Here is a 72,089-nt window from a genome sequence, read left to right as displayed (position 1 = left end):
TACAGCATCGATTATTTGAGTATGGCTCTCGAAAATGTGGCGAATCGACACGAATGCTTTCCTGTGGAAGCTTGACATTAATCTGAAGCAAGTAAGAGCATTGGCTCGGAGCTGACGAACTATAGAGCGCCCGACGGCCATTTAATAGATTCGAGGCAGACGTGTCCTGCTAGGGACAGCTGATCTCCACCAGGAGGTCAGTGGTGGCAGCGTTATGGCCGCGCGCAAGCACGGCCCCGGCGACCCGGGGATGCATGTTCTTGGGGCTTCGCGCATGCGCAGTACCGCCGCCCCAACGTCCTGGGTACGCAAGCCGCCTGGGTACCCAGCAGTAAAACTCTCTACTTTCGCATGGTGCTCTCTGTTGGCGAGGCGGCGTGGTGCCGCTGTCTGTGAGCGATGAAGAGAAGTATTGCGACATGAATCTTACTAGCGCCGATAGAGAACGATTCGACGACGACCGCAGTTAAAGCGTGGCCTCCGAGAAACCTCCCGGCGTGGACTATCGGAGGTCATGGTTAAAGCGTCTCGATACCAGTGAAAAAAACTGGCAGCACTAGCATCGGGGAGTAACCCTACACGCAGTTACGTCCTTTGTGTTTCGCTTCGTGTTAGCGTGTGGCGGCTCGTTGTCGGACTAGTGGAGCTTCCACATGCGCCAACAGTGTTTTTCCGCCGCGGACTGCTTCCAGTGTGATAGCAGGCGACTGGTAAAACTGCTGCAATAAGCGCTGCAGAAAGTCTGATTGGTGGAGCGAGACATAGGCCAGGAGAGAGCCAGGAGACATCTTTAGTTTGTCTACAGACAAACTAAAGCTCTCTCCTGCCGGGATCGTATTGCGTAATGGACAGATAACTGCTTCGGCGTTCCGACGTACGTACGGGGGATTGGTATGCCTTGAGAACGCTGCGTTACCCAATCTAAATACGAGTCAGTAAAGCGTACATCACGTCATTTGCATGTTACACATAAACGCTGTTACAAAGCACCAATGATGTGATCTCACTTCTTCCTTCGTCACTTCTCAACCTGCTTCTTTGCAAAGGATCGAAGCGAAAATGTTTGAGCACGTCTAGTGCTGCGGTTTATCCAAGCCTCACGGAAAACGTCGCCTCAGTTGGACGACGACGACAAGAACAAAATCGCAGCCACCGGCAAGATTCGCGAAGTGAATCGAGCTTTTCTGACTCATTTTTACACTCCTCCCAGCTCTTTCGTCCATCGCCTCACTAGATAACCAACGTTGTTTGACGATTGAGGAAACAAGCACTCGCAACGCTCAATAGGCCTCGTGCGCTCAGTTGATGGCGCCACCGCTCTCTTAAAGTCCCCCTATCTAAAATACAGGGACCTTACGCTCTCCGAGTGCGCTGCGCCAGTGCGGTCACTTAGCGCTTGTCCCTGTTCCTATCCCGGCGCGCAGCTCGAAGTTGTGTGCGGTGAACGTCGATGCGGGAAAATGGCAACGAAAAACGAGCCCCGCTTGCTTTCTTGCGGTTACGGACGAATAGAAAACGTTCAGGAATACTTCATACAAAGTAGTTCGCTCCGGCGTGGTGACCTGTATGCCGCTAATCACGTTTACTGCGTGAGATAAGAAGTGCATGCACAGTGCCGTCGGTCCGTCGCAAATGTTCGGAAAATGCGTCGCACAAATAAAGGGCGTAGAGTACGAAGTGCTTTAGAAGCGAGTAAACTTTTTTCTTGGCATACGATAGAAAAATACTTTTTATCGGCAGCCTCGCGCGTCGCTTGTCCTATGATCAATGCGCATTAGCAGAAAGCCGGGAAAGTTGAAATGACGTATTAGCAACGATAAAAAGATAGAGACTGCATTAAGTGCCCGTCTCTGTTTTCTAGCGCTCTTAGTGCGTCGAACACTTAGCGAAATTATAGTTTTGAACATGTGCAACTGTGTTTTTCGTCTAGGTGCTCCGATCAAAAAGTCGATCCTGAGGCCCCTCAGCCCGACAGTCGTGCACAGCCGACAAAGTGGGCACTGCAGAGGACCGTTTTGCGTCGCAATGAATGCCACAAACCTCCATTCGGGCTAACAATAATAAAAGTAACAAGGGAACCAACACTGTGTTAATATTGCCTAGAGCAGTAGCGTAGCCAGAATTTTTCGTCTCTCAAGCGCAAAGGACGCACGAAAAGAACACACACAGGACGAGCGCGAGCTATCAAGTGTCGCAGTTGTTACTTATTTCTGTATGAACAGCGTGCTTGTTTCGCAAGCGCGGCCGCCGCAGCGAGCGAAGGGACCTTCCTACCTACGCTCTGTAACTTCAGCGCGGACATCGCGGTGAAAGCAGAAAACATACAACCTCCCCTCCTCCCTCCACGAGATAAGCGCGCACGCAGGTGACCACGCGCTGTAGGGCGAAGTGCAGGGAGGCGCGCGCGCGCGCAACGCCACGAGCGGAGCGATTACCTTTAAAGCGCGCCCCTCGCGCACTTCGCGCCATCTCGCTGGTGAGCAAGAAAGCACGCTGAAATAAATGGTGCATATAAATAGTTCGCCGTTAGCATGCTGAAAGACGGTATTCTTCGCGGCCTAGACGTCTAACGCCGAGCGCTGCGGAGTGATAGGTCGCACGTTCGATTGCGCTCGTCGGAAAGCATTTCTGAATTATTTTTCTTTGTGGCTTTTATATATATACACATATACATATACGAGATATGACGGCGATGGCGACGCCGACGGCAAAAACCAGCCAAGAGTGTCCATATAATTGCTATCGCAAAAGAAGGAGAACATGGCTCTCGCCTTCGAGTCGTCTTAGTTGATAGCATTAGGGACCTTGCGAGTTGTTTACAGATTCATTGCAGCATTAGTAGGAGTACAGCGTGTGTACTACACTTATTGTCATGCCGTGAGTTTCACGAGCATGCACGGTGGGGCAGCATGCGAGCCGACAGTGCATATTATGAGATCGCGGCTTCCTGGGAACTCTCTCCTCTTTCTCGTCTGATAGCGATGTGCTAGCATTAATGTCACTCATGCGTGCCCCCTTAAAGCGTGATATTTCTTTCCGCCAAAGTTTTCGCTTGCCTTTTTCAAATGCTTCTTAAAAATTAATTAACATGAAGAATATTTTATGGTCAGTTTAGCACATATCCGGAGCCAGTAAAGATTTTCTGCAGGTTTCTCTTGTTGGGATGTGCGGTATTAATTCCTTTGTTGAAGAGTTAACTACCGTAATGTTTATATGAGCTGGCTAATTAATAGCTCAAACAATTATTGTTGTGTGCCATCATGTTTAATCAACTACAGTGAGGTCGCTAATTAGAATAATGCTTGTACATGAAAAATGATTACACGGATATATTTTTCAATACACAAGCGCAAGCAAGTGTGTCGTGCAACTTTATGCATCAATTTGTCGAACACCCTTTTCTTGATTTCACACCGTTATGGCAGGAAGTTCAGCCCTACACCTGACAAAGTGGGCGCATTTCGGTTAAATGAGTGCTTAGAAGCTGTATCGAAAGGTGTACATTTCAAAAACACCTTTTTAACACCTTTAAGGGTGTGAAAACGTTAAGTGTGCTATAGCAGCGGTGTCACAATCCCCGACGAAATTCACCAAGGCGCTCAAGTTTCTTCTCTAAAAACAGACACAAACGTGCATATCTTCGGTAAAGTCATCTATTTGAAACACCAATTCTTGAAACATATCTGCAAAGTGAAAATCAGTGAGAAGTAAAGATTTTGGTGTGGGAAACACCGGCGCACACTGCATGCTTGGCCCCTCCCGAAGTTTCACGTTAGTGGAGCTGGAACACCCTTCCCTACATGCCGCCGCGCCACAATTTTTCACGCGCTACTCCTCTCTCGTACAGTTGTTGAGGTTGTTAGCAACCATACACTATATGCTGCGCAAACGATGCGACAGGGTTAAACGTACTTTGTGGGGCGTTCGCCCCTTACTGTAGGATGAAGAGGCAGCAAGGCACTGCTGAGAAGCAGGGCTGGGCAGAGATATTCAGAAAAGTATTCCGGAATACAGATATCGAAATACATGAACTGGAAGCCTAAAATACAGATACTGAGATACATTTGCTCTTAACGCAACGGGATATTTCGGAGATACTTTTGCAATAAGACGAAAAAAGTATTCCGGGATACAGTTACAGCGATACAGATACTGGAATACTTTTTTTATTTCATGGATGCTCATACTACGCAAAGACACGTATTAGTGCAGCATGATGTTGTAATTAAAGTTACAGCGCATCGAAACGCTCAGTTCATTTATTTATTTATTACTGTACCCTCAGCGCCATTAAGACATTGCAGGGAAGGGGGGCGGACAAAGTACATAAATAATAATTATGACATAATTACAAGTATGAATTGCAATTAAAATACATTATTTCACAGCAACAGTAACAAGGCTTGGACACCGAAATCGACATACTTGGCGAACAAACTAAGCTGTACTAGAAATAGCACACTTTAAGCAAATCACTCGAATCACTAATGAATCTCTTCTAGTGCACTAATGAACCTCAGTGAATTGAGAAAAAGCGCACATTTATTTTGAAGATCTGCTTTGCTAAGAAGGTTGCTGTGTAGGCTTCTCAAATGGGCTGTCTTCTAACAGCGTCGGTTCAGCCTCAGCACAAGACTCACGAAAGAAAGAAAGTCTGTCTACCGCTGAAGGCGAACACAAATTCGTGTTATAGTGAATAAATACTGCCTTCATAGCCGGATTGCCCTGCAGCGTGGCGATATCTCTTCTTGGGTCATCTAGATACCGAATCATTTCCGCCCTCACTTGGTTGTTCTGACTGTTCAGAATCCGAAGTCGGTCCCCATCTTCGGAATCCTCAGCCGTCTGACCCTGTCGGCTTCAATGAAGCTGTCACCACCACCGACGCTACCAGCACCCATTTTAGAAAGCCGCAACAGGCGAAGTCGGCTCCGGCGGTGGGGGAGCCTGCTACCACAAAAGACCGTTTCACGCATGTCATCAATTAGGAACGCACCCTGACATTAGAGAGGTGGCTGAAAGCGCGTCAGAGATAGCCATCTTCTAGTCACTTCCGCCGCGACTACGGGAACTGCTTTTGGAAGTGTCGCCGCTTTGAGAACTGAATGCCCGCGAAGCATTGCAAAGCCTGTTCCAAGGCGGTATCCGCGCGGGGGGTCGCGAAGTAATGGCTTGCCACTCGAAAGAAATTAGGCGTGCTGCACTGACCTTGAGAGACAGCGACTTTCGTCGGCAGAGGCCGACAACACTGCCTCCACGATTCTGCCGTCTGCGTTGTCGCGCGCTTTACCACATGGACCATTCTGTGCTTGAGGGGAAACCATCCCCGCCCTATCTGTCGGCGACCGGCGGCGCGCCTTTGCTTGTCTTGGCACAAAAAAGAAAAAAAAAACGCCATTCCCCCATTGGAAACGCGCCTCAACTCATTTCCGACGCAAAAAACAATGTAACGAAATACCCGTGTCCTGCATAGTATCGCGATACAGGCGATACATCGTAAATGTATTTCACTACTGAGATACAAATACATTTTTCAAATGTATCTCGATACAGAAATACAGGTACTCAAAATTATCTCTGAAATACTATCGCGATACTCTTGTATCGCGATACTGCCCAGCCCTGCTGAGAAGCAGATTACCGAAAAATGCTGAGAAGCGCCCCACCCGAGCAATAGCCCCCCTCCCTCGTTCAGGAAATCTGAAATAAGCGCCGAGCAAGTGTCCCCCTCCCCATCCTCCCCTGCGGCCACTTTCTTTTCAAGGCGAGCATCGCTGCTGTAAAAAGAACCAGAAGAATAAATACACTGAATGTGTATTCAGCAGATGTGGCACATCTAATGCACTAGATGGTTCGGATGATGCTGCGCTGCCCGCCAGGCTCTCCGGTGTCGGCGATGTACCACCAGAAGACTGCAGGTCTCTGCAGGTTGAGTGCCAGACAACATTTGCGTCCGACTCTGAGGAGTCGTTTACCGAGTTTGACAGTGACCAGGGGTAATAAAAACAGTAAATAAATGAAGCATTTCATTAGCAACATGGATGGGCATTCTTTATTTTGAGCGGCTCTCCCACTGTCATCTTGATTTTCGGTCCGGGACCGAGCAAGCGCCCCCCCCCCCCTCCAAATCTGGTCGGATTATCCTTCACCTTAGGGCGGGAGGGGTGCTTGCTCGGTATTTTACGGTAGATAAACTAAAGGATCCCCGTCGCGTTCTTGTAAAAACAGCTTATTGTTACAGTGCCAAAACATTGGTTTCACCAAAGCAATAGGGGGACCCATATCGATAGGACGATGCGGAGACGCTGAGCAGACGGCGTGGCTCAGATGAACACATCGTGAGGGGCTTTCGCCTTCCTATTGGCTTTGGAATCCCGCAGTTTCGATATTGCTGCAACGAATTACTATGATAAAAGTATAAGTACACCTCCGTTTAAACGAATTATGTAAATTCAATCGTGCTTCAGAAGCTTACGTACTGTTTAATACTTAAATTATAGTATTGAATGCTTCATTATCACATCTATAAAGGCTAATATGATTTCAAATGCAGTGTTTTCTATTTAGATATTCGCTTCATGATTTCAACAATTACTGTGTTTTCGGCTGCAGCATACAGCACGGTCATTTCATATATAGATATAATGTCACAGGAAAAATACAAAAATACGTGAACGAAAGAATAATTCAGAAGAAAAAAAAGGGGGCGGGACAGATGGAAGAAGCTTGGATGCCTCCATCTATCTCTAATACTTTTCAAAAGAATTGTGTGCTAGCCAGCCTAGCACGTAGCCCAGTCGAAATATGCAATGTATTCTTTTAGTTTCCTCTTCCCTGCAGTATTTAAGCACTAATATTACTTTACCCTAAACTTCGAAGGACATTATATAAGCGTTCATAAAGCACGTTAATATGACGTGTTTTACGCCTCATATTTATGCATGAAGAAACGCTTATCTATGCGGAAACACGCTCGACCAGCTTGGTCCCGGCAATGTTCAGCGTCCTACGATGCACGAAGCTGTAGCACGTCATACCTTCGGTCATTTTGTTTTATACTGCCTTCCCGTTTAATTATGCGTCTCACTTCAGCCAATTATGTTTTCCCTACTTCCTGGTTTTTGATTTTTATTCCCACATTGTGAGGACCTCAGTGTTTGCTGGTGTGACCTCTACTTCGTATATATCGCCATCCTTAACCACGCAGAAAGCGATAACGAAATTCATGTATTTTTTCCGTCACCTATTTTTTTTTTCAGACCGCGTTCTTTTATGACCAGTTCTTGTGTGCGTTCGAAACACGATCCCACGTACGCCGCAAGCGAGCAATCCAGCTAAATTAGGATAGTCGGAAGGGACAAAGAAAAGCAAGCGCATCTCACGGCCACATACCTCTATCGCCGAGGTACGCCGGGCGCTGCAGCTAGTTCCTTTTTGAGTAGCGTTAATCTATCGAGCACACAATTCAAACGTCTACTGTCGCGATGTTAACCTGCTTTTCGTTGGTTAATTATTAATAAACCACAAAGAGGAAACCAAATATAGTAAAAAATACACTCATAAAAGCGCCAAGAAAAAGAACTCGCAGGGTCCCCAGTGCATTCACCTAAGACGACTCGAAGGCGAAAGCCATCTTCTTTTTCTTCTCAGTCGATGTATTGACCCTGCCCCGCCACCCTCCAAAAGCTTTGTGCACGTAGCGTGGTTTTGCTCTGCCTCCAGGATATTGGTAGAATTTAGCGCAAAAATCGGGGACAAAGAAATGACCACACGAACACAGGGCAAAATATCAACAGAGTTTTATTGACAAACACGCACATATATACTCGTGCAAAGATTCACGTGGTCAAAATCTAAACAGGAACAAACAAGATTGGATTTAGTGGCGGGCGCTCAAGAGATCTACTTCGGTGGCATGCAACATAATAGAGGGCCTCGCTACGCATGTCTCGCCAGATGTGTTAATGAAAAACGCTTCTTCATTTTCTCGCGCAACGTTCTCTTTTAATCTTGAAAGCACCCTAGCATCTGACAGCAAGATCGCGCAGCCACACTCCCTACAATGTAACGTCAGGTTCGAACAAGGTGGTCCCCTCAGTGAATCCTTATGACCTAATAATCTGTTACCTGAACGCCGGTACGTCTGCCCGGCGGAGCTCTTCCCACACGCTAACGGTATATGATACACCATTCCCCGGCCGCATTCAACCAATTTCTCGCGGTGCTTCATATCACACCCATGATGCCGCTTGCTCTGCCCCAAAAGCTTCTTATCCACAGCCGCGCAATCGGGGAAAGCTTGTCCTCAGCTGAAAAAAACACACCGCATATGAACCTATAGTGCCCACCTTCTTTAACCGATAGGATAACCCGTGAAGGTACGGGATGCTTATAAAAGGTGCCACGCGTTTACTTTGAACTTGATTTACACCCTTCGCTTCAATCTTCGTCTTTTTCAAAGTTATTTTGTCTAGGACGGCTAAATGGCGCTCAGGGAACGACTGCAGGATCGGAGGCACTTACCTGGTTTTGCACTACCTCCGTGATCGGCCCACCTTTGACCAAGCTACGATGTCTTTTAATGACGGCATCATGTGACGTGACGTCACGCCAGAATTTGTGACGTCACGATGACGTCACATTTTTTGAGATATGTGACGTCATGATGGCGTCATATGGTCGCGTCATCACGTGATGATTTTTTGCGTCACTCGTGCTGTGCCCGGCGCCACGGCACGCCGACGCCGACGGTAAATTTTCTCATTTGATGAGGCATCTAAGGCTTTCGCCTCAAAAAAGTAACTTCGTGCAGGTGATTCCCTAAGCCCGTGTGATGTGCTTTCGAGCGCTCACTCTTCATTCGTGTGAATTATGCTGGCTACATTAGCGCTTATTATCAGGCTGATTAACAACACCATCCAACGTATTAGGCTCTGAATTTTGCCATTAACTCTGTGCGAAAAACCGCCCGTCAGAGACGACGAGCACCACGTCAATGAGTGCCCGCTCCTCCTTGTACACAGCGATGCAGCAGAGCCGAGATTAAGTATGGGACTACTGTGTACTCTTAATCCCCTTGTCATCCAGCACATTATGTCCCGCTTACGCACCTTTTATCTGGTAAGAATTCACAAAGACCAATAGAAAAGTCAGGCGAAAGAAAAAACGCTATTATCAACGACAGCGCAGCCACAAATTAAAGCGGATTATTACAAGCTACAGGACCAAGAAGAATAAATGTGCCCATTATAGCCGATTAGATCGCAGCATAGTCTATACAATTTGGTACAGAAACATGGTAAGTCTTGAAGAAAAAAGACAAGACAACGAGACGATAAGAAGGCGCTACAAGTTTGTGTTGTTTTATCTTTTCTGACGTAAAATACTGCTAAGCTTTCAAGTGAGAAGCATAGGAAGAAGCATGGAGCTTTACGTTAGTTTTAGCTGTGCACTTTAGATTAGTGCATGCAAAGGTCAGTGAAGCTTGTCGTGTGCGCTGCATGCCTTAGGTATGCGCGTCCCCGCAAAATATTATTGATAAGGAGTTATGCGTAATGTTAGCACCGGAGATACTTATTATGTCTAAGATATACCTTATAATCGTAAAGTATTCGAAAAAAAGAAGGAAAAAATTGGCCGCGTATCTGCGTGCTTCGCTGCAAATGTCGTCTAAAGACAATAGAAGAGGCGCTGCGTGAGATATGGACGCCATCTGGCAATACGTTGGAAAACATGAGTGCTGTGTTGAGGCCTGGTAGTGCCGGCGCAGCGGCAGGCGAAGACCGGCGGTGACCAACGCGACCGGTGGGGACGCCGGCCAGCCCGTACACGCTGTTTGGCGCGATGCGCCGAAGGAGAAGAAAACGTCCGCACTCAACGAGTACGCTCCACAAACTCTCTTACTTACACGTCGCCTGGGTAAAACAGGAATGCCAGAGCGGCGCCCCCTGTCATTCGTACAATGCAATACTGAACCGAAACCGAAACGCAACATGAGCTTGTGCAGAGGGCACGGAGGAAGACAAGTTTCAGCGCAGTCGCATTTTCAGCGCACCTTAAGAAACTACACTCTTAAAAAAAAGAGAGTCAAAAGGGAGTCACGTCTGCTTGACTCTCTTTGTGGCAGCCGATGACCACCTTTTTTTCTAAGGGGAGTCACAATGCTCTGGTCGACGCTCCTGAATGAAATAGATGACTCCCTTGCTCCAAGGGAGTCAGTGATGGTTCTGCATATACAGGGTGGGTTTTTTTTAAAAAGAAAGCTTCACTGGCTGCGACCAAGATACAGTTCGCTGCTTTGGCTTGTGGTATACCGAAAAATTTTGGTTGAGAATATATAACATGGATTCGTAAAATGTGGAATTACGCACGTATTGTGTTATGGCTTCAGTTACGATATTGCTGAAACGGCGCTTCGAAAACGTCTACAAGTAAACAGGGTTCTTAAAAAATCTTGCCCCCAAGCGAAACATTCAGAGTTATGACAACGTTTAACAATGGCAGCGCTGACAAATTTGCGAATCTTCGCACGTTTGCAAGCGAGGTTTGTAGATTCCTACGACAGCATGTATGGCAGAAAACATACATTTATTAGTGAAATGGACGTGCATGGTGTTGAACGCACTGGCGATCGGGAACACATCTAACTCGACGGCCGTAAAAACATGTGCCGCAAAGCTGGCATGATAACCGCGCAGACCGGTTATCAAGGCGACGCTTTACCGCGTCTCCTAAAGAGCGACAATACTACCAGAATTATAGCTCGCGTGGTCATCATTTCTGCCCGCCACAGCTAAACTATATCTTCACGATAATCCGCGCGGGCCACCAAATCGCTCAGCAAACGTTGAGCACAGCTAGGCACGCACACACGGCCTCACCGCACTCTCCCTAGCCCCTAGAGCAGGGGATGCACGTTCATTTGCGCCCCCTCCCACCGTACAGCCCTTACAGACACACACAGGGCACGCTTCGCCTCCTCCACCCTGATATTATTCAATAGAGTTTTAACTATGCATGGATGTGTGTTGCACCAAAACAAAACCGAAACCATTTAGGCGTTCGTGGAGGCTACTTTAATCCAAAGCCGAAGCCATCAATACGAGACAGCCATGAGACAGCCATTTTGGCCTGGCGTCGTGAGACGGCATTGTTCGTGATCCGTCTCGTTGTGGTCGTTCTTTAGTCCGCCAGAATAATCTGTGTCGTCAAGCGTGATTGCAAGTGATTGTTTTGCGTGACTTTCTTCGTGCTATGCATTCGTGGCGTAGTATCGTGTCGTCGGCTCACGCTTGCCGTGACTGGCTGAAGCAGTGTCACTCAGTGTTTGGGAAAAGCAGCCTCCGGACGGAGAAGTCCCTGCAGTAAGCTTCGTTTCGTCGTGAACTTGCCTGAGCAAGATGGCAGCGCATGACGGATCCCAGTGGCACCGACAGACGGAGCCTGTGGACGACGCTCCTACGGTCGTTATAGATTTCAGGTGAGTTCTGCCGGCTTCTGCCTACAACTCTTTTATTCGCTTCACACGTAGCTTTGCCACTTGTCTTTCTGATGTTCCAGTTGCACGGATTTTGCTATCGTGTTTCAATGGCTTGGCAACGACGAAAACCGCACTGGACTATCCAGTAGCGGGTAAAACGGAGTGGTGCGCGCCAATATCGTGTTTCCTTATTCCATACATGCCAGAAAAACATGAAATTGCGAGTTGAAATCTCGGTTGCAAGTCGAGTGTGGTGACACGTAGAGCAACGTTGCACCGATATATATTTGAAGGGTAAGTAAGATCAGCTGATCAAAATCAATCTAATGCACCCGGCCCGAACATGCCTGATATCCAGATCATGATTTTGGCTCGTGAAACTCTAGAATTTAGTGTTTCTTTCCTTTGCTACCCAGACGTTGAAACACGTTTAATACGTATTTATTCGCTGCATATTCGAACTTCTCGCCGTGTTTGCTTGTTTGTTTGTGTGTGTGTGTGTGTGTGTGTGTGTGTGTGTGTGTGTGTGCGTGCGTGCGTGCGTGCGTGCGTGCGTAACTGCTATAAAACTTTGATGCAATAGCTTTTGTAGCACAGTTTCATTTAATTGAAACAGTGGTGACTTGATCTTATGATGCTAAAAAATATCATGCAACAAAGGTAAATGTGAGTTCACTTCAAAGTTGTAGTTTTTTTTTTTTTCCACAAACTGCATACGAGCATAACCTCATCCTCCTGTGATACTTGCTTTGTCTAATGTGGTGTGGTGCTAGTACCTAATAGTAAACACAACACCGGCTAGTAATAATGGCAGTAAACATACTGCTCAAACGCTGTGTTTCGTGGATATTGGATGCCTTTGTTATACCAGCCGTGGTTCAGTTCGTTATTATTTTCAACACAAAGATACAGTCTACAGTGATGTTGTGGGCAGTGGACAAAAATCCCTTAAAATGGACTTGGAAGCGTTACGCTGCGAAGCCCAAGGACGCGGGTTCTATTCCTGACCCCGGCAGCTGCATTTAGAAGGGGGCGAGATACAGAAACTCCCATGCCCTCTGATTTGTGCACGTTGAAGAACTCCAGGTAGTTGAAATTAATCCGTGATCTCCCACTATGTAGCACCGCTTAATCGCATTGTGCTTTTCGCTCATAAATCTCTAGCAATTATTGCTTCGTCATTATACCTCGAAACACTCGCTGTATCCTATTTGAATTCTATTCGCCATAGTCTGCAATGAATATTTAGCACTTTTTACAGCAGGGTACCTCATTTGACATTCTTTTACAATGCACCTTAATTGTCCCAATTTCGTGCCATAATCAGCTGTTGTTTTTAATATGTATATAAGTCACTTCAGCACTGTTCCTTTTTGTTTGACCGCTTCTCATCACCTCGATTGTTTGAGGTTTCAGGTGATGTTTGTGCTGCACAGTTTGCCCGAGTTTGCTCCCAACCCTCTATACTGGTCAACGCTGGCTGGTGGGTTGTCCTTCCAGACAAACGGAAAAACGAGACCTTTGCCTGTTGATATAGATCTGAAGAAAAAATGGCACATTAGGCCTTTAGAATAGCTGCACCTTCGTGCAGCTGTTCTGAAGCCAGGCACTAGAAGGGCACGCTCACAATGATGCGACAGAAAGAAGGCAGTGAAGGCAAGCCTAGTCTTGTCGTACATTCGCCATATTTCGTGTAGCTGTATACACATTTTGCCGTTTTCTTCGTTAAACTAATAATAACATTTGGCGTTTAACATCCCAAAACCACGATATGATTGAGAGACGCCGTAGTAGAGGGCTCTGGAAATTTCGACTACCTGGGGTTCTTTAACGTGCAGCTAAATCTAAGTACACGGGCCTCAAACATTTTCGCCTCCAACGAAAATGCAGCCGCCGAGGCCGGGACTCGATCCCGCGACCTACAGGTCTTCGTTAAAATACTGCTAGTCTAGTGGTTATGGTGCTCTACTGCTGACCCGCAGGTCGCGGGATCGAATCCTGGCCGCCGCGGCCGCATTTTCGATGGAGGCGAAAATGGTTTAGACCCGTGTGCTTAGATTTAGGTGCACGTTAAAGAACTCCAGGTGGTCGAAACTTCCGAAGCCCTCCACTACGGCGTCTCTCATAATCTTATCGTGGTTTTGGGACGTCAAACCCCAACAATTATTATTATTATTAAAATACTGCTGCCATGCTATACAGGGTGATTTTTTTTCAGACAGTACATATCTTTTATAAAAAAACTCTACGACAGTCACGCTCCAGTAGTACTCTAGTTCGAGGCGGAAATATTCTGCCGCAACAAAAAATGCGTTGACGGGACTAATTAACAAAAACCCGTTAACTAATTTTTATTTATTGACTTGAGGGCAGTTGTTTATATTAGAAATTTGTAGTGCGTGCCGCTTTATGGTATACCCATTTTTCAGAAATCATGAAAGTTTTACGTAACTCGAGATATTTATTGTGAAATTTTAAGGGCTAAATCAAAACTGATCGTGTCCGGCACACAGAAAACGCGGTTTTTCTGTTACGTCAGACCGGAGCTGCCCGCGACAAGGGAGTGACGAAATTTGAATGAAGGCGCGTCGTGGTCGTACCTTTTCGTGAAAACTGGCAAGTCATCTAACTTGCGTCAGCGGATCGCCTTACCTTTGCATGTGGCGTTTGGTGCTCATTTGTTTCTTTCGAGATGCGCGCATCCGAAACGGCAGTAATATCAACCTTTTCTTTCTATGTTTACAGATAAGTACCACACATCGCACCCAAATAATAAGCTGTTTACTTGTGTATTTCTGAATGCTTGCAGATTTTCCTGATCACATTCTGCTTCGGCCCACCTTCATTAAACTATCATCACCTTCTTTTCACGTGTAGCTCCGAGCTTACGTAACAGAGAAGCGACGTTTCCTGCACGTCAGGCGCTATCAGTTTCGATTTCGTCCTTGAAATTCAAGGATGAATATCACGAATTACGTGTAACTTTCGCGATTAAAAAAAATGTGTATGCCATAAATTGGCACGCGATACAACTTTCTAATATAAACAACTACCTCCAGGTCAGGAATTAAAAGTTAATTATAGAGTTTTTGTTAATTAATCTCTTCATTGCCATTTTAGTTGCAGCAAACTATTTCCTTCTTGACATAGAGTGTGTGCGCGAAAACATCTTGAGCATGACTATTATACAATTTTGATAAGAAATATGCGTTCTCTAAAAAAACATCCTTCTAATTGTACGGAGGTCATGCAGCGGAAACAGTTGCAGCTGGCTAAGGGAGTAACAGACCCTCAAAGTACAGCAAAGTTAATGAGTATCCCTGGTTTTGTTCATTGCCATGACACTTCATGGAATCTGGTGTGTGAGCGCTGCCCTTGTCAGATTAAAAAGTGATCGATCTGTCTGTCATCATGTGTTTATTTTTGTGCACTTGACTATTTCAGGTTGCTTCAAGACTGCACATTGAAGCTCTACAGCTGCATTTGACCAGGAAGCCTCCTTGGAAACTTCGTGTCTCGAGGTAGTCAAGACGTGTCCAAGAATTCGGAATAGCCACGCTTAAGGTCTGGCCGTGAGTGGTCTCGAATCAGTGCAACCTGCTGTCCTTTTCGCCAGAATGCCACCTGACCCTGACATGGTCTGGGAACACGACACTGCCAAGCTCATGCACGCAAGCTGTGTCACCTATTGGGGTCCTGTATCTCAGATGACTACATGAGAATCCTGTACTACATGAGAACTACACATGTTGCATGTTTTGCGCTGTATGCCACATAAATTATGTAATGGATGTCGCAAAGAAGTGCTTGATGGCTGGCCATTGATTCCTATTCATAAAAACTGACTGCTGGCTATGCTAATGTTTATGCCAGGTCTAGTATATTGCCGCATTTGACAGTAATGAACGATGTTAGGGAAACTATTGCTTTTCATATCTCACTCATTCTGACAGTAATGTGTCTCGCTGTATTTCTGGATGGTGTTTCTGTATTTCAGTTCTGTACAGAACTCTCCATACCACTGCTAAATATATATTTTTATATATATCATACCTTATATATATATAAGGTACTTGACACACGACGTACGTTTTAGCATTAGCATAGTGCTAAAACGTACGTCGTGTGTCAAATGCCTTCCTACAGTATCAGGACCTTCGTGATCTTTCTGTAGCTCTTATATTTAAGGGTCATTCCATGCCAAGCTGTCCCAGACGTGGCGCTCGCACATCGCAGCTTTTGCTGATAAAATTTGTGCCTTTTTCCTGTGCCACATGGAGTATTGTGGCAAAACATTCTTGCTCGAAAAAATTTTTGACGGTCCTGGCACCCCCTCGAATTTCGCTTCTATTTATTAAACTGTACCTAATAGAAAAATGTGTATAAAATCTACTTTTGTCTGTTGAGCTTCTAAACTGCGCTTGCGCTATCGCAGAGGTTCTGTTTAGTTGTCCCATTCATTATTTCCGAATTTTTGTGTTTCACTACCAGCTACGTAGCTTCAAAAACTACAAAAATCTTCAAAGTTCGTGAATTTTTCTTGAGCTATCTGGAACTCACCCTAACCAATATTAATAATAGCCTGATTTCCAGGAAAGTGTATTTTAGTACAGAAATGTTTAGGGGTAAAATAGACTTCAGATCTTTCCGAAAAAAAATTGTGAAATTAGAGAAAATGTACGATTTACGGGTGAGAAACAGCGCTAAAAAGACGGGACAAGAAAGGACACGAGACCACGGCGCTGACTAACAACCAAATGTGCTTTATTCCTTCAGTCAGCATAAATATACTTCACCACTAACGTAATGAAAATACAGAAAACTCAGCCTGCGCAGAGGCAGTAAGGCGATCAACGAGACATGAATTCTATCTCCTTCGGAAGGAGGGAAACCGAGGGGAAGCTTACACACGTTAGTGGTGAAGTATATTTATGCTGACTGAAGGAATAAAGCACATTTGGTTGTTAGTCAGCGCCGTGGTCTCGTGTCCTTTCTTGTCCCGTCTTTTTAGCGCTGTTTCTCACCCGTAATCATGAACCAACCAGCCCAAATGCGTACCCATGTACGATTTGTTGCATGTTTGACCATATTTTTCATACTGATGCGGTCAAAGTAAAAATCCTCGTCATGCGGCGTTTGATAAAAGACTTCATCGTTAAGTAATGAAAAAAGTCTTATCAAATCATTTTTTTCTTTTAAGGAAGAAAATAATTTTTGAATTTGGCCCTCCGAACGCGCAGTGCATTTCATTTTGTTGCCACTTCGCCGCAAAGCACGTGGTAGCCCTTGCAGCTGATACTCGTCACAGGCAACGGCCAGATGCGAGATGTATGTCAGTGGCTCGTGAGTGGTCGAAAGTCTTGTCACGTTGATGTCAGGGCGACGAGTAATGAATTCGCGTTACAATGTGAGCTTGCTTGGCGGGCCCAATGGGAAGTATGGACGCCCGAGAGCAGCCTATGGCGTCGTTGGCACATTGTGCTAGAGGCCGTCTGTACAACATGTATACCCTGAGAAAGAAGTGTGTACAGTGTGCATTATTTCTTTCAGTATGTGTATGCTAGTTGTGCAGACGTCCCTCTAGGACATTGTGCCAACGACTCCACATGCTGCTCTCGGGCGTCCATATTTCCCATTGGGCCCGCCTAGCAAATGCTCATTGTAACGCAAATTCATTACTCGTCGCCCTGACAGCGCGACAAGACTTTCGACCACTCACGAGCCGCTGACATACATCTCGCATCTGGCCGCTGCCTGTGACGAGTGTCAGCTGTAAGGGCGACCACGTGCTTTGCGGCGAAGTGGCAGCAAAATGAAATGCACTGCGCGATCGGAGGGCCAAATTCAAAAATTATTTTCTTCCTTAAAACAAAAAAAAATGATTTGATTAGACTTTCTTCGTTACTTAACGATGAAGTCTTCTATCAAACGCCACATGACGAGGATTTTTACTTTGACCGCATCAGTATGAAAAATACGGTCAAACATGTGACAAATCGTACATTTTCTCAAATATCACAATTTTTTCGGAAAGATTTGAAGTCTATTTTACCCCTAAACATTTCTGTACTAAAATACACTTTCCTGGAAATCGGGCTATGATTAATATTGGTTAGGGTGAGTTGCAAATAGCTCAAGAAAAATTCACGAACATTGAAGATTTTTGTAGTTTTTGAAGCTACGTAGCTGGTAGTGAAACACAAAAAAAATCAGAAATAATGAATGGGACAACTAAACAGAACCTCTGTGATAGCGCAAGCGCGGTTTCGTAGCTCAACACACAAAAATAGATTTTATACACATTTTTCTATTAGGTACAGTTTAATAAATAGAAGCGAATTTCGAGGGGGTGCTATGATTGTCAAAATTTTTTTCGACCAAAAGTGTTTTGCCACAATACTCCATGTGGCACAGGAAAAAGGCACAAATTTTATCAGCAAAATCTGTGATGTGCGAGCGCCACGTCTGGGACACTTGGCATGGAATGACACACACACACACACACACACACACACACACACACACACACACACACACACACACACACACACACACACACACACATATATATATACATATATATTGAGAGAGCGTAGGCATTGGCAAGGTGGTAATTCATGTTTGACTTTTTGAGCGCGCAAAAGAACAGGGACGAAAAACGACGCAGACACAGCGCTGACTTCCAACATATGCTTTATTTTCTGCAGTGGTACATATATATATAGACGACAAAAAGCAACGCACGCAGGCGCATTGTACAGGAAGGCTTCATGTAAAACCACAAATAAGTATGCATGATAAGCAATCAAACAACCTGATATCGGATTTTTTTCTTCTTTAAGAGATCAAGCGGTCATTCCTGACTACCACTATCGTCTAGTCACCCCGTGGGCCTTGCTTAGAAAGTCTAGTTCTTTTTGGATAGGTCAATTGAAGGTGCACTAATGCACATGTCTCCCAAACTTGCAATCTTCGCCGCTTCAATTATCTCACGTGTTGTTTGTGCCTGGCTCCTTCCTGTCGCAGTGCACTGCGAATACATGGGATCGCACCCACACTTCCTGCAGTGGAAAGCCAAATGTCCCACACCTCCAGTTCGCACGTTATTTGCGTGCTCACGCAGCCTGTCATTGGCACACCGTCCCGTCTGCCCTATGTATTTCTTGCCACAGGACAGCAGTAACTCATAAACGATGTTGTTCTCACATTTAACAAAGCTTTCTTTGTGCTTTTTTTGGCACCTGGGTTTTTCAGAACCACTGTAGGAGGCCTTGCACAGATTATAAAGCTTGTTTGGTGCTGAAAGGACGACTCTTACGTTGGCGTTGTTTCCTATCTTTTTCAGCCTATGTGAGACATCGTGAAGGTACGGTATGACGGCGCATTTCTGCTTGACAGGCTCCGTTTCTGGTGAAGCCTGCTCCTCACCCTCGCGAGCATGTTTGACAGTCTTGAGAAGACCCTCCGCCACAGATGTGACGACATACTGAGGAAACCCCGCCTTTTTCAGGCAGTCAGCTTGCGCCTGGAAACTACACGAACACTTGTGAGGACATGAGCGGCGAAGCGCATTCATTAGGGTTAATTTTGCAATACCCCTTTTAACTAGCTTGGAGTGGCCCGAAGAAAACGGCAGAAGCGGCTTATTGGCCCTAGGCTCGTACGACCAGCAGACCTGGTCTCGCTCAAAGAACATTCGTAAGTCAAGAAAACGCAAGGCGTTGTTTTGCGGCATTTCATGCGTGACTGCGAGCGGTTGCAGGAAACGCGTGAACAGATCAAGTACGTTTGAAGAATCATTGCCAAATTCGCCTGGACTTGATTCTAGAAAGACAACGTAGTCGTCTACATATCTAAACACCTTCTTTACATTTGTGCCTGTTACTAGAAACTAGAAACAGAGCTAACAGGCACAAATGTAAAGAAGGTGTTTAGATATGTAGACGACTACGTTGTCTTTCTAGAATCAAGTCCAGGCGAATTTGGCAATGATTCTTCAAACGTACTTGATCTGTTCACGCGTTTCCTGCAACCGCTCGCAGTCACGCATGAAATGCCGCAAAACAACGCCTTGCGTTTTCTTGACTTACGAATGTTCTTCGAGCGAGACCAGGTCTGCTGGTCGTACGAGCCTAGGGCCAATAAGCCGCTTCTGCCGTTTTCTTCGGGCCACTCCAAGCTAGTTAAAAGGGGTATTGCAAAATTAACCCTAATGAATGCGCTTCGCCGCTCATGTCCTCACAAGTGTTCGTGTAGTTTCCAGGCGCAAGCTGACTGCCTGAAAAAGGCGGGGTTTCCTCAGTATGTCGTCACATCTGTGGCGGAGGGTCTTCTCAAGACTGTCAAACATGCTCGCGAGGGTGAGGAGCAGGCTTCACCAGAAACGGAGCCTGTCAAGCGGAAATGCGCCGTCATACCGTACCTTCACGATGTCTCACATAGGCTGAAAAAGATAGGAAACAACGCCAACGTAAGAGTCGTCCTTTCAGCACCAAACAAGCTTTATAATCTGTGCAAGGCCTCCTACAGTGGTTCTGAAAAACCCAGGTGCCAAAAAAAGCACAAAGAAAGCTTTGTTAAATGTGAGAACAACATCATTTATGAGTTACTGCTGTCCTGTGGCAAGAAATACATAGGGCAGACGGGACGGTGTGCCAATGACAGGCTGCGTGAGCACGCAAATAACGTGCGAACTGGAGGTGTGGGACATGTGGCTTTCCACTGCAGGAAGTGTGGGTGCGATCACATGTATTCGCAGTGCACTGCGACAGGAAGGAGCCAGGCACAAACAACACGCGAGATAATTGAAGCGGCGAAGATTGCAAGTTTTGGAGACATGTGCATTAGTGCACCTTCAATTGACCTATCCAAAAAGAACTAGACTTTCTAAGCAAGGCCCACAGGGTGACTAGACGATAGTGGTAGTCAGGAATGACCGCTTGATCTCTTAAAGAAGAAAAAATCCGGTATCAGGTTGTTTGATTGCTTATCATGCATACTTATTTGTGGTTTTACATGAAGCCTTCCTGTACAATGCACCTGCGTGCGTTGCTTTTTGTTGTCTATATATATATATGTACCACTGTAGAAAATAAAGCATATGTTGGAAGTCAGCGCTGTGTCCGCGTCGTTTTTCGTCCCTGTTCTTTTGCGCGCTCAAAAATGCCAAACACACACACACACACAGATATATATATATATATATATATATATATATATATATATATATATATATATATATATATATATATATATATATATATATATATATATATATATATAAAATGCTTAACAATTGTGGTGACGTGGCTAAGGACTACGCATTATTCGCAGGATGTTGTGCCTATAGTTTAGGTGCTTACTGACAAAACAGTAGGTTGTCATTACAATGTGAACATGTATGAAATGGCATGAAGTGTTTAAAACCGATTCAAAGAATAATTTTACGAATCGCAGAAATTTCAGTTTGTTTATAGGATGAAGGCATGCAGACGTGAAAGAGAAGACACAGACAAACCAAACGCTAGCGTTTGAGCTGTCCGCATCTCTTCTGTTTCCGTGTTGCATGGCTTACTTTCTTCTAGAATCAACATTTTTTGTTGTTTTACGCGAGCGGAAATTGTTCTGAGACTCATCTATATCAACTTCGAGTAGTATTTTATTTCCCCTAGAGGAATCGAATGCAGCACTGTAAAGTTGCTACAAAAACTTGTTGCGGCTGTCATGCATCCACCACAGTGTTCCTGTTTGAGTAAACCCGGTGGAAGTGCCTTGTTGAGTAACAAGAGGTAGCGGCACCAACTTTCGTCGATTGTCAGATAAAAACCCTAATGGTGTTCGCTCTGATTTGAAGTTCTTTTGAAATTCTTGATCAATCTCTATAAAAATTGTTTAGTTTATGTGTATTTGTACCCTGATTTTGAAAATGCAAATATTTTTCTACTATTATATGTCGTGTTAAGTATATCAAACATTTCATGTGCCATGTTAGGCCTGCACGAGTTACAAAGTAAGCATATCACAATAATATGAAATGGGAACTGTATGCAACATAACCAGAATGCATGGCCTAAACCCACTTAATAATAGTCATAGTATGCTGAACATTGACCAGTAAGTGTATGTCTAGCTGGTGATTCGCTCACGAGAGTTCAATATTACGTAACTTTTAACTCAAATGGGTTTAAAACGCGAGTTCGTATGTGGGCTAGTGGGTTCATGAACATTATGCCAGAACAGCGCAGTAAACTCCTTTGCCAGAACAGCGCAGTAAACTCCTTTAAAACTATTGCATACAGTTTTTGTCCCCTAACTATAGCGATATGTCGATTTACTTTGTAACTCCAAGTTTGGAAAGGCTTGCTCATCAAGACACATGAAATTTTTATGTGTAAAAACTGCGTTTCTTCCAGATAATTGCATATTTGAAATCGCCACATAAGTAAACCTAAACTCAGCAAGTTTCATCAATATCGACCAAGAAGAAAATAAACGCATTATTTGTTGCAGAGTGTCTCATTGAGTACCACGAAGTGGTCACACTGACTCTTGCCAGGGGAGTCATGTACACCACTGTCCTTAAGGACAACGGAGTCAAAGGAACGCTCCAGTGGGGGTCAGCGTTACCATGGCAAAGGGGTCACCCTGACTACCTAGAGGTACTAGCGGGAAATAAAAGGTAGTCATGTAGACTCCTGCGTTGGGAGTAACGTAGACTCTCTGCTTGTGAAGAAGGGAGTCGTTGGTCTGAAGAACGAAGGGAGTCGTTTGACACCCCAAATTGTGAAGAAGGTAGTCGTTGGTCTGAAGAACGAAGGGAGTCGTTTGACACCCCAAAAGGTCATCATATGTGTAGCGAGGCGATTACCACCCAAAGGTAGTCAGTACAGACACCCTTTTTTTTAAGAGTGTAGGGTTGTAACATTGTAGGGCGAGTAGGGCCAGAAGGACCGTCACGACGAAAACCTGCCTCCTCAGTCGTATTCGCCTGGAACGTTGGTGTGGCTTCGCGTTCCCTCCTCCTCTCCTGGCCTTTCCACAAAGCTACTGCCTAAGTACGAAGCCCCCTACCGTGTCCTACGTCAAGCATCCCCAGTTAACTATATGATTGAGCCTGTTCAATCATCTACGGACTGCCGTCGTCGCGGCCGCGACACTGTTCACGTCGATCGACTGAAGCCGCATTATGACCCACCAGTTGTACCTGTTCCTTAGGTCGCCAGGATGGCTCCTTTTCTGCGAGGGAGGGATTTGTAACATGGTAGGGCGCAGACAAGAACGCCTGCGAAAGAAGAAGACGAAGACGGTTGTTGTTGGCGCTCGCGCTTGCTCGGCTTGGACCGCTGATCGCTTCAGCTGTGGCAATGTTTTAATAAACGCGTTACTGTCTCAACGTTAAACGCATACCATCAAGGTCTTTAAAATTGCGTATCTATGTATTTTCTATTAAAGGAACACACCACCTAATACTTACCTAATCATGTTACGCCTCAGATATGCGTAATATTTACTTTTTGATCAGCAACGTTCACAAGTATGAACAGCCGTACCAGTTCAAGATGTGTGGGCGGTAAGCAAGTGGTTCAACTTTGGCCGGTTGGCTGAATCGGGTGACGTGCCGACAAACAGAAAGACAGAAAGACAGACCAAAATTTCTGCGCTTAAGTTCCCCAAGAAAGACTATCGTCTTTAAAATTTGCAGCGGCTTAGCTCGGCTATGCCAGGATATACGTAGCGTTAGCCAAAGGTGCAGCTGAATATTAGCTTTCCAGAATGTCTAAGATTATTAGCCTTCTTCTGTTCATTCTTCGTACGCTGAAGCGCTAATTGCCTGGCAACTACTTCGGGATCCGATGAGATAAGCTTCTCGGCTCTTCTGCGCCGTCGAGCAGCATTTACGCTCTCCTTCTCCATGGCGTTACCCACCTGCAAACGCCAGTCAGAGGCGCTATCAAGCGGCCCTAGCGCAGCGTCAGACGGCGACTGCACAGCGAAGTCGAAGAGCTGCGCGCGCGCCGGCGCCACTGTGTGTATGGCTACGACGTCACTCCTTTCGAATGCGGCGCAGGCCAGCAGCGGCGGTGGTGGAGTCTGCGCGCGCGCCGGCGTCAGCCTGTCTACCGCGCCTACGACACCACTCCTCCAGAGCGCGAAGACCAGCAGCGGCAAGCCGCGCGCGGCGGTGTCGGAGAGCGCGTGAAATGCCAGCTCCGGTGACCCAGCTCTGTGACATCACTGATCCTCGCGCATGCGCAGCACGGCTCATGACGCTCCACGCGAAATCGGCTCCGGTTAGGCAAGTGTAGCTAACGCTACAAAAATCGCAAAATTGGGTAAGCGTAATCTAAGAGTCTTCCTTTCGGTGAACGTGTGACCGATGGTTCCGATGCACTATGTCGCAGCAAAAGTACAAATGGTTCACTAAACGATGTAGCGTCAAGCTGTTGGTACACTCCAAACATTTTACATTTATAGGTCCGCCCCGCCACGGTGGTCTAGTGGTTATGGCGCTCGACTGCTGACCCGAAGGTCGCGGGATCGAATCCCGGCCGCGGCGGCTGCATTTTCGATGGAGGCGAAAATGTTTGAGGCCCGTGTACTTAGATTTAGGTGCACGTTAAAGAACCCCAGGTGGTCGAAATTTCCGGAGCCCTCCACTACGGCGTCTCTCATAATCATATCGTGGTTTTGGGACGTTAAACCCCAGATATTATTATTATTACATTTATAGGTCCCAATAATTGGCTGCGTACCCTTTATTCTGTGGCGATTGCTGAAATGTGACAACGTTTCAGGCATCGCTTAAACGTTACAACAGACGCTGTTTCTAATACAAAGTGCGTTTTCGTGGTTACATCAATTACCATCGTTCTGTAACCTTTATCGTGGCGTTGTAACCTTGTAACCTGTAACTTCAAGGTGGTGTTTCTTAAAAAATATATTACGCATATCCAAGCACAGCCGACCCTATTTCGAAGGATCGGGAGGTAAAGATGGCACAAGCGGCGTGGCAACTCGTACAGCGTCGGGAGCGAGTGAAAGGTAGGGAGGTTTAAGAAGAAGCGCAGGCAAACCACAATGTCACATGACCTAACTCTCATGCCAAAGCCGCGGGATTGTTCGACGTTGGACGCTCGGAACGACATAAGTGTTCCGAGACCCTGCCTGCCTTGCCCTTTCGGCTGTTTTTAAATGCGGAGCACTTCAGGAGCCCGGCCTGTCCTCTCATATCGTCTCATTTCATCTCTTGCTGTCACGCTCAAAATACCAAAATAGGTCAAAAGAGGGCGCTACAGCTCAATTAAATGCTAAAACAGGTCAAGAGAGGGCGCCACTGCATCACAAACGAAGGTTTTCTTCTCGTCATGGACGGCGAGCAGGCTGCACGTTTGGAACGCCAGCGCTTGCTTGCCCGTCAACGCCAGCGTCGCCGAAGGGTTCATTCCTCTGTCCGATCCAGCGAAGTGACAGCGAAACACCAGCTTCGGGAGTTAGATACGCATCCATATGCGGAAGAGAGAATCGGAGGTGAAACGATAGCGAATGCGAGGTAGCCCTCAGCTTCGGAAGACTCACACGCAAGCTGAGCGCCATCGAAGGCAGGCAAACCCGCAGCTTAGACTCAGACAAACAGAGTCCAATCATCTACAGATGCAGGCTAATCCCCAGCTCTGCTCCGCAGTTTCTGCAGTTTTCACTATGTGGAACTGGTTCGATTTTTTCCCTCTCTTGTGTGACTTATGTAGGGTTGTATATATATATATATATATATATATATATATATATATATATATATATATAATATGTGTGTGTGTGTGTGTGTGTGTGTGAGTTTTATTCTAAACCCTTCACCTATATACTTCGCATATCAATTTTTTGTTTGTTTTGTGTGTACATAGAGACGCCGCGGATATGAACGGTAAATATTAATTGAGACATTCCTTTTATCTGGTGTCACATGGAGCTGTGCTAAGACCAACTCGAATTTACATGCAACAAATGCAACCTAAACAAAACATCCTTCTCGTTTGCCTTGGCTATCAACTCAATCTTCGAACGGGTAGATGGTAATAATATATGGAGTTTTACGTCCCAAAACCACAATATGATTATGAGGGACGCCATAGTTCACGGCTCCGAAAATTCGATCATCTGGAGTTCCTTAATGTGCACTGACATCGCACAGTACACGGGCATCTAGGATTTCGCCTCCATCAAAATGCAACCGCCGCGGCCGGGATCGAACCTGCGACCTTCGGGTCAGCAACCGAGCGCTGTGACCGTTACACCACCGCGGCGGACTCAAACAGGTAGAAACGCTCGCACTACATGCGTTACTCAGTAGGACTCGTCATCCCAACCACAGATTATCGCTAAATGACGCACCACTATACGATACGAAGCTAAAGTAGACAATGAAGTAGATATTTCGTAACGTAGTTTAATAAACAGGAAAAGGCTAAAGAAAAAAAAAAGGGAATATGAAACGACTCGCTTCGATGCGCTTCTCCTGCGTCGATGACATTGTTTGACACCGCTCGAACTCACATTAGCACACATCGGGGTCACTCTAGAAAGTACTGCATTCAGTAACATGCAACTAAGCAGCGAAAAAGTGATAGAAACTTTCATGCAGCTGCATTGGTGTCTGACAACTGTACCACATAATATCGACGATTCTCATGTCCAGGTGTTCATAGCATTATACAGGGTGTTTCAAGAAATGTGTCCAACCTTCTCAAAAAATCAGGAAAATGCGATATTTGATTGCTGGCTTCAGAATTGGTTTTTCTGTAGTGGCAGGTATTTTAAGATGGTTAAAGAGATTATTTGCGTCTGTAATTAAAAAAGTTAAATTAATTAACTTTTTAATTAGTGGAGTTAGGTGGTTGTGTCAAATAGGAGAATTGAAGTTATTCATGCCAGAAAGCGAAGCCAACTTTTAGATTTCGAAAAAGTGGCATCTAGTAAAAATTACGAAGTAATGAAATTCAACCAAGTTCAATGGCGAAACCTAAGCAGAAACATGGAAGAACGCAACTGCCATATTCTTCTGAGACGTCCAAAATGAGTGAATGACTTATTCTGTAGCGCTAGGCATATTAAGATGGTTAGAGACAGGACTTGAGACAGTAATTAAGAAAATTAACTTAATTAACTTTCTAATTATTGGAGTTAGGTGACTGTGTCAAATTGGGGAATTGAAGTTCTTCGTGCTAGAAACCCATCCCAACATTGAGATTTCGAAAAAGCGGCCTCTAGTAATAATTACGAAGTAATGAAATTCAACCGAATTCGATGGCTTTCGCTGTTGAAAGCCGTTGCATTTCGTTGAACTTTATTACGCCACAACAATTACTAGAGGACGCTTTTTCGAAATCTCAAAGCTCGGATGGGCTCCTCGCATGAAGAACTTCAATTCTCCCATTTGGCACAATCACCTAACTCCACTAATTAAAAGTTAATTAATGTAACTTCCTTAATTACTGTCCTAAATGATCTCCTTAACTACCTTAAAATTCCTGCCGCTAGAGAAAAAGCAATTCTGAAAGCCCCGAGCAAATATCGCATATTCCTGATTTTTTTGAGAAGGTTGGACACATTTCTTGAAACACCCTGTATAGCGCATGGTAAGATTAATGTGACGCTTACTACCTAAAGGGGACAAAGCAGGTTTTCCATTCCTACATTTTAGCCAAAGGGAACTCGGCTAAAAGTGTGGCGCAACGCATCATAAAGCTGGACCAATTCGAATGGCAAAAATGGTCTCAGATTGCGAATCGGTAATGTCAACTGTGAAAACGTTGATTATTGGAGTAGCGCCGTAGCCGTACCCACACTAAAACCACAAAATACGTTCGAATATGTTCGCAGTGCCATGTGGTAGTTGGAACGCCAGGCTGTATGATCAGGCTGCGAAAATATGAACACTTTTATCTGATTACGAGGCCCGTAAACAGCTGACGCCAGCGGTACACACATGGCATCATTCCAAGATAGTTCAATATAGTCCGCCATACGGTTTGAGATCATACGGTTTGAAGCGCTAGTTTCTTTTCAAATAGAAAAGATCCGTATAAAGTTCGAGATTTTCCGTTGAAGTATTGCAGCGTAGGCGTCCCGTGGCGTTTGCAGTAACTTTAATTTAATTAATTTATTTATGTTGCTTTGACTGCTGGTACAACAGGTCTCATCAACACGTTGCGTGCACAAGCTGCCGGCGTAATAGCTTACTCTCAACTGGTTACCCGCCAATATTTGCTTGCACCTCTTGGGCGCAAGTTGCCAAAAAAAACCTTGTTAAAAAAATATCTAGCTCTCATGGAGTCTACTTATAGTCTTCTACTTCACTACGGCTGCTTTAGCACTCTCGTCCCTTCTCTAGCAGAATGATAATAATAATAAACACTCCTTCGGCTGAATGTTTGGTTTATTTTTTTGCTTCCAGTTATACATGGCTTGAATATGTTTCGTATCTGTTTTATAGGTTTCTTTTCTGCAGGCCTTTTTCGCTTTTTGTTCGCTTACACGGCGCATACCGGCTTCAAATGCACTGACGAAGTTCCAACGTCAAAAGCACCTTCGATCCTAAAAAGACATCGATCCTTAGGCAACGAAGCTAGCGGCGTTCTTCTCCGCAACACGTATTTCTATTTTTAAGGCAGCTGGCGCGTTCCATTGGCTGGAGGGCGTTTTAACATTCAGTTGCTCGCTGTTCACTTTCACTTCTAAAGGCGTTGGGTCGTGACGGTGCAGTCCTGCAGAAACTGCCGTGAAATTTAAAGGATATGGCCCGCCTTCTTTTATTCCTCTTCTTTATGGCCACTTTCGTTTGTTCAACCAAGAACTGTGAACGGATGCCCCTTTTTTTCTTCCTCTTCGACTTTCTGGCCAGATCCAAATGCTGTTTCTTCGTCCCTGAACTGGCCTTACATGCGTACATGCACGCATGCACACACAAACGCGCACACACACAGGTACACACACATGCACAAAAGGCACACACATGCTCACACACACATGCTCACACACACACACACACACACACACACACACACACACACACACACACACACACACACACACACACACACACACACACACACACACACGCACACACACGCACACACACACACACACACACACACACACACACACACACACACACACACACACACACACACACACGCTATACGAACAGAACACAGGCGCAAAAAACGCAGGCATGCATGCTCATCAACACGCGTATACAAGCACACACACACGAACTCTACCCCCCCCACCCTTATGCACGTGCACGCCCATACATCCGCACGCACGTCCACAAGAACAATAAAAAATATGGCATCATACAGGGTCTTTCTTTAATTTGACCAGCAAAACTGGTCCGCTTAGAGGCCAGGAATATTCATTGAAAATTCTATTTTAGTTGATGTGAAGGTGAGAGTGTATTAGTGCCTGAACGTTGGTGCGTGACGTGACAGATTTTGAAGGTGCTTTTCGCGAATTTGCATCGTTGCATTCAAGAGAAGACTTTTTGTTTTCAGTATAGGGAAACTGAGTTTGTTATCTTAAAGTACTGAGCAGCTAATATTCTGACTAACATACTCAGCAGGCCGGAGCTTACCCCTTGAAAATCCGTGACGCCACACCGAGCTAATACGTGCACTTCAAGGCGACGTTTCTACACCCGTGTTTCGTTATTGCGCTCTTTTCTACCTTGCCCACACCGTTATTTTCTGGTAAGTGTTTCTGTTTCGCCATTGCATGTAGGAATGATATCCTAATACAAGCAAAATATTTTTCTGTTCTTTAAACTTGCATTAGTAAAAAAAAAACGCACCCGGAAGCATAGGTCAGCAAACTCACTCATGAGTCGACTCACTCAGACTCAGATCGAGCCATGAGTCTGAGTCTGAGTGAGTCCCGGTGAGTAATATTTTGGCGAGTTTGAGTCCGAGTGAGTTCGGTTGAGGCAAATTTTAGTGAGTCTGAGTCCGAGCGAGTGCGGTTGAGGAAATTTATAGTGAGTCCGATTGCGAGTGAGCCCTAAGGACAAAATATATTCCATGAGTGGGTCTGAGTAAGCTCCAAATTTTTGTTGCCAACGTATGGTGATAGCAATTCAACTTCAGCATTAGTATCAGCCTTACGGAGGCTCACATTGATACTCACTTCTGCTAACAGATACTTCAACAAAATAACGTTAATACTCGAGCTCAATATTTGTTGATCAGGGGCGTGCCCTGAACCCCCTCCCCCCACAAAATTTTTTAAAGCACGTTCTTGATAAAACTGTCTCTTGTGAGCAGGGTGTCGGAACGGAACGAAAACCGAAAACGAAAAACGAAAAAAACGATATTTTGGACCGGAACGAAAACGTAACCGAAACTTTATCTATTATTTCGTTCCGGAGTGAAAACGAAATTTTTTCAATCGTTTTTCGGTTCACGAGAAAACTTCGCAATCCGGAGCAACTGAGCTCGTGAAATGTGAGCATATCTCAGGGTACGATATTAGCGCGTACCTCAGCCAGGAATTCCAAAGCAAAGATATGTTGAAATTGTGCGAAAAACGAAAACAGTGGCAACCAGATATGTTTACATTAACGCAAGTGGATTTTTTGCTCGCCTGTCACGCAGGCCAGCGTAGAGAGGGCATTGTCGGCGCCGAAGTTTGTTACAGCGAAAGCTGTTATGAGATCACAACAGCTGATTTTGGCGCCATAGTTTTCCACCGCCGCCGGTGTCCATGACCGCTAACGCGTGATATAAAAAAAATAAATGAGAAACAAATTTCTAGGATCGGATGGCATTTCAACCTGCGCCCTCTGCGTGGCAGTCGGGTCTTCCACAACAGTGCCATGCTAGTGCTTCTATGCTTGCGAGGAGCGCTTGGCAAGCGTGAGTGCCGACGAGCAGTGCGGCCCAGTGTTCCGTATTCAATACAAAGGCACAAGGTGCCCGAGCGCTGCACTGTTCCAACTAATACCAGCAGATCTTGAGGGTCTTATTCCTCATTAACCAAATCTTATTTTTCTCCATATTCACAACCGCTCCAGACGCGTGGCAAAACTGCTTAGTTTTCTTGAATACTACTTTTGTAAGCATAAAAATAGGCTACGTCATCATTTTAGCATTAACACATTTAAGCATAAACAATATTAAAACACCACCATTCGTTCAAACATGCTGACCATGCAAATACTATAGGTAGCGGGAGAACTGCCCCTATGGGAATTAGTAGGGTGGTTGTACTGCACGAGATATGTAGCCAAGCTACTATCCCTCGATCTTGGTAACCTGTTTTGCGTACTCTTGCAGTTCTTAATGCATCCGATGACATTAGCTTTAAGGGGCGTTCATTCTTACCTCGATGCCTTCTTACGTGGAGGAATTACATTGATGGATTGGAACTGCCCGGCCATTCCCAGAGTCCGAATGCGCTAAGTTTTTTCATTCCGAGGAATTAAAAGGAATGAAATTGCGGCAAGTTCTAATTCCCCGCAATGGAATTGAAATGGAATGGAGGCGCCTATTAAGCCACACTGCTTCCCCCCCACTGCAAAGTGCTCAGCCATAATTCTTTATCATCATCAGTCACAGCGCAAAGTGCACATAATGCCTTACATATGTGTAGCGTGTACCACGAGACTCCGAAGAATGACGAAAAATGGCATAGTGGGAACTTCTCTACTTCAGAAGAATTGGGATGATTTACGGCGTAGTGGGTACCTTGCATGTGTACTTGTATTATTGCCCCAAGAGACTCTCCAGCGGGCTCTACAAAGTCCGCTCTTCCAGCTTTCGTTGTGACTGTGCTACGTGTGTCGCGCAGGCCTGGCGATCTCTTTAACAGAACAGCGGTCTCGCACATCAGAGAGTACACTCAATGACGTGCTGTTTCTGAGATCGTGCTCACTCCCTTGACACAAAGCATTGAGCCCACTGAAAAATTCGTATTTGTCTTTTAAAAAATAAATACTATGACTTTCAAATTAATACTGGTTTGTGCTAGTTGGTAGAAATTCGTGGTACAATTACTTCCGCTCCTCTGAAGAACGTATTTTACCCTTGTCCCACTTTCCTAAGAGCAGGGCAAGTAACTATATCACAAATCCAATGTTCTCTATGATTACCTTAACTTCAAATTTTTCCATAAAAAATACCGTTACGAACCGTTACGGAACATTTTTTTTTCGTTCCGGAACAGAAACGGAACGGAACTTTTTGCGGTGGGACGAAACTAAAACCGAAACGAAAAACATTTCGTTCCGACACCCTGCTTGTGAGTCTCATCTTCCAATAAAAATGTCCTTACTGGCTTGGAATTATTGATAACTCGTATGTAAAAGTATGAGATCAAAATGAGTATCGTAGAGTACCGATTATGCGAGATATTCGCCTATAAGTTCATTGTCATCCTGAACAAAAAATCTAATTGTACGTTAACGGACTCATGAGTCGACTCACTCATACTCAGATAGAGTCGTGAGTCTGAGTGAGTCCGAATGAGTAATATTTACGTGAGTTTAGCCCGAGTTAGTCCGCTTGAGAAAACTTTTAGTGGGTCTGAGTCCCAGTGAGTCCGGCTGAGTAAAATTTTGGTGAGTCTCAGTCCGAGTTAGCCCTAAGGGCAAAATATATTCCATGAGTGAGCCTGAGTGGGCTCGACATTCTTTGCCGACCTGTGCCCAGAAGAGACAGCCATAGTTTATATTTAGTAGCTCGTTGGAATATGTAGTCAACTGATATTCACAGCTCTTCCACCGTCGTGAATATGGCCTGCTCTGGAAAGAAAAATATGTTAGAGGAAGAAAAAGAGGTCGAGTCAGGAATACGCTTGCTGCATGTTTTTACTTGATGCATACATCATCATCATCACCATCATAATCATGAGCCTGACTACGCCCTCTGCAGGGCAAAGGCCTCTCCCGTGTTCCGCCAATCAACCCGGTCCTGCGCTTGCTGCGGCCACATTATACTCGCAAACTTCTTAATCTCATACGCCCTCCTAACTTTCTGTCTCTCCCTCGCGCGTTTGCATTCTCTTGAAATCCAATCAGTTACTCTTACTGACCGGCCTATACGCGCTACATGCCCTGCCAATGCCCATTTCTTCTTCGTGATTTCGGCTGAATTGTCTTTAAAGGGGTCATGAGCCACGCCTCGCGCTTGGCATGAAAAACACCTTGGAATGAGTCGGACGCCTCCGAAGAATACATATGCAGCTTTTCTGGACACCAGCGGCCTAGTTCGCGTGAACGACACCACGTGGCGTATCGACCTTAAAGAATTCAAAAGTCCCGCCATGACGTATGCAGTGACGCGGCACTAAATAAAAGAGAATCAAAAGAAACAGTACACACGCCCTGAGACTGTCGCTTCACCTCGGTGCGCAGAAAAGAGCGCTGTTTGTCGGTGTTATCTCGACGGCGACGACTGGCAATGAATCGGCAGTTTTTCTAGACGTACAGTGCCAAATGTCTGGCCGTTATAGGCGCGCCCACGATGCATAAAGGGAATCGTGTTTTTGTTTGTTTGTTCAGTTTCTTGCGCTGCCGTACCGGTGGGATATTGGAGCGGCATGCTGCTTTCCGAGTTTCGTTTTTCAGCTAGCGGAAACCATTATGTTTGGGTACGAACAGGATACTGTGGTTGCATAATAAACCGAATTTCCTTTGGTGTACCACTTGGGTGATGCTCGTTTGCTCCTTGCGTTACCTCAAATAAGAACTGGATAAGCTTGAGAACGCTAGGAATGAGAGTAAAAAAAAGGAAGTTAAAGATAGTTTTTATTTGTTTTCACTGAGTTCTTACTGAAATGTGGCTGCCACCGCAAGCTTGGCGCCGTCTTAGCGGGTGTGCAAAAGTGATACAGTCGTTGAAAGATGATCTTGTACACCGGAAAATGTGAACTTGGTTAGTTTTTTTGTTAGGAATGAACGTATAGTAGAACATGTACGACTGACGTGTTGTGTAATAATCTCTAGATCTGCCGTCTATCCCGCTAAAAAAGGCACTTATCTATCCTAATTGCATTCTTATTTTTCTTTCGTTTTTCTTCCTTTTTTTCTCACGGTCGACTGACTCATATGTGGAGGTGATTGTCTTGAATCCTGTTGGCGCAGATACACCAATAGGTTACTCTAATGGGCTGGAAGTTCTCCTGAAGCTCTCCTCACATGTTCTGTAGGCGCAGTCTCTTTCAACTTTGCACTACAGCAAGCACAAAGTCGATCATGAATCACCTACTGGCCCAATCGTCCACTTTGATCAGCACAAAGAAATTCAGAAGAGCGAACTTTGGCGTTTTTGCGCTGACAACAACGATTGTTAATGCAACATAATATAGTAACTATTCCTACAATCTCTCAAAATCACTTCTTTATTCTGTATCACTCCTTTTGTAGAATACAAAATGCATTTGATATGCTCAACAACGGGTCACAAGACACATCACAGAAAAGCGAACCCTTTAATTCCCCCTTCTTTCGTTCATCCAGCACACTCTAAGAAAAAGAAGAGTATGCGTGACTCTTTTCGGAGAGTTCTGACTTGCCACGTATAGGACTCTCTTTAAATAGTCACGGTGACTCTCTTGGTGGGTCAGGGTCGGCTCGCTCTAGGAGAGTCCCCTGACCCTCTAGGAAGAGTGGAAAGACTCTCATCCGGAGGATCACGTTACCACTTATAGGGTGTCAGACGACTCTTGCCGGTAACGCTCCTACGGGGGTCAAGGGACCCACACCGAAGCATCAAGCGACTCCACAAGTATTTTAAGCTACTCATTTAACCCTTGCTCTATTTTTGCGCGACTACTGTTGAAAATAGTGGAGTATTCATTTTAAGCAAGTCCAATAATACTTGCCGTTCTGCCCAGCGACTGTAAAAAAATAATAGTTCAGATTTAGCATTATTTTAATAAAACTCGTAGAAACAATACATATTTTCCAGCAAAGTTATATAGAAAGCGCGATAGGATGGTCTGTGATTTCCAATTAAGAAGTTTGGGTATTCCTCATTTACATGCTTCTATAAGTATAGCCAACTAAAATGTGTGACTGTGATATGCACAGTGTCATATGGTGCTAAATGAACAGCAGAAATCGCCATCATGTTTCCATATTTATTCCTTGTTATTAAGAATAAATCAAAAAGTGGTGACGGCTTCAGGCATCAGACTTGTGGCTTGCTAGGTTGTCGCTCCTGTCCAGCGTGAGCACCATGAAAAACGGTATCTGAAAAGCAGAACGTGATATTGTGATGAGAAAATGAAATTGCGGTAAAGGTTTGCAAAACCTACAAAATAAGTGGTACACACAGACATAATAAAGGCTAACAACAAAACAACAAAGCACATCCTCCGGCAGCCAGGGGCATGCCGTGAGCGGTTATTGACCGCATGTTTTGCAAACGTAACCCATCCTTAAATACTCAGATAAACAGATGCGAGTACTAGGGCCCGAACGACACCCAGCGCGTGCGTACGCCGTCTACGTCGAGATCAGACATGTCATATACTAGAATTAGCGCACATAACTCCCACAATCACGTACATTCACTCGATTCTGTTATAGCGCCCAACGTCATTGCAGTGTATGCAAACCACGAAAACAGCAAACAGAAACGAGGGAAAAGAGTGCACGCCCGCGGCTGCAACAACGCGCGCCGTCGAATGTCTAGAGCTTTTTCACTTTACCGGCGAGGCGTGTCCAACTTGAATGACTACCGCGTACGTTCTGGAAGCCACCGTACTATATCTGCACCTCAAACTACCGTCTTTAAGCCAACAAAAACCAATTTATATAGTGCGTCTGAGCGTTATGTACAGAGGATTTTTTTTTTCACGTTCCCACGCGCGGAAGCACGCTGCACACTCAAGGTCGATGGAACTGTTATTATGAAGTAGACTAAAGTGCATCTCAAAACGACATCTTGCACCTTCATTAGTGCCGACACAACGTGCGATCAGCAAGAAATGACCCTCGATAATTGTTTGCATCGCTCACTTTATGGGAGCTTGTACAGCAACGCGCATAACGGTGGTAACTCGTTAACTGACAGCTTTAGTTGGGCATCCGCAACAGCCCCGCGGACGCAGGCTGCTGTTGGAAAGGGCTGGCGGATAAGTTCAGCAAGGCTGCTGCGGACGCCCAGCTAAACCTGTATAATTAGTACCTACGAAAGCAGTACACTCACCGTTAACTGGCGCCCGTTGTCGGTGTCCGCAGCTCCATGAATTTTCCGCCCTCCAAGCGTCACTTCGTGCACGGAGCCGGCGTCAACACCACCGAAGACGCGCAACCAACACAACCACGCAACGCATTCCAATAGACCAGGAGACTGAGACGAGAGGAAAGCGGCGCGCCACCCCGGCGCCAACCCCGTATGCGTCGCCGAGCAAGGCGCCACAACGGCGCCAAAGGGCAAGCGCGCGATATGTATGGCGTATACGGCGGCTCTTCCGATACCGAAGCCAATCGAAACGCGCTTCAGGAGGGTCCAATGACTCCTTCCCAAATGCGAACTCTTTTTCTCTGCCCGTACCTTCCAAAAGGGGTCAGGTGGACACCCGAAGAGAGTCACGGTTCCATGACCCTCTTTTGACTCTCTTTTTTCTTAGAGTGCATATGAAAATTTCTTCAGTTGTGAGTGGAGCTCCTTCTGCTGCCACGAAGATGTGCAGGCGTTCCAAAGGAAATCTTAAGCCTTTCTTTCCAGGAGGTTCCCTTAAGAGAACGATGGTGTTTATGCGCACAGGAATTTTGATCAGTAGTTTTTCGCTCGTAGCAACGACTGAAAAATACGTCTTCAGCCAGATAAAGCCTAGCGAAATCTGCTTTTTCCCTTAATATCTACTGCTTTTCAAGCAGTAGTCTTCTTCCTCTGAAAGCCCAACGGAAAATGACCCATGTCGAATAGAATGATTACAGCTCCGCTCGAGGGTCTTCAAAACCAGAGCTTTTTTTTTTGTACTTCATGATGCAAAATATCAGCCGCGTATTGAATCCTGGAATCTTCTGGCTTGGTAGGAATGTCAAAGCTGCGAAGACATTCCTGGTTGGGATTCTTTTTTGGCTCAAACGTGTAAGCCCACCTTGAAAGTCTCTTCCACTGTATCGGGTAGTTTTGTCTCTATTGTAGATAAGGAAATCATAGTAAAATAGATAGTACGAAATATATAATTCAATCTTAAATTTTACTGCAACATAAACGTTGTAATAGAAATACGCACGAAAGCGACTAAGAAAAATTAATAATATTTCAGAAGACACGATAACTGGCATGTAGCCTCGACTTTTATAATAGGGATATCTGCACACAGGTGTGAAGTCTGGTTAATGCGCATCGATAGCACAGTGCTATCATAGATGCACGCGTTTTAGAAAACATGCTTAAAACGTACTTGTGGGCTAGTTGGTTGGTCATATTCACGATAAATGGCAGCGCACACCGGGTTAAGACAGATACACAAAACGCAAAAAAAAAGGACGACACAAGCGCTGCCGTCCTTTTTTTCGTGTTTTGTGTATCTGTCTTAACCCCGTGTGCGCTGCCGTTTATCGCGAATTAGAAAACATCCTCTAGACATGGTATTCAAAGAATTGAATTCCTGTAAATCTGATAACATGTTATTTTAAATGCGAAGCATTTCTTAGCGAACTTCTGCGACTTTGAGCGTATCTATCTATCTATCTATCTATCTATCTATCTATCTATCTATCTATCTATCTATCTATCTATCTATCTATCTATCTATCTATCTATCTATCTATCTATCTAGCCGCCTACGACTTTGCGCTCTCCTGGCCGTTTCGTTAATCGGATGTATACCAAAATTGGTGTGTCATAACACGGCCTTATCACGAACATAAATGACAGGTCATATCATGAAAATTATGACACGCATGTCATGAACGGCATGATTTACATTCCACGGCCTTTGGGCTCCCTGGCCGTTCCGTTAATCGGATGTGTACCAAAATTGGTGTGTCATAACACGGCCTTATCACGAACATAAATGACAGGTCATATCATGAAAATTATGACACGCATGTCATGAACGGCATGATTTACATTCCACGGCCTTTGGGCTCTTGCGGCGGTTTAAATGAAGGGATACATACGAAAACTGGTATGACGAGACATTTCTATATGACGAACATAACTGGCACGTGGTAACATGAAAATCATGATATGCATGTCATGTATGACATGCTTTACATGCCACGCTCATGGCGCACTCGCGGCCGTTTCGCTAGATTGATATACACCGAAATTGGTACTGTGCGATGTGACTTTACGAAGAACATGAATAACAGGTGGTAGCATGAAAACCACGACATCCATGACATGTATGTCATGATTTACATGCCACGCTCATGGTGCATTCGCGTCCGTTTCGCTTGCGTGATATACACCAAAATTGGTGTTACGCGACAGGACAGTATGACGAACGTAAGTGAGACGTAGTAGCATGAAAATCATGACATACAAGTCATGTACGACCTGATTTACATGCCACGCTCATGATGCGCTAGCGGCAGTTTCAGTAGATTGATATACACCAAAATTGGTATTGCGCGATGTGACTGTATGAAGAACATGAATGACAGTTGGTAAGATGAAAACCATGACATGCATGTCATGTATGTCATGATTTAATTGCCACGCTCATGATGCATTCGCGGCCGCTTCGCTAGCTCGATGTACACCAAAACTGGTATTGCGCGAAGCGACTGTATGACGAAGGTAAATGAGACGTGGTAACATGAAAATCATGACATGCATGACATGCACGACATGATTTACATGTCACGCTCATGACGCACTCATGCCGTTTCGCTTGCTTGACATACACCAAAATTGGTATTGCGCGACGCGACTGCATGACGAGCGTAAATGAGAGGTGGTAACATGGAAATCATGACATGCAGGTTATGTATGTCATGATTTACATGCCGCGCTCATTGTGCATTCCCGGCCGTTTCGCTAGCTTGGTATACACCAAAATTGGTATTGCGCGACGCCAGTGTATGACGAACGTAAATGAAAGGTGGTAACATAATACTCATGACATGCATGAAATGTACGAGATGATTTACATGCCATGCTCATGGCGCACTCGTGGCCGTTTCGCTAGATTGATATGCACCAAAATTGGTATTGCGCGATGTGACTGTATGAAGAACATGAATAACAGGTGGTAACATGAAAACTATGACATGCATGCCATGTATGTCATGACTTACATGCCACGCTCATGGTGCATTCGCGGCCGTTTCGATAGCTTGATATACACCAAAACTGGTATTGCGCGATGAGACTGTATGATGAACATTAGTGACATGTGGTAACATGAAAAACATAATATTCATGTCATGTATGGCATGCTTTACATGATCTACTCATGGTGCACTCGCAGCCATTTCGCTCCTTTGATATACACCAAAATTGGTATTGCGCGATGTGACTGTATGACGAATATAAGTGATAAGTCTTAACATGCGAATCATGTTATGCATGTCATGTATGGTATGATTTACACGCCACTGTCATGGTGCGCTTCCGGCCGTTGTGTTAACGTGATATATACCAAAATTGGTATGGCATGACACGAGTGCGTGATGAACATAAACGACAGGTCATGCATTTATTGGCATGCTGTACACTAGATTGTGCATGCATGCGTGCATGGCAAACATGCGATATATGGTGGACTAGATGCCATGGCATGAATGATTTCATTCGGCTCAAAGACAAACAAGGCGATGTATGCAGCTCTTTGCTGGCTGCTTCGCATTACATCGATTCCCACAGTGCGTGGGATCTGCCGAATTTTTTTTTCTTAGATTAGGCCCTAAATCTGCCCTAAATGGTGGCTCTGCGCTGTACAGCGCACACGTGTGCTGTACAGCGCTGAGCCACCATTTAGAGCAGATTTTGTAGTGACGCGGAAATTACCTCCTTGATAGTGAGAAAGTTAAAATATGTATACACAATAACCTTCTCAATATTTACTTATGGACAAATATTTGGGATATTGGAACATGAGGTGAGCATGAGTGAGGTCACGCCTTTTTAGAGTAAATACTTACTCTATCACTATATATATTCGCGATGTGCTTTCTTAAAGGGACTGACAACCGACCGAAATGTGTCACAAGACTCTGGCTGTGAATTACAGTGACATAAACGAGCTTTTTTTCACCATGATTAGGATTTGTATTGTTGAATTGCGCTTTGAAAGTCACAACGGCATGTCGCGCTGCATGACGGGCAAGCCTTCATAGTGCACGAATGAGATGTGCAGAATGCTGTACGCAGTCCGCTGCTATTTACAAAAAAAAATGCGTTTAAAATAATCCGCACGTTATTAGGCATTCTCGATTTATTCTGTGCTTATAAAAGAGTAAAAGGAGTTGACGTTGAGAGGTCGCGTTGCCTTCGCGACTACTAGTGAACGCATGTCGAGCAACGGCGTATGTGCGCGGCGCTTTCAACATTGAATGAACTTCCAGGTAGCACACATCAAAAACCGGAAAAAAATGCATTCCATAACATTTGGGCTGTAGCATGGGCTTCGCAAGACACTGAACTACGTAGGCGGTGTCACGGCTGAAACGTTAGTAAAGGCATCTTTTCTTTTTTTAGTGAGTGCTACTCGCAAGGCATTCTCCACTCACACACACACACACACACACACACACACACACACACACACACACACACACACACACACACACCTATATATATATATATATATATATATATATATATATATATATATATATATATATATATATATATATATCTATATATATATATATATATATATATATTTATTGCCGCGTCATCTTAGCCGCATTCGAATAACGCGCCCATCCATGCGTATACAGGACATGCATGCGCGCCGTATTGTCGTTGCCGCGCAAAGACCATCGTGGCACGCGCACCTGGTCGGACCCGGCTCGCATGCGCCACGTGCTCGGGACTTCGGATGAAGAAAAAGAGGAAGACAGTGGGATGACCTCTATGGTGTTCGACTGAGTCGCAGTTTTTAGAGTTGTGGGCACAGGTTCGCCCTTAATAAATACGTTTGTTTGACTAGCCTCTGTGCTGCAGCATCGCTACAATATATATATATATATATATATATATATATATATATATATATATATATATATATATATATAGTGCATTACCGACACGGTAGTCATAAACCTGAGGCGAACAAGCAAGGCGAGCTTGATCTGTTCATTAGTTTGATGAACCGTAATTAGGCTTGGCTCGGGAACACTGTGCGGAGGGCAATCTAGTAAGCGTCGAATACTTGGCTCATTGAATCGGTAAGCAGAACTGTAAAGCGAAAAGCGCTTGTTAGTTTTGAAGTCTTCTTCCTCGCTGTTTTCATTCACTCTGTTGTACTTTGCTGCTAACATGGGTACCTGTTAAGGGAAAGTCATCAGTAAAGAAACATGCATGTGTCCATGCCTGGACTTCCCTCTTAGTTACTCCCTCTTATTACTCTTTCAACGGCGTGAAGTGGCGTTGCGGCAACAAAGGCAGTGTGTAATCGGCTAGTATTCCCTATGAAATTTGAAATGAAATGAAAAACCTATGCTTTTCAGGAAAGCAGCGTACACTAAAGAACGTGTTGAAAGGGTGTCGTTTCGCCTCACAAAAACAGTCCTGGGGTGCTATCGCGGAACGATTCTATTTTTTATTCCAATGCTTTTCGTGCTTTTCGCGCTTGGCCATTGGTCAGAACGACGGTCCGTCCGCGTTATCAACGCGATCAGCCAGCCGCGAGTGGTGGATGATAAGAAAAGCATAGAATATGGCATAGAATCGGAAATAGCATCGTTCCGCGATTGCACCCCAGATATCGTGCATGCCTCTCGATTGCATTATCGCCGCGCGCCCGCCACTTCCAGGTCACGAATGGCATGCACGTTATGAGCGTGAGACAGCATTCTTCATAGCAAAGTGGCGAGTGCCGAGAATTCTAGAAAGGAAACGCAAGCCAGCAGCAAAGCAGCCGGTTGAAGATCTCTCCGTCGTTGCTATGGCAACGGCGCGCGCGGCCGCGCTCGCTTCAGAGTCTGCTTGCCTACCGTTTCGCCGTCTGTTCCGTGCACACCGGTCTCCGCCGCCGGCCTGCGCCAGTCAGCGAGGGGGGGGGGGGGTGAGGGCTTGGGTAAAGGGAGGGGGCACTTGCTGAAGGCCTTGGCAGTTTGAGAGAAACACCTATTCTCATTATTCTTGTCGGTAAAACACCGCCTCCGTCAAACTTTTGGGAGGGGAGGCGGGCCCTTGGGGCATACCCCCTTGCTACGGGCCTGGCCTCTGGACTCCTAGGTGGCCCCGGTCCGTCTACGAAACTTCTTCCGAAGTACCACGGCCCGTACCGTGTTCTCTAGCAAGCCTCGTACTTCATATACGCCGTCAAGTCGCTTGAGACTTATTGTAATCAAACAATGTCGAAGCATGAGATTGTGCATATGGACCTGCTAAAGCCTCACTGTCACTGTGCAGCTGTCCGTAATTAGCCAGGATGGCTCTTTTTCGGAGGGGAAGTAAATGTAATGCAAAGAGCAGCACTACTTGCAGAAGCAGAGAACGCTGCTCCCGCAGAAAATAGGCGACGATTAAACAATACAAGCTTTGCGTTGGTTCTAGTATTACTGGTTGCGTTTCTGCGTCGTCTCTAATAGTAGAGTACTTCTTTAAAACGCTTCATTATATTATAAATGGCTGCCCTCATGATTGCCTTGGTTTCGTTTTGTGTTGCCTTCTTATGGTTGAGGTTAACTAAAATCTGGGTTTCTTTTCTTCGTTATTAAGTAATGGGTTGCGTGGTAATAAAAAATAAAACATTAGAAGTTTACTTGCTCGATTTCCAAAAGCGAAACCGAAACTGCAGCAAATACGCGTATCTTGGTTGCAATGCTCCAGCGAAAAAAACAAGCAACTAAATCTTCAGCAGCGTTGTACTAGTAATAATAATTGCTGGAGTTCTACGTGCCCAAACTATAATATGTTTATGAGGCATGCCGTAGAGGAGGGCTGCGGCAATTTCGACCACTTCAGGTTCGTAACGTGCATCTAAAACCAAGTACACGAGCCTCTAGCATTTTCGCCTTGTTCAAAAATGCTGGAGCCGCCGTCAAACCTGTGCCCCTTGGGTCAGCAGCCGAACACCGTAACCGTTGTACCACCACGGCAAACATAAGCAATTCTGAGAGAGACAAAAAAGAAGAAAAAACCGCATTTGGATTCGAACCAAGGCCCCAGCGATTGCGCGCAAACAAGCCCGTGATACGATAGCCATTATAAACATACTACGGTCAAACTCTCCTTGCAACGCTCCTTGCAAGTGTCCCCACCTGCCAAAGAGCAGGAACGGAATGTAAATGTGAAAACAGCTGCTTTCTGTTTGCAAAAATGCGCTGTAGACCATAATTCGATGTTTCACAGCGCAAGGAACGAGGATGACATTGGAAAACACACACAGCGCTGAACTTACAACTGACTATATTTTCAAACTTACAGCAATATATATGCGCTCTTCACCAGGAAAGAAAAAAGTATAGAGCAAATGAAGCATACAAAAAATTCCAGAAAAAATCGTAGAAGCCCAAACAATTTTGAAACGTGATAAAAAGTGCACGAGTGTAGCTTCGCTTGCTCTTTCGAGCAACGAAAGTGAATTTCTCGTGATCGTAAAATATATGTGATATCGATGATGGGTTGTTGTTTCCTGCGACTACAATTTTTTGTACACCAGGCCTGCAATTGTCGCGTGACCAAAATCACGTAACATCGCACATCTACTTTGTGACTACAATCACGTAACAACTAGCCACGTGACTAAAAATCCCGTAAAATCAAGTAATTAGTCTCGCCACTAAAATCCCGTAACGTCACGTAACTATTGACGTGACGTGTTGGCGCCAAAAACTTCGGAACAACCGGGTGGCGTGGGGCAACCTCAGCGTCTGCACTGGACTCTAATAAAGATGTACTTTCTCTCTCACGTTTCTAAAATCCCATCACGTAACTAGTGACGCGACATTTCCCCTTCAGAACCACGCAACAAGTGCGTAGTCTGGGGAACCGACCGAAACCTGAGAAGAATAGATTATCCAAGCCTAGCCATGTCCAATAATGCTATACTAGCAAAAACTTTGCACCTCTAGCAATAGCTTGGTATTAGCAAAACCTTAGAAGAAGCTAGGTCGAACGCTAGCTCCGCTTTCGGTTCCAGCCTTGCGCAACCAGTACATGCTGCGCACATTTTCATTTACAGATGTTAAAACGGCATCTTACTGCGGTACGTTGAGGTGGGCTGCGAGTGCGTGCGAAAAGCTGCTGAATCACAGGATTTTCGTTTTGTAACTGGGAGCACCAGTCCCTGGGCTTCCCGAAAGCTTTGATCTACACACGTCATCGTCATATCACACGGACCTATCCGATGCAGGGCACAATGCTTTGTGATGTAAAAAGAGAAGGCATGCTGGGTTTTTTCTGTTCACGTAGGGCGATAGATATGACAAGAGATGAATAAAAATCCCAGTTTGACCGCAAGGACGATGCAATGAGTGCGATAGCAACAAATGAAGTAAAGCTGGCAGCTAACTCTTCTAGATCCCGTCTCGCGTAACTCTACAAAATGGTGCTGTAAGAGAACACAGCCACTCCAGGTAGGAAAGGGGATTTCGCACAGTCTCTTCGAGTTGAGAGCGCCGCATATAGAAGGGTATATGAGCCGTCCACTGATGCTGTCGAGATAGCGATTTTGATTTCATTTAAGTTAGGGCGAAATCATTGCACTGCTGTTTGAAAAAGAACAAATAATTTTTCATATTCTTTGATTGGCTTAATTATCTGTTGGTTTCATTAGTAGTGACTAACAAAAAAAAAAGAACCCCTCGAAAAATTCCTCTTCGTTCGTTAAGATTACGACAGACACTTGCGTTAGCCCTAAAGTAAAAAGCAACTGCAAAAACGTCTAACTTTGTCATTTAATTACTCTGCCTCGCTTGTCTAAGCTTAGTTCGCTTCCTTTACGTTGCTGAATTGTAGGTACCTGAGAAGATCGTAACGACATCATGAGAAGGGAGAAATAAGTTTCCACCCCAATACGCGTACAAAAGTTCGAAAGAGTTTTGTTCACCATAACTTGATCGGTCGTTCTGTTCCTTAGGACGTTTATAAAAGAATAAAGTAAGAATTACAAATGTAGATCTCAACGATGTGATACGCGTGGAGTGTTTAAACATACACTAAAAAAGTCATATAATAAAGAGAAAAAGAAACGGCAGCTCAAGATTACAGTCAAGAATCGAAACCGAAACGAAAGCTCTTTTTTGTTTCGGCGGCGACATCCTGTGCGAAGCTGTGAAACTAATTCACGGGCTGAAAAAAAAAAAATGCTGATCCGTCGCCAGGAATCGAACCGATGACGGCGCGGTGATGCCGCGCTCAGAACCTGAGCGATTAGCTCGCTCGGCCACGGTGGACGCCTTGTCGCCCGTGGTAAACAAGGGTTTATCAATATCCCAGTCGAAAAATCCACCAGGCCGTGTCTGGCGTATTTTTCCCGTTTCCACCAGAGCGGGAATTCAGACACGGTTTCTGGCGGGTGTCCCGGGTCTGGTGTATACGACCGGTTTTTGGTGTGAACCGGACTGGTGTGTTTTGGCAAGAACCGGACTGGCGTGTTTTGTTGAGACCCGGACTGGCGTGTTTTGGCAGGAACCGGGCTGGTGTGTTTTTGCACGACGGGTCCAGGTGTAATTGCCTTTCCTTAAATGCATTGTTAATGAAAACATGCATGTTTACATGGCCACGGGCGAAAACATAAGCCTTACACAGTAGTTTGGAAATGAAAATGACTTCTCTGTTTATTTTTTCTGCCCTCGCCTCAACTTGGTTGTCTTCTGGGACAGCCAAAAGCCTGGTGTTCTGGGCGGCCTGTTTCGCTTCCTCTTCCGAAAGGCTTTGGGCAGCACTGTAGTGCCTGGAAGAGACTGCAAGAACAATTCATTACAGCATTTCCCTAATTTGATGATTTCAGTTCACTATGGTTGTTGCAGATTTGTGCTCTGCCTTTTTAGGCAAAGAAAAATGACGGAACACAGATCCATTTCGTTCATTGAGAAATGCCTATCAATGAACTACGGTAGCTGATTAAGACCCACTTAGGTAACACTAGCAGAAAATATACGTTTGCTAAGTGCTCTTCATGCGTCTGCTACGCGCTCTTCAGTAAATAACCTGCTACGTGCTCGTCATACAGCCTAACATACAAACTGAGGGGCTAATTTTTGAATGTAGGACTACCATTGCAACAAATTTTCACCATGATTCCTTACAAAGCTGGAATGCTCAGGTTTAATGCTTTTATTGAACTTCGGGAAGGCTCGCACGCCACAAATGTCGGTACTATGACGGATAATACCACAGTTCAGGTTTTCCTTCCTCAAAAAACTCCGGACAAAGAAGAACATGCAACAGATGCCATCAAGATTTCAACTATATCAAATTATTTTAATGTGCAGATACTTGCAAAAGCAAGCAGACAACCTTCACGGATTCGCACAAGCACAAGGAGACAAGGAAGAGATACGCAACGATGAGCGCAATCTAACAACTGGTTTATTTTTTCGAAAACCTTCACTTGACACCCCTCCGATCTGCGCGATCTGGCCTAAAAACTCGTCAAAAGCGCACATGGCACAGCTCGTGATCACATGCCTTATCATACAGATGACAACAGCAAGATTTCTTTCTCAAGCAAAGCAACAGAAAGGTGGCTAACACATTTTTCTTTTTGCTTGTCAATCTAAAAGGCCTCCACTATCCTCCCCGAAGTTTGATTGCGTTGCTTGTATTCAATGGTGGTGCTACTAAACAAGGCGTGCATGCGCACTCATTGCAATGCAACGCTAAACGTGTGTTAGGGCGACCTTTCAGACTCTACATATGTTCCCTTAGCCTCGTGTTTATACATCTGCCAGTCTGCCCTACGTACACATGAGCACACGTCAAAGGAATATTGTACACTACATTGTTTGCACATTTAACAAACTGGTGCTTGTGTTTATCCTGTACACTTTTCAGTTTCTCACATTTCTGGTCAACCAAAGCACACACACCTCCGATTTTGTCTTGGCCAAAAACACCCACCACCTTAACTTTGTAATTTCCAGCTACCTTTTTTTATTCTGTGAGATAGCCCGTGTACGTAAGGAATCACTACTAAGTTTGTTAAATGTGTACCAAGAAGCAGCAGTTTGTTAAATGTGCAAACAATGTAGTGTACAATATTCCTTTGACGTGTGGTCATGTGTACGTAGGGCAGACTGGCAGATGTATAAACACAAGGCTAAGGGAACATATGTTGAGTCTGAAAGGCCGCCGTAACACACGTTTAGCGCTGCATTGCAATGAGTGCGCATGCACCCCTTGTTTTAGTAGCACCATCCTTGAATACAGGCATCGCAATCAAACTTCAAGGGAGAAAGTGGAGGCCTTTTACACAGACAAGCAAAAAGAAAAGTGTGTTAGCCACCCCTCTGTTGCCTTACTTGAGAAAGAATTTTTGCTGTCGTCATATGTACGTTAAGGCACGTGATCACGAGCTGTGCCATGTGCGCTTTTGACGAGTTTTTTTTTACTAGATCGCACCGATCGGAGGGTTGTTAAGTGAAGATTTGCGAAAAAATAAACCAGTTGTTAGATTGCGCTCGTCGTTGTGTATCTCTTCTTTGTCTCCGTGTGCTTGCGCGAATCCGTGAAGATGAATATGTTCCAACTGAGCCAACTTGCAGTATTGCTTGAAGTAGACAAGCATTTCAGCATTTCAACCATTAGGCATGTACATTCTGTGACTGGAAATATAACTTGCAGCTGTGCTCAGAAATAGGGCACTGAAGTCGCCGAACTGGTACCAGGTTATAAAACGACATGCATGCATGACAGAAAACATGCACGCTACTGAAATGCGCAAGCTTTCTTGCTGACCTCTCTATGCTCCCACTTTATGTGGGGACAATGGCCGATGTGCAGGCTTCTGGGCGCCTGCTGCTGCAAAACGGTTCGTTCCCGTGAAGCTCCTATGCGCGTGGGCATCTGTCCACCATATTGCGATGGTGGACTGCTGAACCAAATGGAAGTCCTTTCTCGAGGTGGTCCTTGAGAGCGTCCCACCGTTAGGCAGGTCAACCTGCACAGATACAAACAAAAAATTATTTCTTTAGCAAACAGCACTGTTTAATTCATCCCAACGACAATAACAACGAGCTGAATTTCAAAAGTCTGAACTACACATTGAACTGAAACACATACAGAGAACCCTGCTGATACATTTTTGAAGGGACTGAAGGATGTAATGGGATTCCCAATATATTGGACCTTATGGAAGCTATGCTGGGACCGGCGAAAAACGATACCAGCCAGGAAAACGCAGCGAGGAACATAACAGTGGGGCTCTACTGTGCCAAGTGCAAGCTTGAAAATAATATTGAAACCACCTCTATGTCAACATGGAAGTAGTAAATGATAACAGTGCAGCATTAGCCACATTATTATTATTTAGAATTAACAGAGAGCGGAGTTAGTTGGTAAGTATTCATTCTAAAAAGACAGAACAGTTCAAATGCCTTAACAGTTACTTCCACGTAGACCCCCACGCATGCCAGATTGATAGGTTCGCCTGTTGCATGAGCATGCGCTGATAAGTTTTCGTGCCTTCTTTCTTTTCCGCCGTTGCGCGTCTCTTCAGTTGTTAGTTGGCGTTTGTGGTGTCCTGAATTCTTTCTTGTGTCCGTCTTTGCACGCCCTGTCTTTTTAGAATGAATTATTATTTGTTCTCCTAAATCGTATATTTTCTAAGTTTCACTTGCATTAGCCACATAGTATTTATTCCCCTAAATCGTATAATTTCTTAAGTTTCACTTGCATATTCTCCCAGGTTTCAGCTCTATTATAATTGACCAGTTAATAATGCCTTGCGAGGTACACCTTATAGTTTATCACACTGCACATTTCAGTGTTTGGTGAACACTGAATGCAACATACATATTAGTCAACAGTCAAAATAAGCAGTCCCATTACGTATATATATTCTCAGATTTTTGTGCTTCAAGTGCTGTGAGAAAATTATTATCAAAATGGCTTGTGCAATTGAAAGTTGTCAAATAGTACATAAATGATAAAACTGCAAAGTGATGCACTCAGTATCGTTAAAGGCCTCGCCATTTCTTAGCCAGCTTTTAAACAGGAAAAAAATGCTTTTCTTTTGCTAAGAAGTGAGAATGGGCTCTCAATTGCTATCTATAAAAGTAATTGGGAAAGAGTTAAAGTTTGAAAAACACAAGTACAGCTTTCATAATTGGCAAAATACACGAAAGAAAACATGATGGACTGTGTTCACTGGCCCAGCAAGGGATTTACAGGGGTTGCTTGGAGGTTCTAAGGCCACCACCTGAAGGTTTTTGATGCCTGTTGTATGTACTGACTGCGCGTCTTCAAAATTGAGCAATGACCGTCTACGAATGCGTAAATAGTATCATCTCTTGTGGCAAACAGTAGCTTCATTCTTATTCGGTACCCATTGCCGGCATGCATTCACAAAGAGTAATCACCATAATGAGTGTGTCAACAGCAACAATGCGGTTTGTCTGCATCGGTTGCGGCGAGCAGTAATTTCATTTCGACTCCTTGTAACGTTCACGCTATGTCACAAGCGTGGCAGAAGCTGCTGTGGATTAAGAAATATTTCAGGGTGCCGTGCTGCAGCTGCACTTTGAATGTGCCCTCACACACACAATGCCCTCATTCCAGCAAGTGCTGATCAGTTACCGAATGAGTATCAAAGCCTCCGCACAGATTTTAAGCTACAATTCAGCATTGTATCGCTTCATGACCATGGTGAATGATGACTACAGTGGCAACACAATCTAGCTTGTGTTGACCCAGATCGCCGCACGCATTGTGAATGCAGTAGCTCACATGATGTTCCTTTTGAATAGAAAGATAAGCCATCCTCGAAAAGTAAGTTCAGCTTCTGAAAGCTGAAGTATACCTTTCGGTAAAGGCTGGGCACAGATTATCAGCATAACTCATGCAGCACTAGCTAGCAAAGGTTACTACCAGCACCTCTTACAATTTTTTAACACGAAAGTGTTTTATGCCGGGGTCCACCAAGTACATCCGTCACGGATATGACGTTGATAAAATGGACGCCAACAGGTGAGAAAGAAAAAAACCAAGAAAAACATACCCCGCTGGGAATCGAACCCACGACGTTGCGGCCGCGACGGCAAGCGCCCGACGCTCTACCGACTAAGCCAACTCGAGAGATGCTAGGCACGGCGCGGACGCGCCTTATATCTTTCACACCTTCTCTTTCGCGGCGGGCAGAGCGGGGCGGTGCCGCCGTCTGTGAGAGGTGAAAAGAAGTAATGCTTCACGATCGACACTTACTAGCGCTTACTCCGAGATTGCACGTGATATCGGAGGTCATGGTTAAGCGTCTCGATACCAGAGAGGTAGACTGGCGCGCTGGCGTCGCCGAGGCACCCTTGACGCAGTTACGTTCTTTGCCTTTGTATTCGTGTTAGCGTGCGTCGGCTCATCGGAGTAGTGCAGCTTCCACGTGCACGAACGTGATTTCTCTGCCGCCGACTGCTTCAATTGCGAGAGCACCGACTAACAAAACTGCTGCAATATGCGTTGCAGATAGGACGCGATTTCGACGGGCGAATGTCGTGCCTTGGTGGAGCGAGAGCAGCGCCTGCGAGACAGAGGTCAGCGGGACGCACGCGTTTGCGACTCAGGCTACGAACCTCTACCTCCCGCGTTGCTGAAGTGCAGTGTGTGTTATGTATGCATGAGCACAGGCGTCGGCTACCCATTACTAGAAAGCGCACACCGTGCCGTTTCTCTCCTTAATTGACGGCGCTTTGAAGAAGTGCATACCGGGTACCAATGTTGATTATGAGCTTGTTGATATCATCCTTACGCGCGATTCACGATTCGCTGTGTCCAAATATATGTTCACACCGTCAGCTACCTCAACGGTTTAATCATGATCATGGGCGTTAGTCGTCGCGATAGAGACATGCTGTCAACATGGGTGCATCCACGTCAAACGGTGCTATAGCTGCCAAACACGAATAGACATTGTACAAGCTCTCATATATCATAAGCACTACTTCTGTGAAGACACGTTTCACTTTCGTGTTATACCGATTCCTATGACGGAGGGATCAGCCATGTTTTTTTTGCATTGTTGTCGCTCTTACCACAGCAGCATTATTTTTTAGGGTTTTGTCGAGACAACGTGATTATCAGGCCACATGCAGACTGACTGTGCAAGAACTGGCAATTAACATACTCTGCACCCACACATTCATTGTTGCTTGGTTAGGTAAGCTGAAACTCGGCACAAGACTAGTTATTGCAAAAGAAACAAGACGCAAACACATCCTATGCCTTCGCACGCAGCTATTTACCGACTAGCTCAAGTCCACATCTTGTTACTAGCTCAAAGAAAACAAGCAACAGCGCGAGCCACAAGACAAAAGCATAGATATGGACTTAGCACTGACATACTTGCACTGTAAACGTAGTCCGAACAGAACAGCGCTTAGTTCATCTCTGTCCTGTCATCCTTGGTTCATGCTGTTTCTCATTTCTTATGGACATGTACAGACTGGCCCAAATAAGCACTCTTGTTACTAGTTATTATCATGATAGGCTACGCACCTATAATACTCCTTGTGGATCCTTGATTATCTTAGCTGTTCATCCTTGTTGAACGAACACTGCGACATGTCAGCATCAGAGGTAGAAAGCAGTGTGACTGCTAAGGCTGCAGGACCAGAAGAGGCAGCACATTTAGTTGGTGTGGCTGCAGGATATGAGGTGGCAGCAGACTCAGTAGCAGGCGCAGTGGATGCTGCCGTAGCAACACTGTGCTGAACCTGTTCATGGAGCAAAATCAACAAATGCTAAACTGTTAGAATTCAGGCTCCACCATTTAGTAAGTTAGAAAAGTTATTATTGTACCTGTAAATGTAAGAGTGCAAAGAAAATATTTTGCCACGTCAGCAACTGTTCAGAAAATGATGCCAATGTTTGCTCAGTGTTGCACCTATGTTCCAAACATTTGTTTAGATTCTGTAGGTGCCATGGATACACGTGCTTTTGCTAGACTGAGGCAAGTGAGATAAAAAAAGAAAAAAAGCACGACAGTGAGCTTTGAATGAATTCAACCACTTCTACATCAAATTTATATTCAATAACTTTGCACTGTGCCGCATACTGTTAAAGATGACCACTTTGGCAGAGACATTACAGCATAGACCGCTTGTGACATAAGTGGTCGGAGCAGCAAATATGCACATCATTAGTGGTACTGAACTGTAACCAAAACAAAATTTTACCACAGCTGCACACACGCACTACTTCAAGACTAAGCTGCTGCATTACTGTGAAAGCATGCAATAGGATAGGATGTCTGCACCCATTTATATATGTTACTGTTCGAGGACCCATGGCACCTACAAATGAACACAGAAAAAAATAGTGCTGTTATGATACAGGAAGACCACTGAATGAATTTTTCACAGCTACTCAATAGACCTTTCAAGCAATCCCAGAATGCCTCGCAGGCACTATGGGAAATGTGTGCAAGCGTCGAGCAAGTCGGCTGTTTGGTCGCCCGCTGCTCATTGGCGCCGGGGGAGCATGACTCGAAAGAACGTACAACCGCATTCTTAAATCATAAATACTGCATATATCTGAACAACCCTGCATGTATCTCTACACATGAAATGTGAAAGGAATAACACAGTCAGCGCAGGTATTACCATGTGGATGCATATCAGATGTAGCAGTTTAGCGGCATAGTACGAGGGTACAGCACGCGGTATCGGCATGCATTATTGTGTTGTATACGACGTACTATCATGAGCAGCATGTGCTGGAACACTGAATTCACATTTATTCAACGATTACTTTTTATGTACTGATATGAACGTGACGTATTGAATTGCAAGAGATACCTTTCCAGTGGAGCATTTGGTGTTATGAACACTCTTGTGCTTGCCAATTGCGCTTAGCCACTATGACCTTTAAAAGCAATAGACCTTTTTCAAGCACACGAGCGCCACCAACCGACGCGCAAGCGCTTATGGGAAAAGTGTGTATGCCGCAGCAGCCGCCGCGACGAGCGCACGGGCCTCGTGCTGTAGCTTTCTGCTTGCGCCATGCCAGGATTTCGACACAGTGAATTTGGTAAGGTGCAACATGTTACTGCGCAATTCAATAACGAACTTCAGTGTTTAGTTGCGACGGCCTCCCGACGATTTTCATCTGTCCCACTGCTGGACCAGCTGAGCGGCTCAAAAGCGTCACCTAGCTTTTATTTATTTTTTTCGGCGCCAGTGCGCCTTATGGCATAAATGAAAAAAAAATACAACTCGGTTGCCCATGAAGTGCAGGAGCGGTCTATGATTCACAGATGCATTTGTAATCAACGTCCATCGACACTGTAGACGAGTACAGTGTGAGGTTCTGATATTTAAAGAGTACACTAGAAAGTGTAGTCGGCATTTGGGGAAATGAGATACATTCACTGCGTCGCTCGCACCATATATGTAACGAACGTTAAGTGCCTACTAACCTTCGTTGGTACTATAACTACAGGTTGGAATAATACTTAGAGCGAAAAAGAAAGCAGTACACACCTCCAATCTCATTTGGTGAAGGCTCTAATGATGGGAATAACTGTTCATCCCACAATGGAAGGCTCGAACAGGCCGTGTCATCCACAAAACGCCTCCTCAGGAGTCTCCTTTGCAACGAAGTGGCAAGTGGCCTGCATGGGTATTCAGAAAATGGCTTAGCTCTGCTCCCACACAGTTTCTGCAAAGCAACCTAAGTAATTTATTAGGATTTTCTTATTATTAACTGTTTACTATCTCACCCTACCAACAATGCTTAAAAACACTTGGAGAACGCTTGACCTTCGCCTTCAAGTCTTGGGCGCCACAGCGTAATCGGGCAGTGTTCGCATCGCACTCTCGTTCCCTAACCAGGATTCGGTTCTTGGCGGACATCTCAACCATGCCACTTTCAATGAACTCTGAAATTAATATGAGGTTTCAGTAGTCAAATGTACTTTAAAGAATCATTCAGCATGGCAACAACACAGCCTCAAAGTGGCATGGCACCTGCTGTGAAAGCCCTCAAACCTTTCTCAACTGGGATGCGCCACTGTGATCTTAATGTTTCGTAAAATTTGGCAATGGTGACAGCATCTGAAAATTAGGTGTCCATGATCAGTGACACAAGAAGCACATGAAGGGTGGTGGTGTCAAGACATGGAGAAGCTTGCACACTTCAGCTGGCAACACTTCACTAGTAGACGATAAGTGCTAATTAAAAAATGCTTAAAAGTTTGTATTCACATGGATGAAATATTGTGTGAGTGGCACAGGTTTTCCTTATTTTTGCCATTTTTGGCTGGCGCCATCCACACGGGTCCAGATACAGAAGACAAAACATCACTCCATGCTTCCCATTCATGGCGCACAAATGTGACTGATTTTGAAGAAACGCAATCCTGTTGTGCAGGACATGAAAGGCATCAAGTTGTGAAGGCGAATGCAAGACGTTATGAGACTGCCAGGCATGTGCCAAAGTGCATTTTAGAGACCTGTGAAAAAGAGGGCACCTGGTGTCACGACATGTAATTGCGCTAGCACATACCTTTATGCTCATGTGTTTCCATGTCTTTTTACGCTTGTGTGCAAAGTGTTTGTCCTTACTTAAAATCTAAGGAAGCTGCAGGAAACTGCTGAGAAAATGTATGTGTGAAGCAAGGCCCTACTGCCACGTTCATGTAAACACAGTTTATGGTTAAAATGCCAAATATTTGCTGTGTCAATTCACTAAGCACATAGGAGGCACAGACAACATGGCAAGCAGACGTTGAGCTGATGACATGGCATAAATTAATGCATATTTAGCAACATTTGGCATTTCTGCCCGCAAATGAATCCTGCGGCTTCCCCAGTGCAGCAAGAAACTATTGACATAGAGTACAGTATTCCAGATGCTACACTCTCAGCTGAGAGCAGCAGTATTGAAAATAAATAAATAAATAATATGAGTTATGTAAGAACCAAGGATGCTAGGGCGCTGTATCTGAAAAGCTTTCGAAGCAAAAGAAGATATACAGCTTTCCCATTACCTCACCTTCTGTTGCGGTTTCTGCACTCTTTGTGTTGACATGGAAGTCGGCAGCGTGAAGGAATCCCGCGTGGCTGGCACCGTACATTTGAAACAAAAAGAGATGCCGACCAGACCAAACAAACGTTTATCATGTTTCGGCTTTGAGCACGGAAGCCTTGCAACAATGAATGCATCAGCAGAAGCGGTTCATTTGAATAGGTTTGAGAAATTGCTGCAAAGACCTCGCATTGATCACGTTTAGATTTCTGTTGTTAAGGTTAACTCTTTTAGAAGTGGTCTGCATGATAAACGATTCCATATGTAGCCAAGATGCTGTCACTTTTTCTGTTGTGATGATTCTTGCGTTGGTCCAATCAATCTTGTAGTCATTCATCACGGCGTGCTCTGCTGAAGCTTTGTTGCGAATGCTTGTATTACTTGCATCACAGGCATACTGTTGCATACGCTTCTTGCAGTTTCCTGACTCAGATGTGAACACCCTTGCAGTCTGCTCAAGGTACCTAGTAAACTACACTGGGGAAACGCTCCCTGGGCAGGTGATCCTTCACTCTCATAAGTTGATGGCACAAACTTTCGGGTGGAATCTGTGCCATGTGCATGTCGTACTCACGTAGGACATGTGCCAAACATTAGTTTGTTCAAGAAATATACGGTACGGGGGCCAGCAGGAAGCAGGCGCGTAAGTGTGTACCCGTCATGACAGTTGACAGTCTATTGCACTGGTAAAGTGCCTAGGGTATCTACAGTGAGCGAGGTCATCCCGTACCTTTGCATGCCTGCATCATGTGGCTTTGAGCCCAATCTTTTGGCACGCTGCAGCAGCGTGGTGACAACAGCCCTCTTGTTGAAAGCGGAGTGCACAGAGGTGAAATTCAGCTGTCATGACAATGACACCTTGACGCACCTCCTCCCTGCTGGCCCCCGCGTCTACGAAGCGAGCCCCTGTAACGCATATTTCTGCAACAAGCGAATGTTTGGCACATGTCCGACGTGAGTATGACATGTATGTGGCACACATTTCACCCAAAAAGATGCGCCATCAACTTGTAAGAGTGAAGGACCGCCTGCCCAGGGAGCAATTCCCCAGTGTAGTTTACTAGATACCTTGGCAGACTGCAAAAGTGTTTACATCGGAGAGTCAGGAAACTACAAGAAGCGTCTGCAGCAGCACGCTCGTGACAAAAAATAAGAGCGTCCACAACAACGCTTTAGCTGAACACGCCGTGATGAATGACCACAAGATTGATTGAGACAACGCAAAAATCGTCACAATAGAAAATATGGCAGCATCTCGGCGACGTATAGAATCACTTATCATACAGACCACTTGCAAGAGAGTTAATCTTAACGACGGAAATCGAAACCCCATCTACGCACAGCCTTTGCAGTGATTACTCAAGCCCATTTAAACGAAGCACTTCTGGTGATGCATTCATTGCGATCAAGGCCTGCGTGCTGAAAGCCGAGACGTCATAAATGTTTGTTTGGGCTGGTCGGCGTATCTCTTTTTTTTTTGTTCCGTATGCATTGAAACATTGGTCCATTTCTTCTTTGGACTGTGAATAAAAGTGACACGTCATAATCGATAAATAAGTCAGTTGACAATACAAGCCAACACAGTCACACAAAACTATGCAAACATGCAATGGGAACCATGCACTATGTGACAATTGTGACTGAAAAATAAACAATTTTGTTTATACACTTATGATTCCAACTAGCAGTAGTGCAATATTACAATTAAGTCACACTTATCAGAAAGTAATTATGATGATTAGCACACATTTGCATAAATACATGTGGGAAAGCTTCCACCAGGACCACCGTCAAGCTATGCCCTGAAGATCAATCTTAAAGCACTGAGCAAGGCCTCACAGCAATACAACCAGCATCATGAAGAATACACGAATTCAAGAGCACGACCTCTGGTTAGTGAAGATGGGTGTAATGCCATGTTGACAAAGATTTCGCTAAAAAAATGTATAAGCTGGTAAGCTTCGAGCTTCCCAGGCCGCACGCTTGTTTCGGCCTCTTCCTGAAGCCTGAGCACTATGCTGCAGCGCATAAGAGAGCATCACTTGCTCGCACCCGTCTAGATTCATGCATTTCGAAAATACCACGTGGCAAAGAACTGCGGTAGTCACCTGTATACTATCACAGATTCACATCGTGGTTTTAAAAAAAAATCTGTGCAAATCATGGTTCCACGGTAGCAATTAACGTTAAATCTATAATATTGCCCTAACTCAGGATTTCAACACTGTGCGAGGCATAGCATTCGCTGGTACACACTCACGCGGCGACGGCAGCTCGGCGTAAAGTACTACATACTACAGAATAGTAAATAGGCTACATGTAGATAGCGGTCGGCCAGCGCTGGGACATGACATGGAGTTATAACGGCGTGGTTCAGCACAAAGGCGAGTGTGGGGGGGAAAAAGTTGAACATGCGCAGCCAGATTGAAGTTTAAGCTCTTCTTCGACTCCGCACGTGCAGGAAGAGATTTTAAACATACGCACAGAATGTGTGCCCCATGTAATGAAGAATTTTACATCACCTGTCATATGCAGAAGCACGGTGTCGTAGAGCCGACTTTGGTCTTCTCATCGCCGCTCCCAGTAAGCACTGAAGACATCCCCAGGGGTGAAGTCGTCAACGTCCTTGCAGTTAAACCACCGCACGGCACGCTCTTCGCACTTATAACCTTTTTGTTCTTGTGAAAGTGGTATCTTACGTAGACGAAACACTGCGTCGCACTAACTTTTCACAAACGGGCGATCGTTCACGCACGGAAAATCCTCGGCGGAATAAAAAAAAACAATGCCAGTGTTGCTAGCAGTGGCGTTAAAATGAATGTTTGCCGCTAACTAAAGGCGTAGTGGCATGATATCTTCTTCAACCATTAACTTTGTTGCTTTTGTTGAAAGTTTAGGAGCTCTAATTCACAAATAAAGTGATCACAAACCTCAAATCGCTGCTAATAATTTATTATATTATCACAGCTTTTATACTACCAGTCCCGGTTTCGATCGAAACCGAAACTGTTTCTATAAAACATGCTATATCAACGGCGTTCTGAGGATTGTCGCTATTTTTTCAAGTGTTTATTGCTAGAGTGCGTTCTCAACGTAATAAATCAGTGGTCGGAAATGTCATGTCAGCGTCCCATTCATATGCGATGCAATGAAACAATGTATCGCGTCTTGAGTACGGTTGCAGCTACAGTGTACTGCTGCAGCAGCCTTCCGCTTGGTTTTCTTTTAAAAAGTAAAGTTACGGTTCCTTCGGAGAAGTCATGATAATCTTGACGCAATGTTTCAAAACTAGAAACGAAAACACTAAAAAAAAAAAACTACAATGCGCGGTTTCGAACCCACGACGTTCAGCACCTCGAACTGCCGCACTGAGTGCTAACCGACTTCGCCACCAAAGCAGCTCGGCGGCGGGGTTTAACAACGGCGTGTGTACGACGTGGTGAATTACAATGTGATGATCGTAGATCGCAGTTCTTTCACTACAGCGCAGCTGTTGAAGTGACGGCCCTGGGCCCCCGCGCACCCATGGCCCCGTCGTGGTGGTCGGTCCCGCCTCAGAAACGGCGCTTTCGGTTCTATTTAGAACCGACTACATCGTCAAAGTTCCCCTACAGATTGTGTGGAGCCAGAAGAAAGAATCGTCTGCTGCTCTAGATGCTTCACAGGTAAGTTGTGATATCTTGAAATGACTCTCAGAGCCCGGCGTTATCAATATCAATTCGCACATGCAGCCGCTCTGTTCGTGCTTATCTGAGGCGAGAGCTTCTTTCGCTGTAAATGACGGATATCACAGCTTTCCACCGCGGGGCGATGCAATCCTCGTTTAACTTTGTAACTGTTTCACATCGATGTAGAAGCGGGGCGCGCGGTGCCAGCAGTGTTTTACCCATAACTTCGAAATGACGGGGGGGGGGGGGGGGGGGGGAAGAGGAGGTTGCTAAAACAACACGGGGGCGGGGTGGTAGGTGCCTGTATATGTAAGAGGGGAGGGAGTGGTTGGGTTGGTGGGGAACAATGCTTAGGGGGCTGTCAGTAGGTATACTAAATATGCATTCATAACTACGTATAAACAGTTGATTGAATCGTTTAAACAAAAGTGACAGACACATTTGTGCCTTTATGAGGATTTATACTGTTGAACTTTCGGTGACATGAAAATGAAAATAAAGATCCACAGTGCCACACTATCTGTTCCAGAAAAGCCTCAAACCCTCAACGGTCGTTCAAAACTGCCATGTAGCAGCAGCATGACAAGTGCACTGAGTCGATAGAGTTGTGGCTTTTTGACGGCCATCGACTGCATGGCCTTTCAAAAGTGCCCGAGTGGAACAGTTGTTATTTATGAACAGCAAATCTAGGACCCAAATGTTGTCAAGGTGCGTTAAGAATGTCCCATGTACTTGCAGTTTGCGACAAAGAAATGAGGCACACATTTCCACGAAGAAAATCAGTTACTGCCTGTCTTCATAAAACATTAACGCACTAGTGCTATGCAGAGGCTACAATACAAACCGCATTGCATCCACATCGAGTAAATGTACCTCATTCAATGAAATGAATGAAGTAGTGCTTGGTAGTGCAAGCAGAGACAGGAAGAAAGATTCCTGGCCTGTATTGTTTCAGTTTGGGCTACTGTGTACATCTTCACATCTAGAAAGCTATCCCATTTACAAATCCCGTTTCAACCATTTGATTCAGTCTTGCCTGTTATTAAAAATGCTGAGCTGCTGTCGAAAGGACGGTGGTAATGAGATTAAACTGGAGCAGATAAGATTCATTAATACGCTTTTCTTGCCAGAACCATGAATGATTCCTATGACTTATCCAGTATTGCAGCATCTGTGATCTCTTTATGCTTGCACCACTTTGCTGTAAGCATTGCCAGTTTCATACCTCTCGTCATATTGCGAGTGATAGAAGCCTAAATTCCATTGGCGCTACTTGGCATGTCACAGTGACAAGCAACGAAATGGATGGTCGCATGACCAGATCACTCATTTCTCTTGCTAGATTGCTCAATTGGAGAAATCTATAGTACGTCCCTCATTGCCCAGAATTTCTGAGAAACCAGTCAGTAGCACCAAGCTGGAATAGTACATCAGTAACATACTACTGGTTGTCACACGGAAGGAGCGAACGGCCAAAAAAAAACAAATATGCTTAAATTGTTAGAGCACATGTCATGCCAGCATTGGTGCATATTTGCTGCCTTCACACTGGCAGCATTGAACAGCTGTCACTCTCGTGCGATTCAACTTCTAGGCGAGAGCTAACTCTATCGTGTCGCTTATTGCTTTTTTCACAAAATTGCTTATGTGGCTTTTATACTTGATGATCGAACATGAATGCATAACTCCTGAATATCGTCTCACTTCTGTTTTGTCTCTCTCTTTTCTATGCAGGCAAGTTCAGATGAGCTTACTGAGGACAATGTCGGGCTCAAAGATGAACCATATCTGCAGGATGAATTTCCTATAACAGTCAGCAAGGTCCATGGTAATTCGGAATGTAGTCAAGAGGTTCCTGAGGATGTTGAAGTCGACAACCCAGATGCTGACGTCTCTGATTGTGTGGCAAGAAATTAAGCAGTAGTGCTTCCTGGCCTCTCTGTAAGTAGATTGCAAGCTTGTGCTTGTGTGAGTCGTAATTCAATAAAATGTGCTTACTGGATTACAACCACTGAAAGCTCATATTTGAAGGTGCGAGATCAGAAGGTTCCTTGTAAAGCACCTGTTATGTGAGATATTGGTGATGGAGTACTGACTCAGATTTTAGAAGTATTTTGTATTCTTGCGCTTAATAAAATCGCTGTCAAGAACACTAACAAGTTCATTGAGGTTGCTCGGAATGCAATTAGTACATTTTCGATGCCACTTCCTTAAAAAAAAACATTTGTGGTGTTCATATCGAGCTGGTGGTTATGTGTAAACACAGTGTGACGTAGGTCTAAGTCACGTGAGGACAGCAACACTTGATGTTCTTGCAGCCCTCTGTAGTTTCAGAAAGGGCCTTTTGGAAGGCAACCGAATGAGAATTGTGGCTTTTGCATTACAGCATCCCATGTCTCGATGACATTCTGCCATCAAGATACATCAGGCATTTCATGCCGCTTTCTAAAAGCCTCTTCATGCTGCTCAAGGAAACTGTCGAGGAGTCTGAGGCATTTATTGCTCAGAGATTGTTAAAGAGGTTTGTTCAAGAGGTTTCCATACTGTATGGTGCAGCCGCTCAGACCATATTATTGTTATGCCAGGAAATTATCTGTCAGCAGTATTTTTTACCCTTCATGTACAGTATCGAGCATCCACCAGCACATGTAGGGCAGTGTTTGCTGCATGAAAGCAGCATGGCTTCACCGTGTGTTCTTGTAAATCGAGGGGGAACATTCGTTGTAGCAAAATGCCGAATCTTTTCGAAGGTGACTAAAAGATGTGTGCCATATTCTTCTAGTGTACGAGACGTGTTTCTCCAAAAGTTCATATGGTGCACCTTGTCCAACAGTTGATATGATAGGTTAGAATGTACAGTTTTCCTTTTCTTTCTTTCATCGGTGAGCATGTCTTCTTTTTTCAGTGCACTTGTTATTAATCCCCCTGCTGCATGCCTAGGCATGCAGCAGGGTGTTTTTGTTTTTTGTTAATTACTCAAGTGCCTCATGCGCCAAATAATTACTCAATACTTGGTGAGGGTCTTGTGATAGTAAGGCAGAGAATATTGCAGAAATATTTGTCGTTTAACCTTGATCTGACACCCGAATGTAACTACTCTGATTGACGATATAGACTCATACAGGATTTTTAAAAGGAAGATTAAGTCACACTTACTATCTACCATAGGCGTGCACAGGGTTCCCCTTCAGGGGGGCGAAGGTTCGTCGCACCTCCTCCCAATTATGTCAACGTATGGCGCTGACATTGCCCCCCCCCCCCGAGTGGCAGCGCCCCCCTGCCTATTATGTCAATGTATGGGGCTGACTTTGCACCCCCCCCCTCTTAGGGGAATAGGGGGGGCAGCCGCCCCCCCCTGCCCTCCTGTGCGCACACCTATGCTATCTACATAAACATACTCACCGTCATCATAATCATTGTTTTGTATTCTCTAAAGTATTTGTTTTCTTTGTTTTTTTAATTTCTGAAACCTTATGCATTGAAATCTTACGTTTCGTCATGTAATGTCACATTCATGTTTGTTTATTTTCTCAAACTTTGTTTCATTTGTTGGTCACATATATGCCTTACTGATGTCATTGCCTGGGCCAATTCACTCATCTATTTGTTTTCTTATACACATGTGGCCTGCACGTAGCAACTAATTTATGCTTATTTCATTATTGACTGTTCATTTTTTACACTGAGCATTTTGTCATTTTGGTGGGATTTTAGGTTTTCAGAGGGCAGGCGCCTTGTCAGGCTTTTATACCTTTTCGCCGGTCCCCTAGGCAAATTGTACCTTTCTTTGTTTTGCTTTTTTCCCGAAATAAACCTCAACTTCACCTTGCTTGTCTAACCGCCTTGTCGTATGACATTTGTAGTATTGGCATTTTGCAGGAAAAATATGCATATGCAGAAAACAAACTACAGTTGCAATCGTTCCTTAACAACAAACATGTGAAACATTCTTTTGATGCTATTTGCTGATGCTATTTCTGCCTGTCAGTGAACTTATATTTCTGTGCTTGGTTGCCACATTGAGAAGTGATATGTCCGATACTGGCAGCTGGCTTGTTGCGCCCTTCCTTCTTTGGGGTCTACCCTTTTAAGGACAGAGGCCATAAGAAGAATATCTCATAATTTTTAGTGGGTTTACTTAAGCTGGTTTTTGGCTTTCCATTTCAAATGTGCTTTTCATTTCCAATGTTCCTATGGGAGTACAGCATAATTTCAAAATTTTATAGCAGATATAATCAAGCACTTTATGGCACAACGTTCTGGGATTGCTGAAATTTTCAAACGTATAGCCCTGTTACTTTGATTATTTTGCATTCTTTTTTTATTGGACATTGATGTACATGCATGTATGCCTACTGCAGTTCACCATGTCCGTATAGTGCAATTAGAAGTACACAAACTTGTTCTGTGCTGATGCGTTGAATAAATGCAAATGTGACATCGCTTTCTTTGTCTTTTTATGGGTTCCCCATCAACTACTGTCAGCTTTGCAATGCATGAGTGTGCATGAAGTCTATGCAGTTCTCTTACCATGGTGCCTTGTACCGTGTGCCGTGAGGTTTCTAATTTTGTGTGTGCATATATATATATATATATATATATATATATATATATATATATATATATATATATATATATATACATAAATATTTATTTAGGTAAATAGCTAGATAAATTAGTGAAAGGCATGCTAGAGATCTACAAGGTACACAAAAAGCGTCTAACACAAATATTTTCTGTACTGCACATATGCAGGCGTAAAGCTTACCTAATTTAACCTGTACACCAGTTGTGACATCAGAGCTCACAATTCCATAGTTCGTCTGCACGGCACAGAACCGTATACAGTCGATCAGTGGCATCCTCTTGTGTATGGGATGGAACATATGTTTTGTTCTTTGCGTAGATGGCAAGGTCTCCTGCTCTCTTTCTTAATATTACAATTTCAATTTGGTGCTAGTGTGATAGCAGGGCCGGGTGAAGATAATAGCGTTGTCATACTGTCGATCGTTCATTCCGTTTAGTGAAATTTTATTTTAATAGGATAACGTTTACATGCCCAAGTTTGTGACTGCATACTTGATAATACTAAGTGCAAAAGGTTAGGTGAATGACTGCATTTACCACCAGAACACACCACACTAGGTTCGCACCCCACCAGAACACGTTCCACCAGAACACACCACACTGGGTCTGCGTTCCCACCAGGACACACCACACTGGGTCGATTTTCACACCAGAACACATCCCGCCAGAACACATCCAACCAGAACACACCACGATGGGTCGGTTTTCCCACCAGAACACAGCCCACCAGGCTGGTGTATCCACCAGAACACACCAGTGTGTTCTGGTGTTAACACCAAAACACACCAGAACACGCCAAACACACTCTGGTGGGTTTTTCAACTGGGTACCACAAACATTTGAACGACCGCGCTTCAAAAAACGCGTTAGGGAACAATGTTACGCCAATTGCGGCAAGTTGAGAATGGCTTCAAACGAAAGCCGAGTGTCAGGACTACATGTGATTTCCTGACCATTGACATAACTTGCTTAGTTTTACGACAGTGACCGTTCTGGTCTCGAAAAACAGGCCACATTTTTCGCCGTTTCCATAGACTCCCATTGTACAATCTTTAACTGCTCTGGGAACAAAATTGAAGCTTACTGCAACATGATCGCTGCAGTCATCCCGTGCGTTTAGGTTCCCAGAAGCGCTCTGTGGTCTGCGTTTTTCAACATTCACCCTCTACACTTAATTATTCGGGAAAAACTCGCCAGTTCCATTGAAAACGCGCTAGCTTCGTGCCGGGGCCGCCAGGGGCGCTGGCTGTGATGTGTCCACAAAAGCTGGATATGTACGACCGAAAGAATTTTTCGAAAAGCTAAAGTAGGACCGGAGATATACCGATCGCTAGTTTTAACTGACGCCTTCCCTCTCTCTTCATTCCGAACGAGTGGGCAGCGCCGTTCGAGGCGCCCCGCCCAGTGCATGACGTCACCTCACTTCAATGTTGTGTGGTTTCCTTTCCGCGTAACTTGGTGGTGCTGACGGCTGCTGCTGGCAACTAATAGTTCCGGTCGGCGGCTTCTCGCTGCGTGGTCTGGCGCGGTCTAGGCGCTGACGCGATCTATTTGTATTGATACTGTCGTCTAAGCAACCACGCGCAATTATTGCGGTGTGCTAACACTGGCTAAATGAGTAAACGGTAACGGTTATGTCTAGCGCCCGAAAACGGCCCATTGAGTTGTACGTGATTTCAGAAGAATCGTTGCATTTGAGCGAGGCATTAAAGCTAAAATGCAAGAACAATCCTTCGGGGCAGATTGGTTCACAATGTCGGAAGTTGAACTTTCAACATATATCCGCGTGATTACAATGTTCCGATTGAGAAAAAGAAAATGAAAACTGCGAGAATGAGTTTTAACAACACGGCAGCCCTGCTCAACGTATATGCCATTGACGTTGTAGCAAAGGAAAAATTATGACCAAGAAAGGGCTTCGCTAATGTTCATGTAAGAGAAACCTTTCTATTGTAATTCCATTAGGCAATACCGAACAGTCTCATCGTGAGAATTCGTTGTTCTTTATGTTATCCGTCTCCAGAAAAATGATTTACCGGATTGGTTAATGAGTTTCCTCTTTCTTCTCTCCTGTTGCCCTATTTCTCCAGTCACTTCGTGAAAATCGGGTCAACCTTGAAAAAAAAAAACATATTAGACGCTTCCTTAAAGTCAATTTGCCAGTACCTGACATTCGCACTTTCTTCTCGTAGAGTCGCTAAGCTTTCGGGACGCACTTCGCATGCAGGCTCACCGAAAGGCTGGGAAGACTCGAAATTAATTATGTACGCGGGTTCCGCTTAATCTGAATTGCACGAAGAACGAAATGAAGTGAAACCGTACGTTTAACTCACCAAGAAAAACCTTCGCAGTTGGTTCTTTCACCTCTCCCCCTCACCCCTCCTTGCCCTCCCATTCTTTCCACGCAATCCTACCATGCGCTAGCTGTAAAGGAATGGCACTCAGGCGCTACACCGAATAGCAAGAACGCCGCGCGAAACGGTGGCCGAGACACATCACAGTGAATCATTTAGGGCATCGAAGACATCGAAACGCAGAGGAAACGCGTTGCGCTGTAATAAAGGTGTGCCAGAGTGAACGGGTTTGCTCACGAACTCCGTTGCTGGAACTAATTTTGGCTGTTTGACGTTGCAAAGAAACAAAGAGAACATGTCAGGGATGCCGTGGTGGGTCGAGTTTTTTTAATGTACTTACACCCCAAGCATGATACACGAAGGCGTTTTGCATTCTGCTTCCAGGGCAATGCCGCCGCTGGAAATCGACCCCGTGAACTCGTGCTTAACAGCGAAACCCAGTCGCCACAGCACTTCTCAGAGTTAAATTTATCATTGCACAAAAAAAACGTGGAGGACGCTTGAGCTTCCCTTCAAGAGTAGAATGCGATAGCGTAATCGGGCCCCGTGCGCATCGCCTTCTCAACTGCTCCATGTTTCACCTGGTTTCGGTTTACGGTGCATGCCTCAGCCGTGCCGCAAGGGAACAAGCGTCTGTGCACGCAACATTGGCCGTTTCAAATAATCCTAGAATGCGTACTGCAAGTAGAGTAGAGTAGAGTAGTTCCTTGAAACTGTGGCACACACCCACACTGGGGGATTGGCCAAGATCCGGGTAGTCTTAATAGAGAGTTCTTAAATTAAAGGTTAATATTTGTCTATTTAAGATGGAAGAAGTAAAAATGAAACAAAAAATGTTAACAACAGAATAATATAATAGAATAGAATATAAGTAATCAGGCCGAGAATTTGAATAAAAAACATGGCTGATCCCTCCGTCATAGGAATCGGTATCACACTAAAGTGAAACGTGCCTTCGCAGAGGTAGTTGAGCGTTTATTGTGCATTGTTTCATCGCAAGAATAAAGCCATGAGTGCGATAGCAGCAAATTGGAATATCACACGATGAACGGCAAGCAGCTCGAAACTAGCAGCGTGCTGCTCATTCACAAAGGACGCCCGAAAAGAATACACACAGGACGAGCGCGAACTAACAACTGTCACAGTTGTTATTTCTTTGTGTTTGAGGACAGCGCGCTCCTTTAGCAAACGCGGCCGCTGCAGCGAGCGAAGTGGCCTTCGTGCTCCTTGTAACTTCGACGTAAATTTGCGGTGAAAGCACAAGACGTACAAAACGCCCCCATCACGAGATAAGCACGCGCGCGCGCTCATCTCAACGAGCGGGGCGACGACCATTAAAGCGCACCCTTCGCGCCCTTCGAGCAATCTCGCTTGTGATAATGAAAAGAAGTGCCTCCGAGCTCCGCGTACCGCCAGCGGTAAATCGTGTATATAAATAGCTTGCCGTTAGTATGCTGAAGAACGCAGGCATTGTGGCCGAGTCGTTTCGCGCCGCGCGCTGAAGCGGAGCGAGGGGTCGTGGATTCGATACCCGTCGACGGAACCTTTCCTTGTTTTTCCTTCGTCATCTGGTAGTGTACATTCTACAACGTCATATCCGTGACGGAAATACGTCAGTGCAGTTTTGGTAGACCCCGGCATAAAACACTGTTGTTTTAAAAAAATAAAGCAATTTGAACAAGTAGAAAATCAGAAGTAAAGATTGATTCTATAACCTAAATCTCTTTGAACGCACTACGCCATAATTCTTCCTTTTCCAAGTCAGCGAATGGCCCATTACGCGTCCTTAAGGCAGCACGCGAACCTACGCAGCTGCTGACTTTGTTGATGCTTTTGCTGATGTTTATGATTAAATATCTTCGACCGCTTTGTAATGGGTGGCCCATTAAAACACCCACTCGTTGCGCAATTCACATGTTTTGACACCTACGCGATTCTACGCCTCTGCCACGCAATGTTAGATGCGTTAAGGAGACTCCTCCCACTGCATGACATCCATAGTGTTTCTTTTTTCCCGAAGAACTTTCAAGCAATGGCGTGGCTCTATGGTAATGCCACGCGGAATGCTTGGGTTCGATTCTCACTCGAACCGAAGATATTCATTTATTTTATTTGCATCTTTCTCGACTTTTCGGTAACAGACAAGGCTGATTTTTCTCTCACAACCAATGACGCCGACACCATAATTTCTGCGAAACGGGCTCTTTAACGCTATTGAGTTAAAAGCGAACTTCATTGGATCTAGTATCCCGGCGAGCCCAATAACCTTTCCGCATATCTGTCCCCCAAATTTCCTTTCATGTTCAAGGAAAAACGGAAATAATGCAGGGACAAAAAAAAAAAAACACGACAAAAAAGGTCGCCTTTTGTTTATTTATTTGTTTACATTCTAATGCTGACTTAATTTTTCCTATTTTCTTACGCTCTGACACCGCCTCTAAACGGGTTTGAAGGGGTAAAAACATTATCAGGGCTGGAACAATTAAGCGGAGCGTAGCTTAAAGGGAAATGTCCAGGGCATGCGCTGCATCATGGTGTTCGGCGTGGTGTTTGCGTTGTTGTATGTGGCTAAAGCACTGACAACGAGCGTGCGGATTGCTACCGTACACTGTGAATGAGGGTGTAGAGAAGAAGGAGAGAGCAAGCCCTGCACGCGCACGGAATGACGCGAAAAAAGGGCTGCAATCGGCCGCTGAAGTAGGTACACAAGGATCTGTCACAAATGCGGCGACATCAGCCCCATGGCATTCCACTGGACGATCGCGGCCCTTCTTACCTCAGCGCGGAATAAGGGCAGTGGGCGAACCACGGCGCTCACTGTAAGATTGCGAGAAATGAATGAAGGGCATCGAGCGCATGCTGAGGACTTCGGGCAGTCGGTGTTTCTATTGCTTTGTCTATGTCTTTGGGAATGCTGGTGATGCCTAATTGTAAAATTTTCATTTAACCGCATGAGAAAAAGTGTAGAAAGCCATAGGCATGGGCAAATAATTTACTGTGTTGATTTTTCCACAAACCGACTTCAGTTTCCCTACACCGCAGGCGTATGTGTTGTGACGCAATGACAGAGAACGTAGCCACGTGGGAGATTAGACATCGTGACATTTCGGCAGTACGCCCCGGTTGCTTTCTCGCCTATGCTATATACGTAGGTTCGCTCAACGAACGTCAATTATGTGACAGCGTTGTTTTAATACTCTCGTTTTCATATACAGTCGAAACTTGCGATAACGAAATATCGAGGGAACGAAATTCTCACCGCAACGAAATATTTTCGGAGCACCGGCGAACGCCCATAGGACTCAATGCGTTTCGTAACTCGCAACTACGAAAGATATTCGTACCGCAGTCCCTCATTGACGAAATTTTCGAAACACGAGTGCGCAAATAATCTACTCTCGCAACATTAACTACATTCGAAAACTGCTGAAATGCATTCATGCTACACTTAAATTGTGCAAAACTATCGCTACAGCGCACTTGAGAAGCAGCCGCCATGATTGTTTACAAAAAACATAAAGCTGGCGACAATGATGATGATGGCTTGCCGAAACACCTGCTCGTTATCGCGGACTGCGTAGCAAAATCCACATTCCTCATGGAGTTACGTTCGTTGGCTTGACTCTGTGCTTGGCTTTGTCGGCTTTTCGCACACATAGTCGCGTGTGAAGAGCCATTTGTGGAGCGTTTGCTTGGTCGCTTGGTGCAACGTGAACTGTGTGTTGCGATTGCTTCGTCCGATTTCGCTGCCTGCGAAGATGCCGCCTCCAACGAAAAAGCGGAAGTTCATCACGCTGGAAGATAAGGCTGCAATCATCAGTGAGATGGAAAAGGGCAGGGAAAAAAATAGACATCGCCGAAGAATGCGGCGTTGTGTGCAGCTCGCTGTCCACGATTCTGCGCTCATCCGCGCTGACCCAGCGGAGCCGGAAGAAGATACGCCTGTAGGCGCACTTGCTGGCGCTACTGGTGACAGCGCAGTGCTGCCGTCACTGACCAGTGCATGGGGCGAAGTTTGTGCCATGGCAAACGAGATTCCCGATCGAGAGGCATGAAATTGTGCATGGTAAGGCCCGCCAAAGCAAACGTACTGACTTTTGGAAATAAAATGTGTTTTTCGTAAATTCCATGTCTTTTCTGCCGCATTCTCGCGCCAACGAAATTCCCGCAAGAGCGAAATTTCGTGCTTTCCCCGCCGATTTCGTTATTGCGGGTTTCAACTGTAACCCACCAAAGATTTCTATTTTCAAACATGAAAACAAGCATTTCCGCAGCTTGAAGCTTGAAGTTTTAAGTTTATTATTACCACGTAAGTACACAACATACATAAACAGCAAGGGTGGCGAGATAAAAGCTGCTTAAAGGCAGCTTGACTGGTCCCACCTCGCCATGCAATGCAAACAGCAACATGGCAAGAATTCCCAATAAGTACACTTGTTGCAACATTAAAATAGAAATACACAGAGCTAACAAAAATGGGAATTTTTATAAAAATTCGGCACATTTCAAGAAACGGAGAAGTAAGGCTAACATTCACAATCGAACTGGGTTTATTGACGACAAGTAGCACTTTTTTTATTTCGAGAGTTTGCCCAACGGCATACACAGTTAAATATACAGATAGACGCCGGTTTCCGCTTGAGAAAGAGGTTTATGGATGCTGATGGCGGGCGGCGAGAACCGACACAAGGATCACACAGCTAGCGCCAACAACTCGCGCTCGGCTCTTTCAGCTAAGGCAGTGCTGCTGTGGTATACTGACCTCCTTTCTCCCTACAATAACAGTTGGAGTAATGCGCTTTTGGGAATGTAACGTATATTTTTGTCGCATAGCTTTTATTTATTTAGTGTTGAGGGAAGACGGTAGGGAAGTGTTTGAAGACCACAGCTTGTGCGTGGTCGCGGAACTGCCCAATGTTCGGTGTATCGGTTTAGGCGAGATGACTGGTTGGTTAGCATATTCTCAATGTTCCTGATATGAGTACTACCTTTAATCGTTTCACATTTAAAAGACTACATAAGCTGATACTCATATAGGCGGGCAACTCAGATAATTTTTAATTTCAAAAATAGATGACGCGTATGCTCATTGTATAGTGTACATCAGCAATAGCCCGTAAGGCTTCCTTCTGCAGTGTGACTAGATTACGTAACGATTTTTTGTACTGTTTGACCAAACGAGGTGACAATAGCGCAGGTGCGACTCAAATAGCGCGTTATATATCGTGAGTTTCTGTGGTATTCGTAGCAAGCGCTTACATCTGCGCAACATGCTTAAAGCTTTGCAAAGCTTATATTTTACCTCTTGTGGCTTGTACTTATTTAGAAAATGTCGAGGCAAGGCGTACGCGTGGTGCATGATGGAGGTGGGCTGTGAGAGGGCGAAACGCAATGTTATGCAACAGCCGAGCGACCAATCACGGTTTATCTTCCTGCCAGGTGAACGATAATGTCGGGCTCAGCCGTGCCTGGGTCTAATTGGAATGGAGGGCGTTGCTTCCGCCATCGCTGTACATTAGAACAAAATATGAGCCAACTTTTTGCCTCGTATATCCTTGCCAGTCTGTTTATTAGCAGATCTCGACATTATAGTTATTTCTTAATGACAAGGCCCAAGAAGACTGAAACACATAAGCAGCTCAAGTTCACGAATGAAGATCTTTATTTATCGGTGCCTGATTGATAGTATTCGGACCTGGGAGGTGTACTACCCAGGTAAAGTTTTAGATATGCAGCAGAATATTGACAGTGTAATGGGAAACAAAAAGTGCTGACTGGGAAAAAAATAGCGTTGATCACTGCAAAAAAAAAAAAAAAAAAAGGCATCGCGTCGTCCTGTGTTATTTTCTCTCTGCTTTCATTTCCAGCACATTTTCTTTCTCAGTCTCAGCAATTTTTCTTATTAGAAGCTTTTCGTGTGGCATACACGCTGCGACGGTCCTGGACTGATGAACTATGAGGCAGTAAACGCTATTCAATTCTGACACTAAAGGCGCGCTATGAGCGGCCTCAGAGGCAAGATATTTGTTGCTCGCCCGGAGGCGCCAATATGTAATTGGTAGCGTGGACCACATCCAGAGGAAACGACGCGCGTACATGTGTCAAAAGAAGACTGAAAACTCGACCCGTGAGTTGTATACAAACAACGTTATCGACTCTCTATTCCAGGCTTTATGTCTTTAGATGTTGGTCGTATCCTGTTGGTCCGTCCTGCACGATTTCTTCTATGCAGCTTGCTGCCATGCGGGAAACTCCGTCATCTCGATCGCGTTGTTTGCTTAAGCATCCGAGCCACGTGCTCCTCAGAAGATTGCTTTTTACATTGGTGCTTTCGAAGGATTGAGTTTACTTTACATTCGCTTTATACAAAAACGGAGTTGGAAGCTACATATCATATTCCCCGATGTCCAAGTTACCCATGTCATTATAGCGTGCGGGCTGTCCATCATTTTGTACATATTTATAGAACTTGTGCAATGCTTGTCCTCATCTTTTTATATATATTTTTATTCTAGTAAGGGCTTGGTTTGCGCAAGTGCCATAGACGGCGCAATGTCAAGCACGCAGATATGAGTTTATTCTGAGCAAATGAAAGGGCAGAAGCTCAATCCCGCAGCGTGTGATTTGAAGCTCATAGTTCAAATTGAAACGCCTGCAAATGAAACGGCAACTGCGACATCAAATTGAACTG

At 44.9% G+C, this 72,089-nt stretch overlaps 2 long non-coding RNA genes across 2 annotated transcripts; one reads left to right on the top strand and one right to left on the bottom strand.

Moving 5' to 3' along the window:
- Nucleotides 1-45,143: 45,143 nt before the first annotated feature.
- Nucleotides 45,144-57,574, bottom strand: LOC119390938 (uncharacterized). Its single transcript, XR_005183532.2, has 6 exons — nucleotides 57,312-57,574; nucleotides 54,757-56,309; nucleotides 53,244-53,374; nucleotides 51,259-51,476; nucleotides 47,512-47,713; nucleotides 45,144-45,515 (listed from the first exon to the last, which is right to left on the bottom strand). It is a non-coding gene; the product is annotated as an uncharacterized LOC119390938 (long non-coding RNA).
- Nucleotides 57,575-58,158: 584 nt separating this feature from the next.
- On the top strand, nucleotides 58,159-61,183 carry LOC119390931 (uncharacterized). The gene is made up of 3 exons (XR_005183531.2): nucleotides 58,159-58,454; nucleotides 60,192-60,398; nucleotides 60,844-61,183. It is a non-coding gene; the product is annotated as an uncharacterized LOC119390931 (long non-coding RNA).
- Nucleotides 61,184-72,089: the final 10,906 nt, after the last annotated feature.

Source organism: Rhipicephalus sanguineus, chromosome 1, assembly GCF_013339695.2.
Source record: "Rhipicephalus sanguineus isolate Rsan-2018 chromosome 1, BIME_Rsan_1.4, whole genome shotgun sequence".
In the NCBI taxonomy this organism is placed as follows: domain Eukaryota; kingdom Metazoa; phylum Arthropoda; class Arachnida; order Ixodida; family Ixodidae; genus Rhipicephalus; species Rhipicephalus sanguineus.
Note: the sequence above shows the minus strand (reverse complement) of the source record. Positions and strands in the feature narration are given on the sequence as shown.